The 72,089-nt window shown below is 44.1% G+C and overlaps 1 protein-coding gene across 2 annotated transcripts; it reads left to right on the forward strand.

Moving 5' to 3' along the window:
• The first annotated feature begins 1,883 nt into the window (after positions 1-1,883).
• Positions 1,884-42,650, forward strand: IKBIP (IKBKB interacting protein). Of its 2 annotated transcripts, none has more exons than XM_085653854.1 (3): positions 1,884-2,319; positions 21,659-21,776; positions 41,669-42,650. In XM_085653854.1, the coding sequence occupies exons 1-3, from the start codon at positions 2,111-2,113 to the stop codon at positions 42,425-42,427; spliced, it is 1,086 nt and encodes a 361-aa protein (XP_085509980.1). In that variant the 5' UTR covers positions 1,884-2,110; the 3' UTR covers positions 42,428-42,650. The 2 variants fall into 2 exon arrangements, with proteins under 2 accessions (XP_085509980.1, XP_085509979.1); XM_085653853.1 differs by lacking the exon at positions 41,669-42,650 and adding an exon at positions 31,747-36,580.
• The last annotated feature ends 29,439 nt before the right edge of the window (positions 42,651-72,089 follow it).

Here is a 72,089-nt window from a genome sequence, read left to right on the forward strand (position 1 = left end):
GTTACCACAGCATAGTGATTAAACAGTGTTAACCCCACTAATACCCTTATGTGTATGTAATTATCTAGCTTTTGCAACACAAAAAAGCATTAGTTCAAAAGCGTTTCGTGCTTTAAAATAAACAGCACTCAGCAACGTTTATTTAATAAAACATGCACATTTATTAAATAGCAATACGAAAGCATTCCCTCGTGTCGGTTTTCTTCTCATTAGCTCATATTGGTAAGTTTAAACATATACACAAAACAAATAATTAGTGATTAATAATTAGTAATTTTAATTATGACAAATAGACAAACCAGAGCTTAAAAACCCAATAGATTTTCATCAGAAAATCCTGCTCCAGCAGCTACAGCCACTCTCCTAGTGCTTAATTTGTAACAAAGGAAGTGCCGGTGTTTTGATGAGGCAGCAGCTTTACACTGTATATGTCTTTATTTAGTTTGCGTAACACAGAGCATATAAACTAAAATCCAATAGTGTCTTGGCTACAGCCACTTTCCTAGTGCTTAATTTGTAACCAAAGAGGTGCCGGGGATTTTATCATGTTGAAGCTTTACAGAGCATGTTTGAATGGTTAGCCTGCCTAACACAGAAACCCTACAAATGGGGAGACATGTTGTTTAAAGGCCAAAACTGCTACATGCCACACACTGATGCACGCCACACACTGCTGCACGCCACACACTGCTGCATGCCGCTGCACGCCGCACACTGCTGCATGCCACACACTGCTGCATGCGTAACACTGCTACACGCCACACACTGCTGCACGCCACACACTGCTGCACACCACACACTGCTGCATGCCACACACTGCTGCACGCCACACACTGCTGCACGCCACACACTGCTGCACGCCACACACGGCTGCACGCCGCACACTGCTGCACGCTGCACATTGCTGCACGCCGCACACTGCTGCAACCGTGACACTGCTACATTTCACACACTGCTGCACGCCACACACTGCTGCACCCCACACACTGCTGCACGCCACACACTGCTGCATGCCGCTGCAGGCCACACACTGCTGCACGCCACACACTGCTGCACGCCACACACTGCTGCATGCCACACACTGCTGCACGCCACACACTGCTGCATGCCGCACACTGCTACACGCCGCACAATGCTGCACGCCGCACAATGCTACACGAAACACTGCAGCAGGCCACACACTGCAGCACGCCACACACTGCAGCATGCCACACACTGCTGCACGCCACACACTGCTGCATGCCGCTGCACGCCTCACACTGCTGCACGCCTCACACTGCTGCACGCCTCACACTGCTGCACGCCACACACTGCTGCACGCAGCACACTGCTGCACGCCGCACACTACTGCACGCCTCACACTGCTGCACGCCACACACTGCAGCGCGCCACTTACTGCAGCACGCCACACACTGCAGCACGCCACACACTGCAGCACGCCACACACTGCTGCATGACGCTGCACGCCACACACTGCTGCCCGCCGCACACTGCTGCCCGCCGCACACTGCTGCACGCAGCACACTGCTGCATGCCGCACACTGCTGCACGCCGCCCACATCTGCTGCACGCCACACAATGCTGCACGCCGCACACTGCTGCACTCCACACACTGCGTTTATGTGAGTTTATGCTACTGACATTGTAAATGACAATGCCTTTTGTTTGTTTTAAGACCAAAACATAAATAAAAGGAATTGTAATTTTACAATGCCAATAGCTCAAACTCTTATAATTGCGAGACCTATTGCATTGCAAATGCTTGTTTGAAAGGAAACCTCAATGGAAACTAACATTTGTGTGAGTGCAAAATTGTGCCTCTTGGGCTCCCGTAGACTTCCCAGTCCAGACGCACCCACCCCCATAGTCCGCCCCCCTCTTCTGGAGTCCCGAACTTTAGTAAACTTCCTGCGGGATTTGCAGCGGTAGTGAGGAATGCGTGCCACATCAACACCCTGCAGCAGACACCCACCTTTACCCCTCGGACTGCAGCGCGTGGAAGCGAGGCGGACCTGGGCGCTCGACCACCTTGAGACTTGGGATAAGCGGCTTCTCCCAGACACGCCATCCCTTGCACACCACCGCTCCGTTCCGTCTGGAACTTTTCACAATGTCTAATGACCTTAAACAGAGGAAGAAAGCAACCCCGGCTAAGCCAAACGAGGGAGCGAAGGCAGAGCAGGGCCGAGGGGCCGCCAAGGCAGGGAAGGAGACGTGTTCTCCGGCGTCTGTGAATTCCAGGGAGTCGCGGAATGTGTGCCCCGAGCCCCGCACCGCGCTGTGCCTGCTCTCCCTGTGTGTCTGCCTGGCGTCCAGCTGGTAAGTACACCACGGGGAAGCGAAAGGCCCCGGTGACGTGCGTTCTGTGAAGAATTAAGTAAGACCGTGGTAAAACGCACTTTATAGAAAATGTGAGGACGTATTTATTTAATTATTTGTATGGGTCTCTTGACAGCTATGGAAGTAGGGGGGGGGGGGTCGAAAAAGTGACATTCAAGCTAAGTGAGGCGGGGAACCAACCATGTGTCCTAAGGACTAGAAAGTGCCGAAAGAGCCCTACTCAACACTGCATTAGCAGTCCAAGACTACTACTGCAGTGTATTATCCAACTGTTAAAACATCCTTCTATCTCAGAAGCCAACCGCAACATGCTCGAGTGGCACAATGGCCAGTACAGCCATGTGACGTTGACTGTTACTTATTCCCCAGTTGTACAAGTCACCTCTGAGTTCTCTGCCCTCCTAAGAGGATGTGCCTGCATCCCATTGTTCCTATATAAGTGCTTGGCTGGGTAAGTGTTCAAGGATGTGTCTCAGTAGGTCGGGTGTGTCTGCTTCCTGACTGCCTGAGGAAAGCGCGACTCCTCTCGGTAGCATCAGCACCTCACTGCACAGCAGATCTAATGTACGTGAACGTTGACAAGCGTCTTCCTAAAATGCCCCCTGCTAAGAGTAAATCGCTCACAATGGGTTAAAAAATCAGGTCTGATTGAAGATGAATATTAGTACCGAAGAGAACAGAATGGCGCCAAACTCCCGCCCGCATCAGAAAGGAGAAAAGAAGAATGAAAAAGTGTCGAGAAGAGGCATTTCGTAGAGTGTTCTAACTTCAGGGAGCAAAATTCAGGGACAAAAATGGATGAAAGGCACGACGAATGCGACACAAATAAGCATACAAATACGCTGTGATTCACCTTTGACAGTGCCTCATTCTATAGGGTACTAACAGAAACTGGCATGACTGGAATATATTCTGCCATTTCTTGGATTGGTAACCTCTGTTAATATCCACTAGGCAAACCACCACCTGGGAGAGGACAAATTCTGAGGTTTTTCTATGCTTCTTTTTTGGAAATCATGACGCTTACATGGCAAACGAACAAGTTCAAGATTGACATATCTCGACCAGTGTTGCTTTTCACAATCCAACCGCGACTCACGCCTGTACTCCAGGAAGCTTGAGGACCACCCCTTTGGGTGACCATGAGCATGGTGGCACAAGAGCAGTTCATGTGGTGCAAGCGCTCATTACTTAGCTGAGTCCACCATCTCAGAACATGCCACATGACAAAGTGAGCAGCATTTGTACCTTTTCTGCTCACGCAGGGCCTCCGGTAAGCTCTGGGTTCAGTTCTGTGCTCAGATGGAACACATGGTGACTTTCAGTAACTCTATAATGTAATATATAGGATCAACATAAAGACAACACTCTCCCAATCAACCCTTCATGGTGTTGCATGCTACCCGTGCCGACAAGCGCTGCAGCACCACACACAGGACTAGTAACCACTATATAAATTATACAATACGTTTTGGGATACTTCACCTCATATATTCCACAAGACTGTGTACACTTCTTATCAAACCCTATGTTCATATTACAAGCGAGTTTTAATTTCAGAACTCACTTGTAATTAGAAATAAAAGTTCCTTGTTTGTTTCAGTTTATTACAGGTGGTTATTGATGTCACACTGCACCTGTAGGCAGGGGGAAGTATGTGGCGCACACTGAAGATAAATTGACCACCAGATCCTCTCTTTACCCTTGCTCTAATATATCCTTCAGCTACCCTTCATAATATCTTCAATCAAATTGGCCAAAAGCATCATAGGAATAAGGTTGTAGCATCAATTTGTAGGTCTTGCATACAGACAGCTTTAGTTGTTAGTCATTGTTAGGCCTATTGTATCCAATAAATCTTCTATATATACTTATAGTGGGCTTTGGGTTGATCTATTTTATCCATCGGCTGTTTGTGTTCTCCCTGTTTCAGTCATTGGCTTCAGATATTGTTCTAAATTGAGCGTCCTCTGGGAGTACCAATAAAAACTATAACTACCACTTTGGGTCGACCTATTTTATCCATCGGCTGTTTGTGTTCTTCCTGTTTCAGTCATTGGCTTCAAATATTATTAATCATATTCTGGATCAGCCTATAGGTGATTACTTTTCTTGCCTCTTGCTTTCAGTGTTCTCTTACCAGTGCTTGCATTACAGTGTGCGAGGGACTATTTTCCTCTCACCTTGTCGCTCTTAGCAGTTTAGCGTTGCTATCCCACTTCTCCCCTTGCAGTCCTCCACTCTTTCATTCTGCTTTTCCAATCTGCCTGCACTCACTGCTTACGTTGTGAACACTGCCTCCCCTTACTACCCAACACTCAGATGTGCCTACTATTGCCCCATCTCCCCCATCACTGAGGCCCCTGTTTTTGTCCCCATCTTTGCTCAGCTTTGGTGTTTTCCACAGCTCCTCAATGCTAGAGAAACATTTTCAAAGGCAGAAGGTGGCCAGCTTGAATATTTTTTAGATACTTGCACTGTTTCATGATGGTCCTCACTCTGCTTGAACTGCGGCGTCTACATGTGAGGTGACACCCATCTTGGAATGGTGCAAGGATACCATTGACCTTTTCTAGTGATAAAGTTGCTCCAGCCTTGTTTTTGTGTTTTATTGAGCATGAATTATTGCAACTCTAAATGTTTCACATATAGCAACATGAACACATGCAGCAGAATGGCATGTTCAGTAGGTAAGTGATGAAGCTAGTTAGTGGGGATGTGGCTATACAGTGACAAAGCGTTACATATAACATAGCATTTCACATTTTTTATATACAAAATCATATACAGCTTTTGGAAGTCAGAAGCTAAATGTCTGGGATGGGAAGATATCCTCACAGGAGAGTCTAAGCTACATACGTACGAAGGAGCCTTGATGGCGAACTCCAATGCAAGAAAGAAGGATTTTGGCGCCAAATGCTACCCTGTAGCAAAACAGCCTTTCACCTATCTCCTGTCTGCATGGAAAGTTAAAGCTCTAAATAGAAATATACTCTCTGACTCCCTAAAAATGTGTTGTGTTCGGTTACGTAAACATGGCCATCACGCTCAACAGCATAACCCTGTCCTGAGCATCCAGGGCTCTTTAACTACAAAATAAAGTCCTTTGAAAAGCAGGGACAAGTTGCTACATGGTATAACATTTGTGGCATATTCCCTGAACATGCTAATACATTTAATTAATAAACAAAGCCTAGATCATCTAACCAGTGAGGCCAAGTGTTTATTCTCTCCTTTAACTTCAAATCTTGCAGGCCAGAGTGCTGCTGTTGTAGTGGTTTTAGGCGGAATGACATCACTGTGTCACATAACACCAATAAATATTTCCATACTTGGACTGCTCTAAAGCTAGGTCTGTTGCCATCCTTTTGTGTGCTCCACTTTGCCCTCAAGAGAGCGACCAATATAGGTGAGTCTGACCTCACTACAGAAGCAAGCGTTCCAGCCCAAATTAGTAGGTCAGGTCTTCTGAAAATGAAACAACAATGGCAGATGTATTTTTTCCTCTTTTGAGTTAATCAGTGATTTGCAGCTTACATTCTTGGGTACAGAGCAGTTGGATTGCCACACATGGATGGCCTATTCCACTTAGGGCTGAAATTCAAAGCATTCCTGGGAATAGTTAAAAGTTGGACTTGCGAGCTACCAGGGTATACCCTGAAAGGTGCATTCCTTCATATTGATGCCTTTGGTTATGCTCTTATGAGAGCAGACCAACACATCTTAATTTCTTGTGTGGTAACCTTTTTGCATATTAGATGTCAAATAAGAAGGTACTCCTGATAATGTCATAACTTTCATGAGCTTGTCCTTGATGACTGTCTTGGAATGGCCACAATTCAAGATGGGGGCTGTAGAACCACCAGGAGTAATGCCATTCACCTGTTGTGTTATTTATCCCTAGAGCTTCAAGCATTTTCTGATAACAATCTTTGAGCTTCTTTCACTTTTCAGGGGCGCTACTCAACAGGAATGCATTGATGTAGGCATCATGGAAAGAAAAAGCACATTTCTTTCATGAAACCACAGTCCTTTTAATCCCATCTAGCTGCAAACATGTAGTGTGCTAAGTTGTAAACACTGATATCTCTGCTACCAACAGGTCAAATGATCCGATTCTTACAAGGCTAATACAGCCTGTCATCTTTAGAGGTTGTTCTGAATTTGTACTGAGAAGTTGTGTGCATGCAGGACCTATTATTTACAGTGCTATGAAATTGGTAAATTTCTTTTTTTGGTGGAGCCTACCAGACAGCACAAGCTGTTTGGTTGCAAAAGACATACTGTGTGCTTATTAAGAACATGCAGGCACTTGCAGCTTTCCCTTTGCTTACTAGTGGTTGGCTTTACTTTCACTCTTCTTTGCTTGCTTTCTCTTGGATGGCTTTCCTTGTTTTAGCCTGCACATCTTCTGTTTGTCCCTCCCATGGAGCAGAGCCTTTTTACCATGTCTTTGATTTACTGGCTTCTGTGCTTCCTCTGCTCGCTTTTAGGAAGCTACTTTTTTCTTTTTGTTCAAGCACTCTTAGAGTGTGCATGTGTTTTCCAGTTATCTCCTGCTTACGGTTTTAGCCCCCCCTCCATGTTGCGCTCTCTCTCTCTCTCGCGTGCATGTGCTTTTCTCCCCCACCCTCAATCATGTTACTCTCTTGTCCGTGTGCTTCTTCCTGTGCTCCACGTTGCTCTTTCCCCATGTTGTCTGCCATGTTGCTTCCCCATCCTCATCCGCCGTATTGCTTCACTCTGTACCTCCTCTCAAGCTGCTGATCCATTTAATTATTATTATTTTTAAGCGTTTTTGCGCTCCTTTAAAAAAAAATAAAAAAAAATTGCCGATCCGTCTCAGATCAGTAAATAAAAAAAGGTTTTATTTTTTAGGCATGCACGTTTGCAGAACGCATGTTCTGCCTACATAATAATATATTGGCTGACTCATCCAGTCTTTTGTTTTTTAAGCCATGTTGCACAACAGCTGCAATACTGTACAGCATGGTTAAAACATAGGCAAAGCCAATAGTTATTAGGGGTGAGCAGTTTCGGCTTTCACATTGTTTGTTTAAACTTGGTAGGCTTAGTAAAAAGTAAGTATATGTTCTGTGCTTTAATCTGTCATAATTAGAGAAAGTGTATGCTTATATATTTTGAATGTTAGTTAATTGTGTTATAGCGCCATTGTTTTTGTTCAAGCCATGCTTTGTTTCAATAGTTACTCTGTATGCATCCTGTGTCTGCAGTAAGCCCCTCTATTTCACTTGGCCGTTACCCTTGGTCGCCCCATGTGTCACCTGCATAGCGTGATCCTCTTTACAACCAAACTGTTTTGTTGTTACACTTTTCAGGTCGAGCCTGGGCAGCGCATGCACTGCTCTGTGAGGCATGCTGTATTGAGGTAGGGATTTGAAGCTCCACCCACTCCGCCCATACTTTTCATTGGCTTGTGTCATTGTCCACTGTAAACTGTGGCTGTTTATTGGTCAATAGGCTTAGTAGTCCCTCGTTAGTACCGCCTTGTCTCATTTTGTAACCTCTCATGGCAACACCCTGTTACGTGTGTTGTTACTCAGTAGGCATTAATTCCAGCCTCCGAGTACTATTTTCTCAAATAGCTTTGTGCTGCCTGCTGTTGCTTTTTAAAAAAAGTTATAGCACGGGCGCCAAACGCAGTTGCAATGCAATAGGTCTCGCATTTGCGAGAGTTTAAGCTATTGGCATTGTAAATGACAATGCCTTTTATTATTTGTTCTAAAAACAACATAAATAAAAGGCATTTTCATTTGCAATGCCAACAGCTCAAACTCTAGTAAATGCGTGACCTATTGCATTTCAAATTCTCGTTTAAGTCTACAATGCATGTGCTCCAATGTACATGTCTGGTTACCAGGATGTGGTATATCTTGGTATCTTGTTTTGACACTTTATCACATGGTTACTCAAATATTTTCGCTGCCTCCCCTACCCGTTTTGTTGGGGTTCCGTCATCCTTTTGCTGCTATTGTCATCCAGTTCTTTTGTCAGACCATAAGGATTTTGAGAAGGAAAGATTGCAGCCAGTCAGTGCTGGCTGGACCGTGGCTGGGGTGTGTTTAATAAATAGAATCCTCGCCTCTTACCAGTCGCTTGCAGTTGAATGTTTTCACAGGTTTTTTGTTGTTGTTCTTCAAATGAACTAATGCATTGTGTGGTAGAGCACTGTCCTTTATAGACAGCACATTTTGCATTGAAATGGACACAAAATTTGCACATACAGTATACTGATAGAACTGTAGTGCACACAAATTCTAATGTGTCGAAATCGGGTTTCACTGAATAGTTATCATTTGTACATCACCAAGTAAAGGGGTCCCGAATTGTTCTGATACTGTTAAAATCTCTGTTTCCATCACTCTTCTGAATTACAAAAAAATATGCTTCATTTTTACTTTCAAACTGCTGAATGTGTACAGCTCACTTACAGGTATTACATTTCGCTGTGTGTTACAAAAAATGACAGCCTTTCATTTCACACCCTTTTTACGCTTTGTACGCCAGCAAGATAGACACATAATTCACTTTTCTTTTCTTCCTCTGAGTGCAAAGTGAGAGCAGCTTGTAAACGCCAGCCCTCATGTAAAAAATAAGCAATAGAAGACAAGTCCTCACGTTTGACTTCTGTTTTTGAAGCGCAGCAACTATGACAAGATAAAGAAGGCTTTAAATTCTGTATTTATTTATTGCGTGGACTGACCGACCCACAGTTTGTGTAGCACTGTACTAAAACATATCCAAGTACACAGATTACTTAATTACTGGGCATAACAAATTAAGAAAGCAGTGGTAGCAATATTAATTATGAAATATTTTAATAAGCAGTGTACTGTAGCTTACTATATTAAATTGATAGACATAAAAATGGGTTTATGGTCTGCAGAAGTGTTGTCCACGGTCCAACTCCCCAGTACTTATATGGCAGGACATTTTCAGCAGATTGATCACAATACAGCATTTCCCGTATTACCCAGGATTTATTTCTGACCAACTAGTTAATGATCTATAGACTCCAAAGTATTTTGAGGCTTCTGGTGTGAGGTACAAAAAGAAAGCAATAACGTAGCATGCCACACATGAATGCCAGGCAAGAGCTCGTATTTTATGCCAGTATATGTCCAAATGGCATGTTGGTGGCGAAAGAGGGGTTGACAGTGAAGAAGTTGCTTGACAATTTCAAGGTTCCATTATCATAGGTTCCAGGTAGTAGTGTCCTTGGTGTGCCTAGCAAGAAGTGAACCAGAAATGAGTAGCTGCTGGTGGCTGTGGAATATGAAGTGGATTTGCATGCCTCGCACCATCAAATAACACCACCACCTCAGATACTTCTCTTCTGCAGTGCTCGGCTTTTAGAAATACCAAATGTACTGGGGATGAAGCAGCATGGGTCCTCTTACAAGAATGGTGCGGGAGAGGAGTTTTACAAGCTAATTAAACACAAGGACCTAATTTAGACAAAACTTGGGGCCTTATTATGACTTTGGCAATCTCGGAGCGGGGACGCCACCCTGCTCCGAGACCACCAAAGCCATAAAAAAATGCCCGCTAAAGTATGACTTTTAAAGTCTCTGGCGGGCAGTTCCACAGCAGTGCCTTAAAGGCACCGCAATGAAACCATCAAAGGCAGTTCCTGCAAGGCATGGACTGACAATTCCATGCCCTGCAGGAACTGGGCGGGCATACAGGGGGGGAACAATGTGTCCCCCCCGCATGCACCCCTTGGCACAGAGGCACAAGAAGGCCCTGTAGGGCTCCCTGTGTTTCCTCGCCACCACACTTTTCATGGCGGTCGCACCGCCATGAAAAAGTGTGGCAGTGAGGAAACTCGTAAAATGCTTGGCGGGTCGCAGCGGCCCCGCCAAGCATATTGCGACCCCAATCTGTCGAAACACCTCCAGGGATCTCTGATCCTTGGCAGTTGCGGCGGTGCCAATGCGGCCTGACCACCCAAGTTGTAATGAAGCTGGCTACGGCGGTCCATTGTATTCATAATAAGGTCCTTACAGTAATTGCTATATATTTGTATACTGTATTCATCCGTTCATGCATATCTTTCAGCGCGCCTTCAAATCACGGTTGTCAAACTAAAGTAAAATCTAGAAAATATATTCCGAAAATTATTTCAAGTGGCCCTGTCAAATCCTAAATATTTCGATGATAATGTCCTGATAATGTGGTCTGTTTTCTTTTGCTTCAATATTAATCAAGCTTGAACTAGGAAACTCTTGCAGACATTAAATTCATATTATAAATAAGCAGAAAAGCATATGTTTTAAAGATAATTTGGAGTGTCCCAGAGGTCTGTCACTTTTGGAGCTGGCTTACACTAACATGAATTAAGAAACATAGATGCACACTAAATTGACTACCTCGTTCAGAAGAAAGACTTTGCAACTTGCTATCTTTGTAAAAGCTTACTAGGGATTTGCATATCATCCTTTGACATGATTGTCACAGGGCGGGACATAAGGAACAGGGTTAATGGGGAACAAATGCTGATTCAAAGTTTATTGAGAGATCGCAAATTCCTTTGTCATCATCAGAAATGTGTAAAACAGCAAATATATTGTAAAATAACAATTGTTTAATTAATGATAAGAGACTAAAATCAGTTACATAAATAATTAAAAGGTGATAATTGCACCACGGGATCTTCCCCTATACTATGTTTGCCTGACAGACCATGCCACATAAAGACATTTAGAAACTGCCACCACAACCACAGATGATGAATCACTCTCGCCAATTCTAAGGGTTTTTACACAATTTGTAAGAGATAAACACCTGCAGCGGGGAACAATCCACCTGTGCTTGCGGGTTGCATATTTGGGATAGAAGAACATCAGGTGTTTCTCGGCTTCATCAAAAGAGGTGCAAAAACTGCAATTTGACAGGCCCGACTTAAAGGAATCCCATAGTGCAGTATAAACAGCAATTGGCAAGGCCCCATATCAGAACTGCAAGAACAATATACAAGCTCGCACTGGATGAATATAAGCAAGGAATTCCTCTGCTTTAGGCTCATATTTTTACATTAAAATACACCTTGCAAGTCTACCCCTATAACTAGACTGTTCGTTCTGTGCAGCTATCTTGTCCCAATACCTAGATTTAACCATTTGGGCTGCATTAGCTGGGATAGATGAGGGGTCTTTCCAAAAATTAGGTAGATCCAGCTCACCCAAGCTCTTTATACATGGCTCAGCCACTTGATCTTGTTGGAAGATCGAAGTGTCATAATATCAGTAAGACCCACTCTATATTCTTGTAAATCTCTGGTGGCCCAAATACACACCCAATATAGCAGTGGTCTAAAAGCCGCCAATTTAGTAATAGAATCAATGCAGAGATCAAGTGACAAAGGCATCAAAGGAGTTCCTTTTTGTAGCCCTGTTAGAGCTCTAAAAAAGTTATTCTCTTTAGTGAACCAAAACACTCAGATTGCAGTAACCCTAAAGTCCCCCCCCATATAATGCCGCTTCTTGCACCTGCTTCTTATAAATTTCTGTTGGGTGGAGAAATTGGAAACTACTTAGCCTTTTGTCCATCCTAAGAATAGCTCCCACCCTATGGGTTACAGGATGGGAGCTCTCAGCGATCTGTGGTGCCCAAGATCTGGAGTCATCCATTCGGACCCTCTGGTAGTCAAATTCTGTAACCCTTTCCAGTACTTCATTCCTCAATTTTACTGTGCCGTTCACCCCGTTTCTACCTGGTGTAGATCATCAGTTTAGTTTTTGCAACATTTACTTCACGACCATAATCTGCACAAAATGTACAGAAGTTATCAACAAGGATTGGTTGATGGCCCACCCTCGTTTTTGCTAACAAGAGAGTATCGTCAGCAGAGAAGAGGCCTGGAATTCTCTGCCTTGCATGGGTAGGGGAATCATTGAGGCATCAACACAGTTTTTAATATAAAGAAAGCAAAGTGTGAGAGCCAGTACGCACCCCTGGTGGATGCCCTTGTTGATACAAATTGGATTGGTCAGTTCCCCCCTGTAGTGCTGCATCGAATCTCAGCGTAGTTCCCCTCATGGAGGCGTACTATCTTTTATTAGTCATACAAGATCCCCATCTCCCCCAGGGTCTCCCATTGCTTTTTCCCTGGGAGCAGGTCAAAGGTGGCATAAAGGTAGACAATTGCCTCAAAAAGGTTGCCTCCACTTATATATACTGTTTTCCTCTTAGCCCGAAGCAAGCAGAAAACCTGGTCAATGGAGCTGTTCATGGTTCTAAGTCTTGCTTGGAAGTTGGAAAGAACATGATTGTCATTTATCCGTTCCAAAAAACGCCCCAGAATTTCTTTGCAAAAAAACTTTCTGGAGATTATACAGGAGGCTGATTGGGTGGTAATTGGACGGAACACTTCGATTCTCCTTCTTGAAAACAGGGACAAACTCAGCTACCCTCCTTGTGGGCGGTATCGGTGACCCTGCTGCAATTGCATTAGAGATGGTGTTAACATAGGGAACCCAGATGTTACTATCCGATTGATAGACGTTTCCTGGGATTTTGTCTAAGCCCGGTGCTCTCCTTTGCTTCAGAAATGTTATCGCTGGAGCAGTCTCTTCTAAAGAGAACTCTACCACCGCAGAAGGCTCATTCAGATTAGAATCAACAGCAGGGGCAGCTAGGGGCAAATGGTTATCAGACATACATGAGTAATAGTTACATAAATGGGCAACCCACTCATAGGGCAGTATGGATCACTCTGCAGGAGTTTGAGAATTTCTGCCACCATCACTTACTAAACGTCAGATGTTTTTTCTTGTCGTTGGCCGACGAGGCCTCAAGGAGGTCAGCCCAAAACTTGCTGCCCCAGGCATCTTTTGCTTCCTTTATTTTGCGCCTGTACTGGGCTCTACACAGCCTGATCTCCTCATTGTTTCCACTTGTGGATGCGTTTAGTAGGCTGTTTTTAGCCTCTCTACAAGGTTTAGTAAACCACCCATTCGCGGTATTCTGTTTCCCAGCACTACTTTGCCAGGAAAGACAAGCATTGAAAATGCAATAGGCCTCGCCTTTTATTAAGTTAAAGCCATTTGCTTTGCTATATAATACCATTAAGTAAATGCCATTTGCTTTGCTATATAATACCATTAGCAAAGCTAATGGCTTTAACTTAATAAAAGGCGAGGCCTATTGCATTTTCAATGCTTGTCCTCCAAATGTGTTCAGGGAAGCTGGAGTTCTGCTTTCCAATGCAGCACTATGTGTTAATTCTATTTTTTGGGAATAATTCTCTTCATTGCGGTTGCGGCTTGAGTTTCATTTAAACAAAAAAAACATATCTCTTTTGTGGTATTTCAAAACTACTAATGTGTCTACAATGACTCTAACGGAAACGCCGTGTGTGTCAGCATTTGTGATATCTACGAGGAATAATGCATACATGAGACCCGATAAGAGGAGGGGAAAGGAGGCACGTGATACATGTATGCTTCCGTGTGTATTTTACTATGTTGACAGAGTGGTACAGGGGTGTGTGTGTGTATGTGTGTGGAGGATGGGGGGGTTGCATGCCGGCACGGCGACCAAGAGAGGCCGGTTTTTAACAGGACACTGCGACAAAAACCTGCCGTCCAGCCAACGAGATTTCCAAGCGCCCTTTTAATGCACGAGCATGCCTCTAGTGTTGAATTAAATATTTAGTTAAACAATATCAAATGGTTACATTTTAAAGCAAAGTGCATCTTCTTACGAACACTCGTCACAATGAAGTTGTTTTATTTATGTGTTGATACCGTGTCCCCCGACTCAAGCACGCGCAGGGGCCACACACCCCACTTTCTACCTCTCTTTCATCAACCCCATGTTACGGTGTTTTGCTTACGCTAGCAATTGTTGGGAGCACGCCTCGTTAAGCGCGAGTCTGGTTGGCCCTGTTTTGTCTGGGGGTAATGCATGTGGGCTGGTGGCTCAGTGAGCAGGGCATCCTCATATTGTGGGTAAGCAGCACCACACGGCCAGATCAGACGCTCTGCAGCAGCGTGGCCGCGGATTATTCCCTGAACGCCCTCCCCTTCCTCCTTTTATTAACTGGATTCTGCAGTTAGCCCGGATTTACTCGCGTGGCCACACACTGTGCGTTAGGCCACATCTGCGTGCCAGCGGCTTGTTTCTTCTGTAAAGCTATTAGGTTTATTGCGAGCCCTCATACTGAAAATAAACAGTACCATTCTTAAGGAAGGGTGGAATTTAATGACCGTGCTTGCATCAAAAACTAAGACTCAAACATGCTCGACAACAATTTAAGTTATAAAAGTGTCGAAAACCTGGGGGTATCCACATATCTGCACAACATCCACACGTCGAGTCATGCAGCACGAGCATGTATGGCATACACCGCGCACACCTCGGGCATCACATACCGAGCAGTGACTGCCCTGACTACACTGCAGCTCGCAATCTCCTGTCCAGGGGAGGGACAGCCACGTCATCTCTTCAGGAACGCCCACTCGGATCCAGCCCACGCAGCGCGCTGTGATCCGCCCCGAAAGCAAACATTAATTAAGCTCCGTATTTGAATTGTCTCCTTGTTTATCTTCATCCCGAGTGCCAGCTTCCTCCTGCCGCTATCTGATGAAGGCGGAGTAAACCCAGAGCTGAGTGCTGCGGGGTGACGGGCGCCACCGCCAGCGTAGTGTGAGCAGGGTGACGAACATGATAGGGGGGTTAGGCACGACGGGCAGATTTCAGTATCGGAGCCTCGCCTTTCAACGTAAGAATGATTGGGGCAGACCCTCCGGCTGTACACTCACGAAGGGCAGAGTGCCTAAAGCTGAATGCCAGAGAGAGACCTTCGAGATGTGTCCACGTTTGTTTCATACACAAGCAACGCCAACAACGCCTCCTGCTTTTTTTCCTCTTTTAGAGTCGTCCCAGTTGGACTGGCTCGCGAGCCGTCCCAGTTGTACTGACTCGCATGACTGGTTTCTTATCTTTATGGGGCCATGTGTTTGGCCCCATAAAGATAAAAAAAACTTTTACGCCAGCAGTAAGTCGGGGCAGCCAGTCCAACTGGGACGGCTCTAAAAGAGAAAAGTGTACGTCACTAGACTCTCTTTTCCAATGGCTGGCCACCGTTTAGCATAAACGGTGACGCCAGCCAATGGAAAAGAGGGGCGGGGCTTAAAGCCCACTAGAGAAATCTCCTCAAATCATTAAATTTCGCCAGCGAGACTGCGCATGTCTGCGCAGTCTTACGCCAGGCGAGACCTAAAAAACATATCTGAGCCTGTCAAGAAGTTTAATGTGTTCAGCAATGATCCTTTCACTATTCCCCAATTATTGAGCATGACCTCCATCGGCGCAGCAAGGATCAGGTACAAGCCCGACATGGCATTTGAAGAGGAATTCACTACCTCCCATTTCACATTCCTAGGATTGTTTGTGACCTTCAAGTGCTGATTCATTTCCAACCCATTTTTAGGTCTGCCAACCTAGCGCTGGAGCGCACATGCGCTCCTCGCACTGCAAGGGCTTCTTGGAATCAATACGGTTTCGGAAGGGGACTAGAAGCCCCCCCCCCTCTTCCCATTGACTTGCGTCATAGCTTGGGCTAAAGCTGGCATTCTATTTTTAAGGAGGCTTTTTAGTCTCTCCTTCTCACCGTCTTGTCCACTTTTGGCCCCGCCCACCCGGACTGGATCCTTTACTTGCGGCGTGATACTCTCTCCTTAATTAGTGGGAGAGAACTTTTTTTGTCATTCCGGCTGTGAAGCACGATGTTCTAAGTTGTATGTGGACAATGCGTTTCATTTATTTACTTTCATTCGGAGCGCGGCTCCCGAATTAGTGGGTAAGCACTTTTTTTTTGTTATTAATATTCTCGTAACTCCTCATGGGGTGCGTTTTATTTGCATTTAGTAACTGCGACACAGTGATTTTGGTCTCAACTTGTCTCTGTTTCTGTTGTTTTAGCCCTGATGTTTCCTTCTCATGCCGGGCCTTTTTCAAACTTTAATTCTTACTTTTCAACAGAGCAGACACCGCGCTTTCACTGCCGTGACGTTTGAAAACATTCATTCTTACTTTAACAGCGCAAACATCACGGCAGTGAAAGCGCAGTGTGTGCGCTGTTGAAAAGTAAGAAATAACATTTGCACACTCCGCGCTTCCACTTTATTAAAGGGCAAGGCCACTCAGTCATTTAAACTGGGGCTGCAAAAATCTATTGTCCCCCAGCTGTAAACGGTCGGAAAGGACAACCCCCAACTTAGGATCCCGCACAACTGCATGACATCATTCAAAGTGGGCTTGCCAGGCTTCCCATGTCACCCGGTGACCACCTTTTAATAAGTTTCTTTACTGTGGAAAGCGTTATATAATATGCAGTAATTTCTTATTGTGAAAATGCTATTCGATATACACCACCGCGATATCACGGACAATATGAGGTGCTTTCTCTGTCCATAGTCCTTAGTCACATTCTGAACTCGTACAGAGAGGCGAATCGTTTCGCTTCAAGATGGCTGTCAGGCGAGGTCATTGCCAGCATTGGAGGGACCGCCCTGAAGCTGCAGGGGAGGGATGCAGGGGGCAGGGCGGACTGGTTCTCGTCCCTGCTACGCGTTGTTTGGTAGCTGGCAGCCCTGTGCTGGGGGTGTGACCTGTGGGGGGGGGGGGGTGCATGCGTGTGTGTTCGTGTTCTCCCAGCAACCGCACTTCCCCGTCCTCTCTCTTCATGTTGGGCCCGGGAATGGGTTCCCGGGCCCCCAGGGGCCGTACTTCACGAGGAGCGCGATGGCGCTCACCAACTAATTCTTCCTTGCTTCGAGGCCCGGGTATGGGGTCCCGGGCCCCTGGAACACTTCCCGGTTTGACTTCTCCCGTCGGGGAGGGGGGGGGGTTTGCGCGACGGCTTTAACTGAGATCTCAGGACAGTAGCGATACCCACAAGCAAGAAGGTGCTAGTAGAATTTGCTTTGGTCTTTTTAATGGCTAACTAACTGTTGTGTGTTGTCATTTGAAGTTGGCACGAGTGCTCTCGCGTCTACTTCAAATGTCACCTCGCGTGTGATGTTTGTTTTTAGATGAACACGGGGAATATAGGCATGGCGGGTGGCGGTTAACAGGGTAATTGATAATTGTACCTGTTTGATGGATGCATTAAAGAAACTACGCTCCGCACTGGATTGTGTTCTTCTCCTCCTTTCCTTCTGGTTTCATCCGTAACCACGATCTTCATTACACTAGCATTGATGTTTTCCCTTGACAGTGTGCACAAAAGGTGATCGTTTTGAGGTCAAGGGGCGGTGGTAAAGGGCAGACTTGGAGGCGGTCACCAGATGCTCTGAAATGAGGGTTGGGCATGATGAATTATTTGCAAATAATCAAAAAGGGATTAATGACTATGCAGCCGACTTTCAGCTCTGCACTGTTGCCTTCATTGTCTCTGTTGAGGACAGACTAGAGGTATTTGAGAATGAAAAAAGAGCAATGAAATACAACTTCTGGCATAGCAGAGCCATGGCTTGCACCACGGTCTCGAGGAGTGAGGTCAGAGCTTCTGAAGACCCCAACCTGTCAGTTTGACGTGGGTAGTAATATTGTACACAAGGAGCAGATACAATGATAAAGGTGACCAGAGCACTGTGCTATTGGTTTCTTTGGAGGAGAGATGTGTTCCTGAGATGGGTGGTTCTTTGGGGTATGTTGAGGCATTTGAACCAAAAACTGCTCTTTTTCCTAGGTGCATGCCCCTTTACGGTTCCCATGAGAAAGAAACTGTATGATCTCTAGAAAAACTTTCTTGATTGTGGTGCTTATGTTAGTGTGATTTATCCTGTGTGCCTGGGAGTGGTCCTGAATAGTAATATCTCATTGTTTCAGGAGGTTAAAGCAGCCTCTTCCTACTTGAAGCCTTTTACGACGAACAGCGTTGATGGTAACCGGTATGGGTGTGAATCTTTGCTCTTTTGTCTCTGCTCGAACTCTTTAAGCGGCAAGCTCATGTTAGTATCTTCATAATGATGTCTAAAGGTCCATAGGTCTCCTAACTCTCTCTTTAGCTCTCCCTAATCTGAGTAGGGTTTGTGTTTTTGCCGTGTTCTTTTATATTTTGCAATTCCTTCCCTTTGAGGAGTAACAGCTGTGAATTTATGTTGGATCCTATAGCGTGATACTGCATATTTGGGTATCAGTAGACTCCATATTGTGATGTTTCCTGTTTGTTTCCAGGCACTTCTGCTTCTTTGGTGGTGTTATTCCCCAGATTTCTTGTTTATAAAAGAAACTTGTTTAAAAAATTGTAGATAATCAGCATGAATTGCAACATTTTGATCTTGAATCCCTCCAATAAATTGATGGTGGTCCCTAACACCAAATATCAACACATCAACAGTAAGCAAGGGCACCGCTCTATTTTATACTATACATTCATACGAAATGTTCTCTGTTTCTGAATGGTATATCTGTTAGACCTATTGGTATCAATACTGAGTGATTCATCAAATGTAAAGTTGGCCAATTACATTGCGGGCATATGTAATACGTGAAGCTGGAAAAGGGTATAGATTAATGCACGTTTGTTAGTAATTGGCACAACATAAATGATTTATTTCTGAAATCTGACTTAGATGTTTTATATCTAACTGATGCACGTCTGAGAGAAGTCACTATAACGATTTTATATGAGTTCGTCACAACAGAGTACCAGATAATGTTAGCCGTAGGAAGGAAAATGTGGAGGTGGCTTGGCATGAATTGTCAAACAACATATGAAATGCATAAAACTAAGAAAAGAGATGCACCCTGTCTTCAACTTTTGGAAGTGAAATTGATCGACTCATCTAAAAGCATATGGCAACTTCATGTCTACTACTGACCTCCCTCTAATTCTCAAGGGCCCACATTAGACCATTTGAATGCCACCCTAACTCCTGCACCTGTTCAGAACATTGTTTTAGGCTACTCAAATATATATTTTGATGAGTTGGCAAACAGTAATCAGTAGCATTTTAGAGATATTGCGTGTAATTTTAATCTGATGAATAACTTTCCCACACACAAAGAGGGTCACCGTCTCGATACAATTTGAAGTGATGGCGAGTATCGTAGTATCAACTCAACTGGTCTGGTGCCCAGGACAGGTCATTCTGCTATCTATTTTGGTTGGAACTTGGTTGGGCAGCCTCAAGTGCAGTCAAAAATAGGCGCCCCCAAAATTGGCGCAATTTAGATTATCTCTAATGACATCTGCCTTACACTGATTTAAATTGACTAAGTAATAGAAACCACTTTTCCAAGTAGAGTAAGCTGGGCGTCTAATTAATTACATTTTATAACCAGAATTTATGGTTTTAAAGAGGAAACTCAGCAAGTTAGAATTATGTTGGCAGTTGGTGAGCTTTTAATAATTGCAGCAAATAAACTTGCAGAAACTGCTAATGCAAAGCGTTGTTCTGAATGGATTTTAAAGACCCTTATAATTTCAAATGTTTTACTTCAGGTAGTAGCAGAGCTTAACACTCAACCTAGGGGTTTAACGAATGATGATCTAGTCATGAAAAGTAATATATTTTCCCAATTTGTCAAAGAGAAAATTGAAAACAAAATCAGACTATAAGTTGCTGCATTGTCCCTTCCCCAGACAAATTACAACTCGAAATATCAACACCTCAGGAATACGGGTCGGACGTATGAAGCATTTTTCTTGCGACCAGAGTGCTGTTATGCGATCAACCATTTGGCAAAATACCGATTTGTAGTGGGTTGAAATGTGGCCTAGCTCATGGATATTAATGAGGTGTGTCGCGAATAGCAACCCACTATGTATTGCAGCCATCACAGGGATGGTGGTCTGCTGAGGACCACGGTCCAACATGTCTCTGATTGCTTTTAAATAAAGCATTTTAAAAAAAAAAATGCAATCCGTTTTCCTTGGTGGAAAACAGGATGGGCTTAAAACAAATTGAAAGAGTAGGCTGTGGTAAAAAAAAAAGTGTCAACATTCACAAGGGGGGAGGGGTCTCTTGGGGACCCGTTCCCGTTTGTAAATGGGTTACTGCTGCATTTGTGTAGTCAGTAAAATATTCATTTTTTGTGATCTGATTCTTGTCTCAAAACATTAATACATCCCATTCAGAATTGGTATTTGTAAGGGACTTCCTTCCAAATAGCAATGAAGTAATTGGTCGAAAACCCATATTGTGATTCGGTAACGTTACTGCTCTATGACCGCTCATCTGCCTCTCCACCAGCGCCTATAATATGTTGTGGGCACAGAGGCAAAGTGTTTTCTCATTTCTATGCACACGAGGGAATTCCCCTTTAAGAGTGCTGTGTCATGCAAGTATTACAGAAGAGACCATGCAAGCATTTGCAGCCTCTTCTGTAATAAGAAAGTGGTCTGGGTCCTGGGAGTGCAAAAAGCGAAAGTACACACCAGTTGTGCCCCCATGGGCACTTTTTAGGTCTCGCCTGACCCAGCGCATGCGCTGGTCTGGCGAGACTTATTGAGAGGGCTCCAAAAAGTGCTACCAGGCCAGCCTAGAGCTACAGTGCATGTGCGCGGGCGCGCGCGCCGCGTTTTACCGCAATTACTTTCACTTTCGCGGCCGCAAGGCCGCTTTGATGTTGATCACGATCGCAATCGCAATCACTTTCACTTTTGCGGCCGCACTAGGTTTCGCTTTTGGGACCTTATAGTATTTAGTTATGCAACTGTTGCATGGCTAAACACTTATAAGGTCCCAAAGGCGAGACCTATTGGCTATGCCAATGCTTGTTTATAACATGGCCTCATGTGGTCTTCAGGAAGGAGCAGGGACTCACTTCAGAATGGACTCGGAATCAGGGAAGGAACCTGCTGGTGATGAGTTATTAGTCTAACATTTCTTGGAATTAAGGTGCTACTGCGAAATATATCACTGGGGTGCTCAAGGCAGCTGGTGAAATCAAACCGCAGCAGCCGTGGGGAAAAGTAGTCCTCCGTGCCAGTGCATTAGCTGATTTAGGAAGCAGAAAGTGAGTAGGTATATCAGTTTCCTGGATCCAATAATGTAGCTAATAGATTGAAAAAAAGAACACCAAAGTTCGAGTGTAGAAATTCCAGTTAACTAAATAGTTTCTGCTTGATCCATGTGGGGTTTGGGACGTCTGATTTAGTTCTGTTGGGAAAACCCCTTTGGGACCTGGGAGTTGGTGATGCGTATCTTTTGGTTCCAGGCGGAGTTTATAAACCAGTTTTTCTAATGATCCTGTTCACTCATGTGGAAATCTCACCAGTAACCATGGTTGACGAGCCAACTGAACTGCATTACTGACTTATCTTTTCAATGTTTTGCAGGTTTGTGTTTCAGCAGTCGGTCGTGCATGCTGATGTGGAGAAAAGATTTCGACTCTTGGAGATAAAAGCATCTGAGCTAGAAGCGCTTGGGGAAAAAATAGTTTTACTGTCTGCAAAGGTGAATGTTCTTTTTTTCAGTTTTTTTGATGAATATATCGGAATATTTCAATTGACCTTGCCTATCCATCAATTTTGCCTTGGTTGTTTTAATTACTGTGGTGGAAAAAGGTGATGAATCGTATATAAGATCGCTTTGAAGAAAATTTGAAATCGCTGGTGCAGAGTTCCTATGACACAGCAAAAGTTGGCTAACACTGATGGTGTCATGTTGAATCTAACCGTGACTTTAATGGTGAAAGCCATAGTGCTTTGTATTAAAACAGTTCAGACTGTCACGCTGAATTTGAGGAGCAAGTGGATAACAAAAGTAAATATATTCAGCATCCACATACCAAACTGGCCCTCCATAGAAGGAAAGAAGTATAAAGCAGGCTTTTTTGATCTGGTGTACTTTATGGGCCACCAAACTTCCTGAAATTAGAAACAGGACATTAGTCTGGTGATTAAGCAACATTACCTTCAGCATGGTATAACAAAGACTTAAACAATTCTGTATGTTAAACTGCAATTAGATGTTTACACACCTAGCAGGGGTGCACATATGTTTATCCCAGGAATGTCTTTAAAGAGCAGGAAAGTTTTCTTAAAGGGCTGGCTCTGGGGGCAGTGGGGAGAAGTGAAGTAGGTCATATCAGATACCCTCAAGCTATGCTACGAATTGGTGGCCTTCAGGTACCCAAGTTGAAACGCTACACCTGGTGACACTGTTCTAGTTTGTGCTGTCCTGGTTCTCAGACAGAGTTGGCCTCCATAGGATGTTCTTGCTCAGTGTGTGCTGGGTTGTTTGGTTAGAAGAGCTCCTCTTTTCCCCAGCCTCACCAAACGCCTATTTACACTTTTTAGTAAGGCTTGCATCACACAAGTGCAAAAGGGTGCTGAAGAGATTACAAGCAGGACTCTCTAACTTCTGTGTGGCATTTAAAGGCATAATCTGCACCCAACTCGGAGAGGGAAACTATGTAACAATAGGGGACCTCACCCCCTCCCAGGATATGATTGGGATTCCAACCAGACAATTTTGCATAACTGCAAATAACAAAATGGCATTAAATCAAGGTCTGATGGCAATGGAGCATTTATTATAATACTACTTTAGTTTCTAGGACATAGGACACCTACTGCCCACCTTTTGTTTTGTTTTATATGAAATAAAATAAATAGCAGGAACACATGTGAAAAATACCTGGGAGGGAAGTATGTTCGGGAGAAGTAGTAGCACACAAAAGACAAAGGAGAATGGCAGGTGGGGAGAACGAGTAGCACACAGGAGAAGGAGGAAGGGGCAAAGTGGAATAGACTAGAGGATGAACAGAAAAGGAACATAGCACAAGACACAGGTGGTAGCCTGCATAAGGGGACAGAGAGGGCTGTCATTGTAAAGTAGTGGCCCATTCACTTGAAGCATTCGAGTGGAGGCATAAGAATACACCCGAACAATCAATAGATAAGGTCTGAGATGAATACTCCACTGAACTCAGACAAGAGGTGATTGACAAAGTCTCAAGACAGTGTCTGAAAGAGGACAGTTGAAAAAAGCCAATTGTTGAAAGGGGTGGTCCCAAAGCTAACTATACTTCTATTATATTGTGTGCAAGAAGTCTGTTAACAGCTAACCTGTCAAAGCCGAAGCCCCACATGGTAAAAAGAGCATGCTATCACAATCTGTGTATGCTTGCTGCTCAACGGTGCAGCTGTACCACACACGTGGCAACTGGCGCTAATTTATCACCAACTTTTTAATTTCAGAGAAAAGTCTGTAGACATGATTCTCTTCCACCTTCATCCTCAAATGCAGGATTACCTTACCTAACCTTTTTTGTCAAAAAAACATTGACAAAAAGACCCCACACAGTGAGCCCCTTTACATCTCATGGGTGCACATGTGCACACAGCCATGACTTACAACTCGCTGCAAGTTGAAGCCGGCACATGGTGTATATACATCCAAGTATTGTACGTAGCTTGTATCCCATGCACCAAAAGAATAGACTACATGCTCGGCAGAAGGGCTGCGTAGCTTCCGCGTGCGATGAATGAAATTGAATGGATTATTAATGTTATTGTTAATTATCACTTTTATAGTGCTCAGCCTCATGGCATTGCAGAGCCTTTCAAAACCAGGCACCAATGGCCGATTGCTAATTGGCGGTTGGTAAACACAAAATACTCCTGTGATATTGCTGCCATTTGAAAGTTATGTTTTTGGGCGACATGGTTTTCTGTAGCCTTTTAAAGCTTTCCCTCTCTTCCCGTAATCATAACATTAGTTGTTAAAAGTAATTTTATTAAATACCATTTTCTTAGTTTACTGGAAGGCAGCAACACACGTCTGTATATTGGGGCACGTCTGCACCTCCCTTTTGTAACTAGACAAGGCAGAAAGCATTTATGAGTCGGTCTTAGCATAAGTGTTATTCTGATATTCATGCAAATATGCAGGAGTACAAATGACATAGCAATGTATGTTTATTTGATCAATTTCTGAAGCAAGCTTCTCATTTGTGCTTCACATTACACATTCACATATTCACAGTAACTCAGAAGATTTACTGGCAATTGTAAAAGAACGTTTAGTGCACTTAAATAATGATGGAACCAGTGGAGCATGCAAAAAATGGAGGCCTCTTTCTACTTACTCTTGGCTTTTTGTGGATCACCCAACAAAGGGCCATGATTAAACACCTTTAAATAGTCGATCCACTTGGGATCTACAATCCTAATGGTATTGAATTTTAAGTTTACTCACTCCAGTGTAAACAAAATAGTTATTCTGAATTGCTTCCAAAGGTAAGCAAACCCTCTGGGTGAAGAAGGTGAAGATTACGTTGAATTAGAGTTCATTATTGTCTATCCGCAGAAGGCTGAACTAGTTGTTAGAATATATCTTCCTTTTTACAGGCCCTCCCCTGCACTTTGAACCTAAAAGTTAGAAAGAGAGCTGTTACAAAATGTTATAGCCCAGTTCAGGGGAATATCCTGGTATTACGAATATGATTAAAAGATAATTGTATTATATTGTAATTGCATTTATATACTGCTGACTACACATGGTGAGGTGTCGAAGTGCTTTTCAGCGAGTAGCAGGCTACTCAATAACCCAAAAAGGATTAGTGGTGAATAAGTTTAGGGAAATATGAATTAATTTGAGGGGGGTTCATGTGAGTTTGGTTAGTTGGATTGAAAAGGATAATGGAGGAATAGAAGAGGGAAGGGTCTAGAAAGTGTTTATTTGGGTATCATAGCAGTAGGAGGAGGTTTAATATTGGTAAAGGAGAGATGAAGGGGGAAGAGTCTCTAGAAGTGGATTAGGGAGAAAGATCATGAGGTACCGGATGAGTCTACGAGGGATACATGAGGGAAGGAGTTAGAAAGGCTTGTTTGGGAGATCTGAATAGTAAAAAGAGGTTTGAGATAATGCAAGGTGGGATAGAGGAGGGAAGAGTCTAGAACTGGTTATTTTGGAGATCATAATAGTAGAATGAGGTTTGAGGTGGGTCAGAGTAGAGTTAGAGAATATATTGAGAGAGGTATAGGGTGATATAGGGTAGGTCATTTGAAAGGCTGAATTTGGTTTTTTAACAGTAGAAATAAAGTAATAAAGATCTAGATACATAAGTACATGGACATATATTTATAACGAAGGTAATATATCAATATTTAAGTTGTATTTTATAAACTTAGACTTTCATGTGTTGCTGTACTTTAAGCTAATTTGTGTTTATTTTCTGTTAATAATTCAGTAGTGAAGCAATTGTAGATAAATACTTATAACATTTACATATTGTGATAGACAAATATATGGGGAACCATAAGCATCTAATCAAATAACTTATATGAAAACTATGCAGTGACCTATATACATGTTAAGCATAGAATAATATAACCATAAGTAATATGTACATTTGTTAGGCAAACCTAATGAATATCTATATATTTATAAACATAATTATTTTACACAGTTATACAAAGGAATACACACATCTAGATACACACATCTGATCAAATTAAATGCTTATATACACAGGTATATGATGTAAATTTATGTTTGAGTATGGTGGACATGTAGGGAATCCACCAAGCATCCAGTGAACACACTTTTCAGGCAAGAAAACACCGGAGACGTGGCCTCAGTCTCCGAACGTGTTTATTAAGCAACTTCTAGGTCCCGACGCGTTTCGGAGTTACGTCACTCCTTGTTCACGGGCAAAGGTTAGTGCATTTTCTTTTTCTTTTAAAGGAACCAGTGCTCAATGTGCTAATACAGTCAACATAGAAAACATACTGCTGCCGGTACAGATTTGTAAATAAAGCTTTGTTGATACACAGATAACATTCCCCGCATTAAAATTAATTGTACAATGCTCATAGTTGCAAAGGGTGGGGAAATTGTAAATGCACTTTGCGCCTCACATGATGGCATGCAATTCAAATATGGAAAAATATTATTAGCAGAGAAAAGCTGGTAAAGTACATCCTTGCACATAAATGGGTTAACCAATTACTGAGCATAATCACAGTTCAACTTCCAGTTTCTAAAAAAACACAATTCAGCCGCAGTGGGCGCAAATAAATGAGAAATACAACAGCAAATCTCTAATGTAATCGCCGAACCGGCTGAAGTAGGATGCTGCTACTCTGTTCCCCAGTGAAGCATGCTAAGTCTTGCTCAAGTGACCACCAGATTCCCCACACCAGGCTTGTCAAAAAGTGCTTGATTTCCCTTGTCGAACTTATTATAGCTGTTCAGCCATTTCCCTTGGTATCTGTAATAGACCAGACAGAGATAGTGATGTTAAAAATTGAATACTAAGGTTATGTAGGGAATATCCAACTCTTGAATAGTCTTATGAAGGTGAGATAGGTATCCATGGATCTAATGGATCTAATGTTTGGGGGTTATGAGTTCCATAGTTTGGCTGCTTGAAGAGAGAAGATGTGCCACCTGTTTTTTTTTTCTTGTATGATGGGATTTTGAGGCGAGGTGCTAATCTAGAGTAGAGGTTTCTATGTTGAATGTATTTGGTGATTTTTATTAATGATAAGGAGCGGCCCTGTTCCTTGCATTGCTGTATGGGTGATACAAAGCATACTTTGTGGGTGAATCAAAGCAGCTTGAATGTGGATCTTCTGGCAATCTGTAACCAATGTAGGGCTCTCAAGGCAGGGGAGATGTGGGCTCGTGGCTTTGCATGTAGTAGTCTGGCAGCAGAGTTCTGAAACCATTGTAGACTTTTCATAGTTGATGAAGATGATCTGTGGTAGAGGCCATTGGCATAATCGAGGTTAGACAGTAAAAGAAAGATAGTAGTCTGTACCTTGTGTGGAAATTCCAGGTGGGGATGATGCGTCAGAGTTTTTATAGTAATAGTAATAAAGCTTGATCTTGCTAATTTGTCCTCTTGGGCATTCAATGATAGCTTGGAGCCCATAAAATTCCAAGGCTTCTTACATCCTTAAATACTTTAGGTGGTGTTCCCAGATTGTCAGGCCAGGAGGTGAGTGGGCCACATGTGAGTATTTCCGTTTTGGAAGCATTCAGTTTGAGATGGCTCTAGGCAACTAAAAAGTTTGAGTTTCCAATGTCTTTGGGGCTCTCCAGTTTAAGGAGTATTTGTGTCGTCTGCATAGTTATAGCATGTGAGGTGAAATTCATTGATCAGTGCCTGTAATGACTTCATGTAGATGTTGAAAAGCATGGGTGAGATGATAGACCCCTGAGGGACATTTTTGTGCAGTATGGTTTGAATGAGAAATGGGGGGTATGGATGACATTTGTTCTGTTTTGAAGGTAGGATGTGATCCAGTCGAGAGCAGTCCCCTGTATGTCTGTTTCTTAGAGTCTTTTTATTAGTGACATGGTCAACTGTGTCAGAGGCAGCTGAGAGGTCCAAGAGAAGTTGTGCAGAAACCCCTTTCTGGCCTACCATGTTCTTAATGTCATCCCAGATGGCAATGAGGACAGGTTTTGTGTCTCTTACTGGATGGAATCCTGTTTGGAAGTCTGAAAGTATGGACTTTTCTTCAATGAATTGTGACATCTGAGCAAATGCTGCTCTTTCTTTCAGTTTGCCCAGGAACGGTCCATTTGTAATTGGTCTGTAGTTGTCGCGGTTAAGCGGGCGCAGGTTTATTTTCTTTAGTAATGGGTGTATGTATGACTTTTTTAGGTCTCATTGAAATATCCCCAACTTGAGACGCCTCTACGGAGTATTACACAAGACAGGGTCCACACATCCCACGCAGGCAGCACCCGTGCCTTTGGATGCCAGGATGGCGTCGATAGCATCGAGTGAAACTACATCTTTGCAACATTAGGAAGGCTTGGATTTGGCTCTAAATTATGTGGGTGGGTAAGGCGTCTATACCAAAAAACTCTGGCGAGGATGAAGGTCAATGGAACAGTGTCCCGAGCGTTTGTCCTGAGAGGGTCACGAGACAGGGCTGCCCACTCTCCCCCATGATATTTGCGCTAGCTCTCGAGCCGCTTGCGGCTTGGATCTGGCAGGACCCCCTTATACAAGGCATACATAGCACAGGGGATGGGAGTAACGCATATCTCTATATGTGGATGATGTTCTGCTATTCGTCACGCAGCCCACTCTCTCGACAGACAGAATACCTAAAATCTTAAATCTCTTTGGGAACCACTCGGGCTATCGAATAAATTGGACGAAATCTTTGGTCTACCCCTATGTCGGGGCACCCCGACACTTCCCTCCTGTTGTACGGTGCTCCTGGTGCTGGACGGCTTCTTATACCTCAGGGTTGTAATCACTCATGACCCGAGCGATTTCTTGAGCAAAAATCTGTTTCCGCAGTTGGACAAACAGTGGAAGGATGTGGAACATTAGAGGCATCTGCCACTAACCCTAATGGGTAGAACAGCTTTATTTAAAATTGTGACTCTCTCACGCCTTTTACATACTGCAAAACATACCATTCAAAATCCCCCTCTGAGTTCTTCAGAAGAGTGGATCATAAACTAAGAGTACTGTTATGGGACGGTACTAGCTCCCACATTGCGCTACGCAAACTGCAGAGGAGTATATAATGAGGGACTCGCAGTCCATGATATACTCAAATACTACTGGGCATCACAGCTTGTGGTGGTAAATGACTGGAGGTTCACGGATCACACAGAGACAGCTTACAGGGTGGCCAAAGAAGCTATGAGTCGCAGAGGCTCGGTCTGGGCCCTTTATTGGCGAGCCAGTAAGCAAATATTACCAATACACACCCAAGTGGTGGTTAATTTGTGGGAAAATACCACTAGGTTCCTAGGCTGGGAAGGCAAGCTAACTAACTGTATCCCCTTATGGGACTATTTCATGGTTGGTTCTGTGAAATACAGATACCTCCAGTTGGGACACACACTTAGAAGAAACATAGTGGAGGGAAACAGCTTCTAAAGGCTGCGTCACTTGAGGACCGGCTACTGCTGGGCCACATAATGGAAAAAGCAATTTCCACTGTTTATAAAAAGAAACTCAAACTCATGAACAACTCTCCTGATCATCCTACAGTGGCACTAAAAGCAGCTTGGTAGGAAAACCTGGGACCACTAGATGATGACAATTGGGCTGAAGCACTACAAAATCCCCGGGAGATAGCAGTCGGTACCTGTTTCAGATTAGTTCAATTTAAAATACTTCACAGATTTTACTACTCCAGGGTGCTCCTTCAGAAAATGAGGAGAATGGTCTCCACCTGTGTCTCCTGGATTGCAAGCAGGACAACACTTTCGTCCATTTACTCTGGGGTTGCCCAGTGATGCAATACTACTGGGGACAGGTGGTAGAGAAAATGACTTGGGTAATGGTGGTAGTGGTTCCCTTAGACGTGAAATGGCTTCTATTAATGGTAACTGGGGAGACTTCCTGAACATGATATCAGAAGCTCTGGTTAATGATTGCAGCAGAAGTAGCTACGCGAAATATTGCAGGAGCCTGGGGCAAGGCACACCCACCGCTGGTGGATGACTGGAAATCCGATCTGGACTGGTGTCTCTTGGCGGAACAAGTTGTCTACCGAAGTTGGGGCAGCAACCACAAGTGGGAGAAGGTGTGGGGCCCCTGGCACTCTTTCCGAGGACGTTGTGTCGGTGAGCAACTCTGAGCAGGGTGGGGACCGTTATCCTTCTCACAATCGTTGCGGGTGACTGAGTATAGTTGCTATTTTCGGGCTGAGCTCATTTCAAGTACACACATTTGTCATAAATGTATGGTATAACGTAAAACAGCTGTATACCAATATAATGTTATAATGCCATTTCTATATGCACTGTATATTGAGCATTGTTAAAAAAATATATATTTAAAAAAATGTGGGATTTGTAGCTTGCTCTTGTTGTTTTTTAATGTATGCAGATTCATCAAGGGGGTGGCACTGTTGGGGGGGGGGGGGTCAAAAAGTGTTTATCCTGCTAATAACTGTGGCATCATTTGACAAATCTACCTGAAGTCTGGCAGGCGTTTAGCATGTTTATTCTTCTGCAGGTAGGCAAGTTTGTAAACGTTCCCAAGTGGGCAAGCTTGAGGGGGGCAAAGTTGAAGGAGCCAAAAAATGTTCATGTGGTAATACTTTTGCTGCTGCTTGATGAATCTGCATTCAATTTGGTAGTCTGTTACCAAGTTAAGTCCAGTGAAAAACTTCCAGGTGTTATGCATATTTAGAAAGAGTGGTATCTTTGCTCTGTACTATTAAAAAAGACACTGAACGGACATACACCAGTCCTTAGCATGATCTAGAAATGTCACCAGGAATGTGCCTTTGCTGGGTTTGATGTAAATCTGTTAAGTGCTTTTCAAAAAATTAGCATTACAAAAATGTTTCAGGTGAGCTTCAAAGGGTTAAAAGTTAGAAAGAGCTGGACTGTTAGTTGCCGCCAGACCACGAGCTCGGGTTTGTGGACTATCCACAGAATTAAATTGAAAACAAATTAAAATAAGACTCAATTGGATAAGGGAGCGTTTTACTCCTGTTATAAAGTTTGAGTCTGCAGACACGAAGGCTAATTGGCTGACTGCAACTTTATTTTACAACTTCCATTACAGAACTAGGAGTTGAGCCCTGCATTCTTTAAAAAAATAAAATAAAAAAAAACATGAAAAGAGTCAAAAGGGGGCAAGAGGAAAATCCAGTGGCACACTACCCCTCAAAGAACCCATATATGTTTTTTGAAAATAACATGTAAAACAATTAAATTTACCTCAGTATTTGTGTACCTTGGGCCAATGTTCAAGAACTTCTGAGCGAGGCTCGGTTCACAAACCATTCGCCTGGGTCACCATGTCCCTTAAATAAAGGGAAATGGTGAAGCTTAGCATTTTGCTTTGGGGTGGTCATGGGCCAAATGCATTTTCATTCTTAGAGACTTGCTAGCTGGAGGGAAGGATATCAGAGTGAGACCAGACTTCCAATTTGGTGAAACTCATAATTCAATGTAATGATATACTATAAAATAACGAATGGGCATGATCTCATCCCTGCGAAATATAAGTTCTGCAGCCTGAGTAGTTTTTACTTTTTGTGCAATGAAAGCATCATAACGTACAGTATATATCTATATTTTGTGTTGGGTGCACTTTGTTGCTATGCATAATACAATTCGCAATTATCTAAAGATAGTAACACACAGCCATAATTCATTTAATTGTATAATGTTCCCATGCACATCCCATCCCTATGGAATGGCACAGTAAAAAGTAATGCAAATACTTTCAAGCTTCATTTTGACACATAGACTGATGAAGCAATCTTTGATCATAAAAGTTTGCAAATACATGATTGTGCTAGCTGAATGATTAAAATATTGATTCATTGCTATCTAAGATAATTGATATATATGGAATAGAGATTTATATATACATATATATGCATTCTAAAATATTATCTATAAGTATCACTGTAATTTGTACGTTTTGAAAATATCTAAAAACAATGAGCATTGTTTTGTGTTGAAACTACAGCTACAATCTTCTGATGGTGTCCTGCAAGAAACAATCCCAACCATCTCAGTAGTTGCCCGTTTAGAAGAAGACGTATCCAGCATTCGCAGATTAGTACATGACCTTCAAGACAGTGAACAGATTCTAACTAGAAAGATGCAAGACATAAACGAGAAATTTAAAATTGTCACAGATTTGTGGAAAATTAATTTCGATGAAATGACCAAGCTTGTTGACACTTTAAAATCCGAAGCAAGAGTCATCCACAATCAAGTCAAATCACACATCAATACAGCTGAAAAGGGAATTAAATTGCTGTCTGAAAGGCTAAATGAGTTGGAAGACAGCACAATAAGAAATACTAGAGCCTTGAAAAGACAAGAAGATAATGAGCTTTTTCGCATTGAACAACAATTGGATTCAAATGGAAAAGCAATTGAAAAATTAGAAGTTGAACAGAGTGTATTGGTTGCCAAAAATACAGAACTGAGTGAAAATATCCAGGATTATGAACCCAAACTTGAGGAATGCAGAAGTAATCTTCCGATAATTGAAACTGCTGTACGCTCAGTTCTCAAAGTATCTAAAGAGCTGATAGGCATTGAAAAGAAAATGGAGGACTTGACCATGCAGACATTCAATATGGAAGACAACATGCTGAAAGCGGTCTCAGAAATATTTGGGATACAACAGGTTCTCGAAAGAATGCAGTATGACAATGGCATATTAAAAATGCAGAATGAACTGGGTGTTTTAAAGACGAGAGTGCAGGAATATGTACTATCAAGTACAAAAGGAACTGGTGTAGCTGAAAATAACTCAAAAGTAGAAGAGACTATAGATGAAAACTGAAATTTACTTTGAAGAGAAACTCTCATTGATCTTTCTCTGGAACTATATCTTGGCATTTCTTCAGTTGCCTCATTTTCAGTAAAGATGTCTTTGCACGTCATTTTAAATAGGAGTGAAGAAATAATTTTAAAATATGTATTTTCTTCTTTTGTGGTGTTTGCTGATTAACAGAAATGTTACCATCTGACACAAACTCAAATGATTGTTGACACTGTTATCAGGTAAATTTCTTGAAATTCATTGGTATTTATTCTGCTGTTCATCAGTGAACACAATTACCTGGAGTAAGACGGGTGCACCTCTTCTCGCTGTATCCATGCGTTAGAGAGAAGAGGGTGAAGAACACAGGCATGGATTACAGGACCTTTATGTGGTGTCACTAATTGCACTGTGACGTCGTTTTAGAAATCCTTTATATTTCTGTGTGTGTAATCAATGTTGAGTCCTATACTGCACAGTTGAATTTGGCTTACTGATTACAAAATGTTTGATAAAAGATTGTCTATACATTTAATATTGTTCATATACAAATACGTTATACATATAGATTAGCAGTGGACTCCCTGAGTAGGCATTGCAGACCCTCAGGGGTCCCTGGACCGCAGGGTGGGAACCACTAGTCTAAGTGTTATATACCTGGACAGTTCATTCAGTTTGGGATTAACCTGTTAAAAGCGGTGACAATTTGTTGGGCGACTTGAAAACTGCAGTCTCAGTTGTATTTTCTGGAAATGCTTCTCACCTATATACTTGCACCCCACTGTTGCGGAACCAGCCTTAATGAGGTCCGTGAGGCACGTATTGATTTTTCTATCTGTCATTGTATAAAACTAAGCAAAATAAAAGCGTCAAACACATATGTTTGACTTTTGGCAGTATATATTTAATTTGATTTTAGATGTGGACCAAAAGATGTCTAATGATTATCTAAGCATTATAGTATTATTTTTTATAATTGAGTATCAGATTTGATATGTAACACATCCGAATATTTATAGCAGCAATACATTTTTTTCTCACCTGCATTTTCTCATTAATGGGTTTCAAGGTTAAGAAAGCTTACCTTTGCAAGTCTATGTGACCATATTTTATATCAATTTAGAAAGGCTTTGTTTATGTAAGGATAGCCCAGGAGTACTGCACTTGTTAGCAAAGAGGCAGTAAAACACAAAGTTTTGAAAAATTTAATCTACTTCGTAGGTCCTAGATAACTTTCTTTACATTTTAAACAATGACGTAAAACACGTTAACATTATGCTTGCTCAAGTCTTCAATCAGTGGTTAATGTGTTTATTAAGTACCCATTAAACATATAATCAATATATTTATTATGGAATAGCATGTGCACAGTGCTCATGAATACAATATGGAGAAACATTAATTATATACACATTTGAAAACGAAGCAAACCAAGTAGAGTAGAAAATATCATACGTTAGGGCTACCCCCATTTTTGTGTCTATGCTCCAATATTCCCATTCCTTTAAAAAACAAAAAGCTTCTTTGTCGACTATACTCACTATTATTTAGACTGATTTGGGTAGGTAACCAGCCTAAAATATGCTGGGACGTCCTGACATTGCCATATGACAAAGGAGGCTTTGTAATGCTGGATCTTGCGTGCTTCTAGTATGTGGCACAATCCCACTTTGCAATTTGCTGGTTTCCTAAGAAATAGAGATTACCTCACATCCCAATTAAAAGGGACAAACTTGAACAGCGTTCACTCCAGACAACTCTCATGCATAAGCAATCCAAGCCCATCTGTGTCAGACAAACTGTCTGTTGTAAGTACTGGGTATTCTGGGAAATGATGAAGGGTGCTGGGCTCTTACAGTTACATTCACCAGCTATGCCAATTGTAGGTCATCCATTTCTACCCTTGTGTGGAATACATCTTGGTAACAATAGGTTTATTACAATAGAGCAATAAAGAGAGAATAATGTAACAAATGGTCCTGATCACATCTCTTTCTATAGACTCCGTCAGGCAACAAAGACTAGATTTGATACATTTCCTCTCCCGCTATCCCCATTACTCCATAACACAAAGATGCGCCACAACCTTAAGAGGATGGTTGTAATAATAATACAACGTGTTAATGAAGGATTGTTCAATAATATTTCTTCTCAGTGCCTGTTTGATACGGTCTCTCACCAGATATTGCTGCAAAGGTTGGAGGAGGCTGGCAGTGTGGCCCCTGCACTGCACTGGTTCTACTCTTTTCTTTCTGAGAGGACCTTACAGGTAATGCCCCGCCTGTATTTTCAGCCATTAGCAGCTGTGGCCAGGAGCAGAGGACTGACTAGTATCGTATGCAGATGATACGCAGTTGGTAGTTGCACTCTCCGATGACTGTGTGCAGGATGCTCATAAGGTTCGGAGCGATCTTGCTGCTGTCGCTGAGTGGATGACTGCCAACTGCCTCTAGCTCAATGCCAGCAGATCTGAGGTTTTGCTGGTAGGGAAAGATCCTGAGCTGTGGAATGAACGCTGGTGGCCCGCTACCCTTCGTTGTGCACCCGGCCCCAAACAGGTGATGAAAAATCTAGGTGTCTAGGTCGACTCAGCTCTTAGCTTCCAGGCCCAAACCAAGAAAGTGGCAGGGGCATGTTTTAGTATAGTATGAGGGCTCAAACCGATGCTGGGTTTTTTCGATCCATCCATCAGGCAGGTTATTGTCCAGGCTTCCGTTCTGTCGAGAGTGGATTACGCCAGCTTGCACTACCTGGGGGCCAACAAGTCTGAGATTTCGAGACTGCAGAGGGTCCAGAATGCAGCTGCCAGAACTCTCTTTGGCCTTCCTAGAACCTGCTCCACCACCAGCGCTATTCGTCGGCTACACTGGTTGCCGGTGAACAGATCAGTGGAGTTTTAGACTCTCTGCATTCCTTTTAAGATCTTGAATTTTTCCTCTCCTGGCATCTTGGCCAACCTGCTCTCACCATACACCCCTACCTGCCAACTCCGCTCGATAGGTCATCATCTGGCAGTTGTCCCCCGGGTAAGGAGGGCACGTGCTGGGGGGAGCTCTTTCCACATACTGGCAGATAAACTCTGAACTCACTTCCTATACACATCCGCAGCATCGATAATTACTTGGGTATCCACAAGCCCATTAAGACCCACCATCACTATAGGCCTCCTTCTGTCGTTTACCTCCCTTTCTGTCTGCTATGGAGCTGGGACGCCCCTTTGCTGGTGCATCTGTGCGCTCTATAAAACTACATAACATAACAGAATGTGGGAACAGGACCTAGAACTGAAATACGTGATGTTCAGTGGCAGAACTGGTGGATAGAGGTGATCTCCATTAACCCCTTCCCCGCTCATGACGGAACCGTTCCGTCATGAGCCACGGTTGCCGTGTGCTCATGACGGAACGGTTCCGTCATGACACGACCGTTGGCGGCCGCTCCGCCTACGCGGCGCTGTTTCCCCGCCTGTGCGGGGGGACAACGCAAATGGGCGGAGTCATGACGGAACCGTTCCGTCATGAGCACAGCTCAACCGTGGCTCATGACGGAGCGGCTCCGTCATGAGCACAGGCCCACCGCGCTGCCCCCCTGCCCCCCCCAGCGCTGCAGCGGAATGTCCGCAGCAGCGAAGGGGTTAATTATAGGCATAAACAAACAAATTATGTATGTTTACATAGTGTTTAAAACACCCAGAAATCCCTAGGAGGATAGTGTTTCAGGTGAACAGCATCAGTCTTGTGATGCAGTTTGATACAACCTGATTGATGAATGTAGGATTTAAATGTACAACACAACATGTATTATATAACCTATTTCTATATTCTATCACCTTGCAAGTATCTGATAACGTACAGAATGGTCTTCATATGTTGTATAATAGTTCCTGGATGTCCTAATTGAGTTGTCCCAACTACTTGCAATATATGTGACTGAACAACTGTGTACCAACCTAAGGCTGCTTAGTACAATGTTCATGCTGTTATAATCTCAAAAATATGAAATAAAAAAAGAAAATCAAAATACTTCTGTTCCCTACTTCTGTTTGTGTTATGTTGAAACATAGAGGATGTGCTGTTAAGGAATCAGTGTATAAGCTAATTAACGTCAGAGAGGAATAACACCATAAATGTTCCCTGAAACACAGACTACAACTGTCCATTTCAACAGAGTATTGACTACTTAGCCAGTACTTATTCCAAAAATGTAATGTCCTACAAGAAGTGAAAGAATAACTGTAGTAGCAAGGAACTCCTGAACTGACTTAAAGGAGCGAGCCACTGCACATTTTGTAACTCTTTCTCTTTTTTCTTATCTTCTCTCTAGGCTTCGCGCGCCATTCTCTTCACTATTAATATACAACTTCTTTCTTCCTCTGTACGCCCTAACTTCCTACTACTTTTCTAAATGTTCCTTTGATTCCTCACTTTGTCTTGTTAATCGTGAGCACTTCAGAGTATTCCAATCTTTTGTCTTGCACATATCCTTCATTTTCTAGTATGTTGAGAATAGTTGTCAATTAAAACAGTGGACAACGATGTACAATGGCTCAATAGCAGTGGCTTAATTGCTTGTATTGTTGGTCATGTATATTTTATCGTTGAAGGATCCATTTAGATCAGTATGTTCTCTCCCCTTTCTGGATGTGTGTAGGGGACCTGAAAGCCAGATCTCAAAATCAATCTGCGACCACTTTATTTGCATTTTATAAAGGTCATCCAATGTTTACTGTATAATGCTTACCATTTAAAGTATCTGCAAAAAAATCCTATCTGGCTGAAACAATGGTCATATCTCTAGGTGTCTTGCTATTCTTCATATAGAAATTCAGAATTTCATAAGCCAGGAAAACGAGTTCTCAGTGTTTCAATGGTATGGTGTTGGTTGGTTTGAAGTTTCTTCTTATGGTTCTCAGAACTTTTTTCAATTATCTGCATACTTACAAAGAAAATGAGGGTCGAATTCCTTTATATTTAGGGTCCATTTCTTTTCCTGGGGTCTGTTGTTTATACACTGGAATAGTCATCCACATTCTGATTAGTAGCGTGGATTACAGGATTTTCATTAACTGTGAGTGACTACTAAAGATTTAGGTAGGTTGAATAATTGATTTCGGAATCATTCTCAAGAATTTTCAAGTAGCCAAGTCCAGAATACACCACCACGGTAAGAGCTGACCAAGTAAAGATGGCCTCATTTTTGTATCTCAAAAATGTTTACATTGTAATGGTACATATTTATGAAGTTGGGAATTGTAAATCTATACTTACCTATTTATGGTTACTTTTACGATATCATGACCGTCTGGCTACAGCATTTTTGTAAGACAATATGTATAGCACAATATTCTAATAATAGCGAAGTGGAAGCTCAAAACAAATATTTGTTAGACCGATATTGGAGTACCTTAAACATTTAGAACTACTCAATAATCACCTTGGTGCCTGGGTCAGACAGTTTGAATATGGAATGTTCCTAAAGGAAACCAATCAGCTTCTTTTAACAGTTGCTTCAAATATATTTATGTGGGTGAATCTACCATCAAACTCTGATACAAATCTATAGTAATATTTGGGTTACATACAATCTAGCCCTAGAACATCAATTTCCAAACAGATTTTAGTTCATATTATTTACCCCATTTACACATTAAAATGAATTAACTATCTTTTATATTTACATCGACGTGCATACAGAATCTATCTTATCTACATATAAACTAGAAGCAAAACTAACTCTCCCAGAAACATTTTGTAACCTAGTCCACCACAAACCTAAATTATATGTCGTGCTTCAATCAAAATTCATTAAAATTGAGAAGGCACATTGCTTTGTGAACAACTGCAGAATATTTGTAGATTTGGTCTCCGCCTCACATGTACGGGAGACACTCCTCAAGTCATTCTAGCATTCTCTTGGGTGTCGCCCCACCTACAAATGTTTCACTATTTCAATTTTATCGCCCCAACAGCAGAAAAAGGGCCTTACAGCTCGCTCTATTAAGCCATTCGTTTACATTTAGTGTCTCCATTGAAAGGTATTATTCTGGCTTAAGCAGATCCTAACCATAGTATATTAAGCAGTGATTGACAAAGATATTTTAACGGCGGACTGCTGTTCCTGCACCTCACGCTAGTTTCAATTTTGGCTGGGATCCTTGCGCAACAAGCACTGGCACCAGCTGTCAGGTGATGCCTCTGTAGATCAGATCCTAAGCAGGGGAGGGGTTGGACGTGCGCCAAGTAGTGAAGTCCAAAAAGTCAATATTAGGTTTTTAAGTAAGCCTTTATTTTCAATCAGTTGATTCTCACGAAATTGGAGATTTTACACTTCAGCCAACGCGTTTCGTTCTCACGATGAGAACTTCGTCAGGGCTCAATGGGTGAGTATCTTTCCATTGAAATTGAGGTTGCTGCACAGGTGGGCACTCCAAAAGGTCTAATGGGTGCAGTGTAGAGTAAAGGAGTAGCCAGGTGTGGCCTGGCTCCAAAGAGACCTTTTGTTTAAAAACTGAATGAGTGATCCATGAATAAAGTCGGTGTTCCAGGCAATAACTCTGGAAGCACTAAGGAATTCCCAGGGCCTTGGTTGGCCTTATAAATAAATCTTAGAGTAGAAGGTCTCCTGCCAGAATAATTCTCATATTGAGAACAAAACGAGTTGGCTGACTGTAAAATCTCCAATTTCGTGAGAATCAACTGATTGAAAAAAAAGGCTTACTTAAAAACCTAATATTTACTTTTTGAACTTCACTACTTGGCGCACGCCCAGCCCCTCCCCTGCTTAGGATCTGATATATTAAGCAGTGATATTAAACTTCAGTTTATTTACCACTCGAGTCGACAAGAATCTCAGTTGCTCAGCACAGCAACATCAGGAGATTAAAAAGGTATCCTAAATATTATTGATCAGTATCTGAGTGAAATGGTGGCTTCACACATATAAATATTTTAAAGCAATTTTTAATGAAGCTGAATGGTTCCTCTGGTAGCATTTCATATTCACATATTCCAGTGTTCGCAGGAATTTCTTAAAAATTTGCATTGGTTAGCACAGCATAGAACTGTGTGAAGAGCAGTGTCATCTCACTTCTGGTATTACTTTTACATTTACAAGGTAGTTACCAAGTAGTGAGAGGTAGGTGCACTCCTCCCTTTCATCAGTTGTTTTCTAATACTTATCTATAGGCTCACCTCTTGTGGCAGGCCGCTACAACCCTTACAATCAGATCACAGCTAAGAACTTCCACTGGGGTTGCAGCTTGTGTTGTCCACTCTACCTCACCTGCCTTGTAGCACTAACATTGCTGCCTCTTCACTGCTAACTTCAGCAGAGTAACTCAGCACCAACCAGATCACAGTATTTAGAATTACCTTTCAAGTAAGCTTCCTTCTCAAATGCACTTTATTTCATAGCTCTGCCTTCCTCTTGTGTTCTCTGAATGAAATCTGATGTTGATTAGTGTTGCTTTTTGTTTGAGGATACAGAATTTGAGCCACCTTGGGTTGGAGCCCTTAAACATCGGTTTGTCAGTTTATGGATACATGCCACTTTGTTACAGTGGAATACTGAGAAACGATTTTATTGCACGGTGAAGAAGTGTATTTCACATTAAAGGACTCTACAACTGGAAACGTAATTCTGTGCCATTAACAACATGAGTGAGGGAACAACTAAAAGCCCTACTAGTGGAATATGAGCATGCATGTTTTTGGTCATGCATGGAGGAGCTAGTATGCTAATTTTTACAAGTGATGCAAGATAATCAAATAGCACGTACAGATAAAGTGGTGCTGCATTGGCCAGTTAATGGGTTCCCTCAGGAAATATTTATTTTCAGCTCTGTCTGCCGCTCACTATGGCATTACATACAAGGCAATTACAGTAACTACCTACCCATGCAGACTCAGATGTCTTCCTCTCCCTCCACTTGTTTCACCTCCAGTGTCACTCCAACTTCCCCTCTTAGTAACAGCCACTCCAACCCAGCCTGCAGATTTGTACCATCTGTTGGGTCCAGGACCAGTTAATTCGGTTGTATGATGTTACAACGCATGCTTTTACCCCGCATCTCTTTGCAACACAATTTTTTACCCCGACTTGCTGGAGTTTGGAATAGTATAATTTACTATTCCAACTCCAGTCTGTGAAACAGTAGGGAAGGTGTTGGAGTTAAATCCAACACCTTATACCCCCTGCAGCAAGCCTTTTTTGTTGTAATGGCATGCGGGGTAAAAGCATGCGTTATAGCAGTTGTTTCCCGTTAATTCACAACATTAACTGCCTCAGACCACTTGTTGCCCCAGCATGGAGGGTAGTTACTGGTGACATGGCTACCTCTCCACCATCCACACATACGCACTTCTAGAGGTGAGTTTTTTCCCAGTATTCTCATTCACTCACCGTCAGCTATCATAGCGGTCGGTTTTCATGTGGGAAACAAATAGGATTCTTCCCGTATCAATCGAACCATTCATCATGTATGGCAGCCCTTGATGTAACCACTAAAGTTATATTTTCAGAAATGGTCATAGATGTGTAAACAGTAAAAAAAAAAAATCATTACACAACTGAAAAGGAAGAATCATTTTCCATCCTATTCCCCTCAATTTCCTCCAATGTTAAAATGTTTGTAATATTTTTCTTTTTTATGATCAATCATATCTTGTACTGTAACAAACATTTATATTCTGGTTTTATCACTAAAGTGCTATTTTCACTAAAGAAAAATATTTATTGACTCTAGCACAGTCTTGTGCAACTATCTTGTAATTGTGCATCCCATGAATTAGGTTTTCGTGTTTTCTGTGTGGCAAAGAGAAATTTCTATATTTGATCTGACCATATATAATTTGTGTATTAAAAAACTAATCTTTAATACTATTTATTCTCAAGGTTTGATTAATGTATTTCAATTTTCACTTCTGTTGTGTGACTGTAATTCAGATAGCCAGTTTATAGATGTACTATGGTTTATTTTTCTTTGCAACAATTTTCTGTTCGTTATCTCCAAATCCGTGATTTCATATTTCGAAAGGGTGACTATTTTGCTGTTTTATTCTGCCTGCAGAGTAATAATATCCTCTATTGATGTAAATATTCTTTTTTGCTTTAGTATGAAGAATCTCAAAATATAATGGACCACCAGAAGAAGTTGCTCATTCCTGAAAATATAGAATACATACAGCAGGATATTATCACCATTAAAGGATTGGCCAAAACCCTGACAGATAAACGAGAACAGCTGCAAAAGAACATGACAACTCTTTCTCAAACAGTCATAAAAATGGAACAAAGCTCTGTGTCTGTAACAACTGAGGTGTCTGGGAAGATCACTGTTGTGAAAACTGACATCAGGCGCATTTCTGGTTTAGGTTCAGATGTGAACACATTGACTGATTCTGTGCAAGAACTTGAAAGCAAACTAGAAAAAGTAGTGAAAAAAACAGAACAACACATAGGTAATTTACTTGCAAGCAACATTGAACGTATCACAGAACTAAGAAGTTCAGTGACAAGAAATTCCGAAAGAATTGACATAATGAAAAAGAAATTTTCTGAACTCTTGGATGATTTTAAGAAGCATTCTGGCACACTGTTAAATATACAAGGTGACAGAGTCAGAGTTCTGAAGACACTAACTTTTGTGAACGACTTAAAACCCAAAGTACATAACATGAAAAATGACTTTGCTCTTTTGAACCCAGTAGTGCATGATCTGACATTGCGGATTGGTAGACTTGCTTCTGACTTATTACAAAGAGAAGAGGAAATTGCCACATTGAATGAGAAACTATCACATTTGAGTCAGGTTACTGCAGATGTTAATGACATGAAAGATAAATTAACACATTTATCAGAAAATAATTCATAATCAGCAAACAGAATTTACCGTTTTGCTTCCTAAGAATTGCTAAAAAGTGTGTGTCAAACACTGCTGAGAGTTGTGGTTAAGAGCCCCTAGTCTTGTTTTCCTTTGGGGGGGGGGTGTATTTATATGAGCAGGTAGTGAGGCGTCATATCTATCAAATTGATTTAAAAAAAAAAAGTTTCTACAATAGAAACTGAAGTAGAAATATTAAATTGGATTTTTTTTATCCCGTATTGTTTTATTCTATATTGAAAAATGGAAATGTTTAAATCAATACCCACACAAATCGAATTTATTTTATACAGTGAACTTTTGTATCAATTCGTCCCGCCTCAAACATCTGGATGACATTTATAGATTTGTAGTTAACTATAGAAGCACTGTGAACCTATTTTCTTCATTCTGATTATATTTACAGTGTAATTAATCCATTTATTTTTATTTGTGCAACATCTCCCTCTGAGGCTGACAGACGAGGGTTCTCATCTCTATCTTTGCATTTACATGTAATTAAACTTAATCAGGATTCAGGGAGGGTGGCTATTTGCTTATTCTGGGAGTGTAGGTCAAAATCTACCAGTTTCTTCCGGCTAAACGTTATCCAATATATAACCAAAATTTAGCGTGTGGTAGGAAAAGTTATGTTCTAAATATCCAGAGTTGTAGAAGAAGAGTCTTAAGATCAAGCAAAGTCATACATAGATGCTTAGATTTTGGTCTGTTAGTTAGAAAGCACTATTACTTCTCAAAGTCAGCTATTTCAGGGAATATAATAGAGCCATTACTTAGAATTGATAGAGGAAACCACAGTGTTAAAAGTTACAAATCGTAGCAAAGAAAATAACTAAGTACGTCACAAAGAGATGAGTCACAACCTCACAATGGGAGCTCTTCCTGCTACTTTGGTCAGTTGTGCCCATCATGGGTACGACTGAAACAGGCCTCCCCAGTCCCTAACACCAATCCATCATCATGTGCTTTTGTTTTTACTCTGATATCCTCCACTGAGATAAAGTTAAAACAGCCCTGCTACAATTGCAATAAAAATCATTAAACCATAAATCATGGAGACAATTGAAGCATTCAGTCCACTGGTAGAATAGTTGGTGATTGGAGCGGCAGGCACAGAGGACGCTGCAGATGAAAATTTTACATTTTTCTCACAGCAGAGTATAACATTTCACCCAGAGAGAGATTTTGGAACTGTTAGCATAGCAGTTAACTACAGAAAATACAAACAGAGCATTTTAACCAAAGCATCCTGAAAGTGGCATGGATTGAGTCTTGTATGCTCATACAAATTACTTTGGTGTAAGTATTGATAAAGGAGTTTACTGTACCAGGAGAAGTATTGCCTGCCAGATTCCTGAGTTGTGTGGAAATGTCTCATGAAGCACCTGCCAATCCTAATGTACCAGAAATAAATAGCAATCTAAGTGTAGTGTGTGAGAAAACAGTTGCAGTCAAGTTTGTGTTATATGTGCAGTGTGGGATGCCCATCAGAAAGCTATGTCCCTTGCGACACTGTTTCAGGGACGATGCACCTGTGCAAGCACATTATGTTCTGTTTGGGACCTTCCGAGTGCCAAAGAGCATAAGCATCCTCATGATGGTCTCTGCCTTCTCTGTACTCTAGGATCATGGTATCATGGCTAATATAATGATTTCCTCGTCTCAGGATATCTGTGTGTAGATCATGAAAATCGCCTATGCGAGTTAGAGCCTCTGGACTTTTTATATTTAGAATCCGTGAGATCAGTGGCCTTTGCCTGCAGGACAAATGTGTCTCTGATAAAGAAATATACCTCTAGCTGACCTGTCAGGGATCATGTCCTGGCCACAATACCAATAACATTTAAGGTTGCATGTTGTTATCAGATGGAGAATCTTCCCTTTCCAACAATGTATTTTTCTTTTGATTTATTTGCAAGGGAGATAGATATAGCCTATTATTTTAGTCCTACACTACCCAAAAAATGGAATCCCTGTGGAGTTGTTTTAATTCAGATTTAGAGGAACACTATCAAGTTTATAGGGTATGCACCTTCTTCATATCGCCTTCGGAGAAAATGTGTAGGGGAAGAGAATCTCATAGAGATGTTCCTTCAACATATAGGATTTCTTGTCCTCAGTATAGATTGCTATCCCATCAAAGCAGATTTTTCAGAAGCCAGTGGCCTTTCCCGTTTCTCCTAGGAGGGAATTTGGTTGTGCAATATCGATATTACTTAATGCTTCTTCTGTATTTTTTAAACGGATATACTCTTTGTCACAGAAGAAGAAACAATTAAAGGAATACCTGCAAGACAACCTAGAGAATGGTTTGATAGTCCATTCCACATCTCCTGCACGGACTCCCATGTTTTTCACTCCTATAAAGACATTTGATCTTCAACCCTGTGTTCAGTAATCCTGGCTGAACAAGATAATCTTCAAGGATGTTCTTGAGTCAATTTCTGGGGCCACCATTATCACAAAATGTAATCTTTATGGTGCATGCCATCTTCTTCGGATTAAGCAAGGTGATGAATGAAAGATTGCCTTTCTCCCTTACTCTGGAAAATTTGAGTATAGCTTAATACCTTTTGGGCTATGCGATGCTCCGGCAGTGTTGCAGAGGCTTATTGACCATGTCTCGGCCGGAATCCATTGCACCTATGTTGTGATACATCAGCATGATATTTTTACTTATTTTAAACGCCCTTAATTACATTTAAGTCCTATAACTTATTTTGTTGACATTCAGACAGCATGATTTAACTTGTTATCCTGAAATATTCAAGTTTGGGAAGAACATAATAGAGTACATAGGATATCAGCTGCCAGATCAAAGGAAGGTCGCAATTATCCTGGAATTGTCTAGAACCACAAGGGTCAAGGAAACATAGTGCTTTCTTGGACTAGCGCTTTTATTGCAGGCAGGTAATTTATCAAAAGTGATGCACAAAAGACATTACATATATCAAATATATACAAAAAAGAAACTGTAACCAAAGTATTCCAATGTACTAAATAGACTTCGAAAGGATAACAAGATCTCCGCGAAGCCTTTACCAGAGCACTCATATTAAGAGACTCTGACTCTGCCATACAGTTTATTGTCGAGACTGATGCATGTGAAACAGCTATAAGAGCTGTGCTATTACAGATTACATTTTTCACCTTGATTGTATTCTCATGGCATGGTATTTGATGGGTATGCAATACTTATCTCAATTATGGAAAGACCTTTGTTCCTCGTTGAACCTAAGGCAGGCAATATGGTGGGGGTATCATACTCCTTCTAATTGCCAAACTAACAGAGTGAATCATAGGTTGGAGCAATATTTACAATGCCATGTTAAAACTACCAAAAACTCTGGACCATCTTCTTTGCTACTGCAGAATTCACATATAGTAGTGCAACCCATTCTGCTGTCAAAGTTGCTCCATTATTTGTCTCTACAGGAAATTTAGGAACAAGATGTGGTTAGTGCCTTGTTCTTTTAGCAACTTGACAATTGTCTTAATCTTCATCCATTATATCGTGGCCTGTTTTCCATCATAAAACAAGTCAATCCTGTTGCTGTTTGTGTTCCATTGGGCTGCCGCTACTCCCTGCAGGAGGAACAGTCAACCTGAATATGAGGTACGAGAATTATGCGACCCTTTGTGGTGGACTGGAAAGGTTACTTGCCTAAGGACCATTTTTGAGTAGATGCCTCCTCTGTTTATACACGTATTGTGCGCTGATACTTTTTTCTTTTTTTGTTGTTGCTCTTTTCCTGGCACGCTGGGTTACTCCATAAGGGGGTTTCACTGGCAGCTATTATGGATTGTATGTCCTACCACGGTAGGGGATCTCATAAATTGCACTTCCATCCAAGGTCGGTGGCAGATGTTTTTTTTTTTCCTGAGTCCCGTAATCAGCAAATCATTGCAGCCTGCTACTACTTGGGGCTGGGCAACTGCAATCCTCTCCTCTACCTCTAACTAATGTGGTCTGTTACCTGCCATGGGCAAGCAGTGTACTTTTGGTGGAAGCAAAAAGATCCAGGTACTGCTTCAGACGGTGCTAAGTCCTTTGGTAGGGAAGGCATGAGCAATGGCTCTGGCATTCATGAAAGCATGATACAAGGAACCTACCTGGTACAACCATATTTGGCACCATTTCCTCTCCAGTTTACCAAAACAGAAGTATTTTCTAGCTGTCAGCCCATGTCAATAGGGTTGCCTTCTCCAAAGCAACAAAGACCATGTCTTAAGGCAATATGGTGTCTACACTTAACTGTATGGCTTTTCGTTTTCCTATATTATTTCCTGTAGAACCATATATATGTAGATCAATCCTCTTACATACTGTGTCGTAGTGGCCTATGTGCTTTCAGCAGATTTGTCGTCCCCTTGCTTCCATTTTTCTGCCATTTTTTTAGGTTTAGGTAGTTGTTAACCGTATACTGATCTAATATTACTTACACACACTTTGGTAACCAGGCCAAAAAAGGCAACGGGCGCTCTGCACTATGTATGGGGAAAGTAAAGCCACAAAGTCACTGAGTGGTGCTCAAAGGACAAAGGGTCGGCTAACTGTGTGTGCATGATGTAAACCTGTTTTGGATTTATATTTTGCTTACTTAGCATGGAATGTGAATGACACTATCGCTGACTTGCCTTGGATGGTGCCTTTGTCAATCTTTTTGTGATGAGTACAACTTTCAGACAACTTTTAACATATGCCTAATGTTTATTTTTACTATTATTTGTGTTGAAATTGCAGCTATATGATTATTTGTTAATAATGACTAATACGGACAGAGGTAACTTATGTGTTGCTCTTTGGTGTTTTGTCATATGAGCCTTGATGTTTACCTACTGTCACATCCGGTGTTCACCATTTCTTTTCTTCTTTTTTGTTCGACACCTATGGTGGGTGATTGTATTTGGCAGTTATTGTTTTTGCTTTGTCTGTGTTTGATTTTTCTTATTTAAATGTTTACAGCCCTGAAGAAGTCGAGGTATCACATGCCTATCGACGAAACATGTTTTGGCTGAACTGTCACATTGGTTGTGTAAATTCTACTTTGGTTGAAATTTTCCTTTATTGGCCGTGTGAACTTTCAAAAGATTTTATGTGACTATTTATGGATAACACCTCCTTTTGCTTGAACTGACTACGTGGATTAAAGTGGACTTCACAGTTTCAACTTTTGGATTGAATATTTGACTTTTCACAACACTTGAGTGCTTGGATTATTTGTATAATTGATCTAATATTACTTTGCCAGTCTGTAGGCCCTATATTCAAGAGTTAGCCAATTGTTTTTGTCATAACCAAAATTGTATTATTTTTGCTTAAGAAATCAAATGAAAAAATTTAATATAAGGAAGATAGTACATGATAACAAATCGATTACTCCAGTCCATAATATGGCCACAATTTATCCCAGATTGTATGCTTTTGGGAGCATCCTTTGGCAACAGATATTGGTTCCTCAAGTGCAGCTCATCCATCCATTTCCTTGTGTCAGGATCCCAGTATCTCACAATCACCGGGCAAGACCAGATCACATGAAAGAAGTCCTCTCCTTCCTCGTTGCACATAGTGCACGCGGAGGATGGGTGCAAGTGGACCCTCTACAGCTACAATGGTATCAGGTAAGTGATATGTAGATATTTCAGTTGAACCAAGCGGAGACTAGACGATATTGTCTGCTCCCATGGAGTCATTAGAGCCTCCCTCCATTAACGGTCCTCCAGCGTTCCCACCCGTCCTTCCCATTTGGCCTTCAAGGGGGGAAAGAATGTCAGTTGAAAATTACCAGAGATTTATTGATGCGCAATAGTCCCACTTCCCTCAGGGCTCCATCATTTTTTGTGCTTCCAAAGGGTTAAAGTCGGGGGCCCTCGCAAGAGATTGCCCATATGACCCAAAGCCATGCCGAAGTTGAAGGAAAGTGAAGCTTAAATTCTGCCTGTAACTCTTAAAAGCACTTCATGTGAGTCCCTTTCCAGGCATCCCCTAGCTTAGAAATTTCAATTAAGGCCCATTAACCAAAACCTCCCAAGCCAGATGCCGTCCCAGCCAGAGGCCCCTCCAGACTGGGGTCTCCAAAGTTATCTTTCCATCTTATCCCATTCTGCAAAGTGCTGATCTCCACACCAGAAAGACCACCTGTGATGAATATGGGAGAGAGCGCGGTATCAGGCCCCATATCCACTGTAGAGTCCCACCCCATGGCCATTAGTTCGGTCTGCTCCTCATCCATGAATCCAGTTATTGATACCACCAGTTGGGTTACCCCTTAGTACAGTTGTAGAGGAGCTGTGGCCATTCCCCCATCACAGGTAGAGTGAGAACATTTGCCAGGTTCTGTCAGGTTCTCATAGCATTACCCCCCCCCCCCCCCCCAGGATGGTGGGGTAGGATGCCGCAAGTGTCGCTGTTTTGTGGCCCTCTCCCAGGCCATTGCAGAGGTATCGAAGAAATTTGTAGGTGCACACCAACCTGAGTTTAGCCGGAAACAGGAGCATATATGGCACCTTCATCACCTGCAGGTTTAGTTTCACATGCTCAAATGATTTGTGTTGTACTTGGTGGCTATAGTCCTGGAATGTCAGAATCCTGTAATACTGGTGTTTCAGTTTGCCTTTCTTTCTAGCCACCTTGAGGATCAGGCCCTTTTCTCTGTAGTTGAGTACAATCATAGGACATGGAGGAGCCCCCGGCAGGGGTCTCGCTACAATAAACCTGTGCACCCCTTCAACCACAAACAGGTCGAGAGCCCCTCCACCTTTCCACTGAGGAGAGCCACAGCTCCAAGAAGGCCTCCAGGTCAGCCCCGTCAGATCCCTTGGGAAATACAATAAAGCACAAATTGCTCTTCCATGCTCTGTTTTCACTGTCCTCTGAGCAGTGTTCCAAAGTCCTAGTCGCTGAGGTCAATTGTGCCACCTCTGCTTTAAGCGTGGTGACTGAGTCTGCAAGCTTGTAGATGTGGTCCTCTGTGACTGCAACCCTGTCCACTGCATTGCGCAGAACTTTTCTCAGTAGGGTCACATCAACCTCCACTTCTCAAATTCTGGTCTCAAGTGTCAAGTGTGCTAGTTCGCCACCAGCAACATTGTGTCATTTGGCTGGTCAGTGCACCGCTGGAGTTTCCCTTCCTTGCTGGTGGCTCTGGGTACATCTGAGTGGGGTTGTGCTATAGTGGTCAATCATCGTCTGAACTTGATGCAAGAGGGTCCTATGTCGACCCATGGCTTGTCCTTGGGCCCAGACACCCCACATGGCCTTCACTGCAAAGAGTGCCTGCTCTGCTTCGGCCGCGACAACAGGGACTTGGACCTACTCCATCTCCTGGGGCTGATCCTCATTTCTGCCTCCTGCAGTCCATCCATTGCCCCAATAGTTGCCAGGATCTCTGCAGGGCTCCGCGGCCCCAGGGACCATACTTACCAGACCCTCGTGGCTCCAAGCTGATGGCCACATTTCAGGAAATCAGGTGGTGCTGGCTGTGGCTGGATTGTCTGCGGCACAGAGCAGCTGAGGCTCTGATTCTTCCCGGTGGAGTTCAGGGGCTCTCTCCACCACCAGCACTGCGATGGGACCCCCGGGATTCGCCAGCAACAAGGATGCTGGTAGATAAAGGACCAGGTCGGCTAGGAGCTCCTCAAAGAGCACCCACCGGCTTGGCCACACCACAAGAGTTAGCCTTTTAAACATAATTTCCTGAAACATAGCTTATCAAGCAATACAAGCATATATCTCCGGTTAACAATGTCAAAGGCTTTTTCTGGGTCAATTGCTACCGCTGCTGTTAGTGGCGCTGAGTTGAGTGTCTACACCATCATGTGGAAAAGATGCCTAATATTGGGAGAGGGCTTACATCCTGGGATAAAGCCACTGTGGTCAATGTAGGCAATTTTTCATAGTATGAGGACCAGTTGATTGGCAGTAGCTTTGCTGAGAACCTTGTAATCAGCATTGAGAGAGGTCTGTAGGATTGTACTGCCTGTCATCTCTATATGGTTCAGGGAGCAATACTATCAAGGTTTCTCTGATGATGTCAATATTGTTCCTATAGCGTTTGCTACAGTGTACATTGCTAACAGTTTTTGTGCCCGTTCATCCAAGTACTTGGCTTAGAAGTCCGGTAGACCACCTCCACCTAAGGACTCTGGCTGATTATGTTACTCGACTTCCTTTTTGGTATCGTTAATGGGATGTCTAATAAGTCAGTTTGTTCAGACATGAGGGGGTCGCAGCTGCTCTGTCAAGGAAGCCATTAATTTCACGTTCTTCAAAATCCCTCTCTTGCTTGCATAGCAAGTAGTTTTGTAAAATGTTTGGTTTATACTAGATTGTGTACAGATCTCTACCCCATTTGCATCATAGATACTGGTTCTTAAAAAGCCTGCTATGTGCTCAGGTTACCTTTTAAATATAATGCCTATCTGATTAAGAAGATAGTATCCCTCCTAAACCAGTTCACTCACCTGAGTTACCAGCTATCTTTAATGATCAAGAGAATTCAGGCATGTCTAATAGTAAGAATAGCAAATTTGATACCTCCAATGGAGCTAAAATGTCCCAACAGTTTAGGCAGTCAAAAGTGGGCGCAAACAGTCAAGCTAGAGTACCCAAGGTCATTAACCTCTTCCATGCACAGGACGGCCGGGAGCCGTCACGGTGGGCGTGTGCGCACGACCATCCGTATCCCCGCCCACTAATAAAAACGCCCGCACGGCGCGGGAATTCCCCGCGCATGGAAGGGGTTAATAATGTGTCTTACATGTATCTAATACTTATGATCATATCATTATTGAACTCACTGATATTAATCTGAGAAATAGACTGTTGGCACTACCATACGTTAGAACTATTGCTTCTAATGCGTGAAGCAGCCAGTTGAAATCCACTGTGCCCTGTGCAGTAACATCTTCGATGCTCATGAAACATACTCCATTTATTAAACAGCCTGTAAAGAAATCACATATTGACACCGTTGTCAACCTTTCATTGCAGGTAAATGCTGCTGATTCTTTGGAGGATATTGATTGACAACTAGGCATCCGCCTTTATTTCTGTCTACAATGTACATTGCCTAATATGCCCGCAGGAGAAAACACACATTTATGAAAAAAATGCCATATAATCTGTCATCCCTGTATAATCTGCTGTTTGCACGCAGTGGAAGGCCTTGCACAAAGGTTGACTGGTCATCATTCAGGTGCTTATTTATGTATTTGGTTGCTATACTGGTTCTATTGAGGTGAAATATTTGTTACGGCAATATTATGTTTTCAAATCACAAAAAAATGAAGTAAAACTGTCAAAAAAGTGATGCATGATTTAGCTTTTTTGTTACATAATTTGGTCAACTCTGTCGCATAATTCGTTTTTCTTCCGATGCATAATTCTAGTGACAGTGGTGATAGTACTGTGTGTTTTCACAAGGCACATGTATGGGCACAAAGTTGCAAGGACTACTGGATGAATGTGCTCATCTTGAAAACAAAGGTAGATTTATAGTTTCACAAAATTACTTTTATGCTGGCAATGGCACAGCAGCTCCCCCAACAATGCATTTTTGTATAAACCATGACATACTTATGCTGTGGTATTGGGTGAAGGTGAAGTAATATTAGGTCTTTTTTTGCTCTTTTTTCAGTGTCTTTGGAAAACCTGCAAATTCATCTGGAAAGATGTCTGTTTTTGTTTATTTACTGTTGCACACAGACGCACACACTCAACCACTGATTTAGAACAATTCTTCTGCTTTCTACATATATGCAGTGTTTTAGAAGGAAGGTTTGAGCCAGTCAGCAGAGATGGCATCTCAGTGGATGACTGCTGCCCTGGCCCTAACTCGGATTATGGAGGACAGCTCTGAGGCAGAATCGGAAACTGAGACGCAGATACTGATACCGCATCTGAAGGAGGAGAACATTGAGCAGAATCTGGAAGTGAAGTTTTTTAGTCGGCGGAGTTCCATCCTACGACTCATCTTCCAGCAATTCTGAGGGACAAGATGATGGCCGTTGTGCTGTCTCTTCGCAAGTGCAGTCTATGCAGCAGAGCAACCGTATAAGGGTGAACCAACCCAGAGAGCAAGCATGTGTGGAGGCAAGCACAAGCTGAATGCTTGCTCTCTGTGCAGCCCCCCAATTTAGTTCAGCCCCAAATTCTTGTGTTGACGGACGATGCTGGATATATGGTCAATATAGCCAATTTTTTGCCAGTTGACTGCATCCATCTCTTTTTAGATGTTGACCTCCTTGAGCAAATTGTGCAGGAAACAAATTTGTGTGGCAAACAATTTGTGTGGGAGCATAGAGGAACTCGAGGGCCTCATTCTAGGGCACACCAGCAAAGTCCCACTTCACTTAAAGAGTTAATATTTGTGGGTCTTACTTTCAAAATTGGGGTCAGTGCACAAACCAACCTTGAAGTCTTCTTGGTCTACTCTCACAGTTTAGGAAATACCCATCTTCGCACCATACAAGAGCAGAGATCAGTTTTTGCTATTGCAGCATATGCTGCATTTCAGTGACAATTCTGCTGCATTGCCCGTGGACCATCCAGACCATGACAGGTTATTCAAAATTCAGCCTGCCGTGGAGCATTTGTCTGCCAGGTTTCCAGAGATTTTTACTCCTGGTAAGCATATAGCCATCAATGAGACCTTGTTCCTGTACAAAGGGCGGCTGCAGTGTATGCAGTACATTGCAAGCGAAAGAGCTTGCCATGGCATCGAGTTGTACATGCTGTGTGTGGGAGCTCTACTGGCTATATATACAGCTTGAGAGTGTATAAATTAAAGGACTCCGCTCTAAACCCTGTAGTTTTCCCTTCCACGCAAGGAGTCACAGAAAAGACTGTATGGGAGCTCATCCAGCCACTCCTTCACAAAGGTTATAACTTTTATGTGGACAACTTCTGTACGGGAGTAGAGTTGTTCAGCAACCTGTACACAGATGGCACTGTGGAATGTGGTACAGTTCGTTGTCAGCGCAAAGGATCCGTTCAGGAGTTTGTTTGTAAGAGGCTCCAAAAATCTCGGAGCACTGCTTTGCAAAGGATTCCCACAGGAGCTTGTTTGTTAGAAGCTCTAAAAATCCCAGAGCACTGCTTTACATTCCAACTAACTGTTCACAGTCAAATTCTCTGATAGGTGTTGTAGGAAGCTGGCTTTTTTAAGTAGTGTACCAAAATGTGGTACACTATGTAAAAAGTCCAGAGACCCTTATTAGCTTACAGGGCTTAAAGTAATAATCCCAAATGCCTCCTTTTGTGGTAGTGTGGGCAAGCAAATAAGGCTTATCAGAGGATAGTGTTAAGCATGTGTTGAACACACAGAGTCAATAAATGAGACATACACTCCAGAAGAAACTCAAGTCCAATTTAGAAAGATAACAAGTATTTTATATATATATATTTTAGCACCAGGTACGTCATAATTGGGTAAGTACTTTTCGAGATATCAATTTTTGCAAGTAAAATTGTAGCACAAATGCTTTTTTACGTGGTAATGCTTTCCTATTGAGAAAGAAAAATATACTGCATACATGTTTTGCAATCGTATTCTGGGGGTCCCATTTAGGATTTAAGGTGCTAGGGGGCCAAGGTCCAAAGTAACACCAGCAGTTCGAGTTTATCTGTCCTGGAGTGTCCGTGTGAAGATGGGCTGGACGGGTTGGTAGCCTTGCATACTACACCGTAGGCAAAGAGGTGGGCCACGTCGAAACCAGCTGCAGAGGGGGACTTGGGGACAAGTTCAGCAGCTCCCAGCAGGTCCTGGGAGCAGGGGGGCACAGCCGGTTGTCATGGATCCAGGCCAGAGAGCTTGAGTGCAGAGGGTTTTGATTGGCTGGGCCCGTGTGTCAAAAGCACTTGTGGTTCTTGGTTAGACCTGCAGAGGGGGGCAACACAGGATAGCTGGGCCACTCTGTGCTCACTACTGCGATGCTGAAGTCCTTTGGCTGGTCCATCGTTTCAGCATTGGAGTTCGGTTTGGACTTCAAACAAGCTTTGGGTGCTGCAAGGGGTATGGTACCCGGGGTACAGGTGCAGGGCGGCGTCGGTTGGTCCTCTTCACACTTGGTGTGAGGCGGATCTGATCTCTTGGAGAAAGGTGACCTCTTGGGCAGCTGCTGTGTCAGGGGGCCACCTAAATACTGAATTCAGGGGAGTGAAAGGTAGTAGCTAATTAGCAACTTACCCTTGCGGTCATTACAACCCCTATGTGACCACTTCTTGTGGGGAGTGGGCATAACCCTGCCCCAGAGTTCCTAATTCTACCAAAATCAAGAGGGTGGAACCTTTCTTTCGTGGGGCACATCAGGCATCCCACCTTAGGGGTGTCACTGGCCTGGTAGTGTACACTCCTCCTTGCATAGTGAATTTCTCATCTGTCCTGGTGCCATTTGCGCATTTTAAAGGTGCCAGGGGCTTTGAAGCCTCTGAACTTGGAATGCAGATTCACTAGCAGTCCTGCTGGAGGATCTGTAAACACCTTCCTCCGGAGCAGGCATTGTTCCTGACCTCAGAGAGCACAGGCTTTCACCTGCAGAGGATCAAAAACATGTCTGTGGTGGCAGGCTGGAAAATATCAGTCAACCAGCACACTAAGAGGTTGGTAGGTTTTCAGGGGGCACCTCGAAGGTGTCCTCTGGGTGCATGTTTTAATGAATCCACTACTGGCATCAGTAGCGATGTCTTAAGACAAGGTGTTTGATACAAAACTCCATAGGTTTCCATGAAGCTATCATTTAGGCTTCCCTGTTCACTTGTACTGCCTATCAATTGAACTAGACAGCACTGGGGCATATCTGCTCATGCAGAGATGTGCTCCCATGTAATATAATGCACCCTGCCTTAGGACTGTTAAGCCTGCTGTAGGGGTGACTTACATACATTTCATGCAGTGTCTGGGGGCATGGCACACATGGTGTGTGCCATGACACGTTTTTACATTTGTCTTCACTATTTCACGCAGCCTGCAATGGCAGTCTGCAGGAGTTTGGAGGTGGGTCTCTTAGGGTGGCACAATACATGCAGCAGCCCTTGTGGACCCTCTTTAGTACCCAGGCCCTAGGCACCAGATTACCATTTGTTAAGGACTTTAAGAGTTGATAAAGGTTTTGCAATTGTGGAACAATTAAACAGTTACTTGGTTTTAGGGAGAGAACATTGGCACTGGGGCCCTGGATGGCAGGAACCCAGTGCACTTCAGTCACAATTGCATCAGATACCAGGCAAAAAGTGAGGGTGACCATGTCAAAAAGGTGCACTTTCCTACATAACCCCCTGCCCAACGAAAGAGAATGAGACTAACCTTTCCCACGAGAGTCTTTGTCTTCTAAGTGGAAAAACCTGCAAAGACCATCATGGTCAAGCCCAGGTCTGTGCTCCACTGTAGGGAAATGGACACCCTCAACAGTTAAGGTTTTTACCTTTCATTTCCATCCACCATCTGAGAGGCCTGCAGTCAGTTTGTACAAGGAAGTGATTACCGAACAGGTATGGTCTCCGCTTCTTCAAGGACCAAACCACAGCAAATGTTTTTTGGGAAGCAACCTCCTGCTGAGTGCAAGTTTTATTTATTGTGTCAGCCTGAAAAAGACAGGCCATACAATCTACATAACAAATGGACCTACTTTTAAGATTAATAGCATTTGTCAATATTTTTTTCAAAAATACCATAAACGTGAGCCATACTGATGCTTAACAAATTAACAGTTTCAGAATATAAATCCATAAAAAAGTACATTTGGTAAAATTGATCGGAGGCTAAAAATTAGGGCGCGAAACAAGAAACTAAAAGGGTCACCATGTTAAGATGAGACAATCATTAAATTGCTTACTGTATGGCCCTACTACTAATAAAGTGAGCGTGCCTAGACAGTTAAGCAGTCCTTAACCCCTTCGCTGCAACGCGAATTCCGCCGCAGCGCTGGGGGGTTTGAGGTGAGCGCGGCGCCGCCATGCTCATGACGGAACCACGCCGTCATGAGTCACGGGCGAGCTGTGCTCATGACGGCGTGGTTCCGTCATGACTCCACCCACTTGCGCTGATCGCCCGCACAGGCGGGGAAACAGCGCCGCGTGGGCGGAGCGGCCGCCAACGCCGCAGCATGACGGAACCACTCTGTCATGAGCACACGGCGCCCGTTGCTCATGACGGAGTGGTTCCGTCATGAGCATGCAAGGGGTTAAAGTGTTAGCTTGTGTGCATCCAAATTATTGCGGCAGACCCGAAAAACATCTGCTGGTGGGTCGCAATAGTAATTTTGTGTCTACCAGAGTTCCCTCGTAAGGAGCACTTCACGGCCACCATGATACTGTATTGCAACTAGGCCAAACACTATTTAGCTAAAATGTCACAAAATTAAATATAGAAATTCATACAACGTTAATGTGTTTCACACAGTGACCCTACCACTTAATCAAAAAGTGTTAGTGCATGAACTTTAGTCCATCCTTAAGTCAGTAAATCTTGTAAAAATATGTTATTGCACCCTGTCTCCCAATAAGTAAGTGCTAGTGTTAAGCATTAATCATATGAGAACTTATTATTATGACCGGCAGGAAGCTCATTGTTTTAGAGGTCCACAATCCCTTTAACTACCCGATTCGCTAAATAAAAACATTTCAAGGTGATCCTAATGCTACAGGTTTGCGTCCGATGGTCGGATCAGAATTTACTCAAGTCAATCAAATGTCCCCACTTTTTGCTGCGTACAAGTAATGGTGGCTGTGGGACAGTTATTAATGTATACATTTAAATTGAGGTAGATGAAAGTTATAATAAAAACTCCCCAGTACCCTAGCTAGTGCAGCTGCCTAGTTACACTCCAGGATATATATATATATTGATACAAAATGTATTCAAGATTAGTACGCATACACAGAGTCGGCATCCTAGCAATTTCTTATGGCATGGGCTATAAAAAGTGGGCAGAGATATTCTCTTCTGGCTTCCATCATAAAAGTACAAAGCAGCATAAAGTGCATTATGGACTCTGCCCCACCCAAAATCACTTCCACAATTAGGTGAAATACTCCCAGCTTTGTGCCATGACTTAGAGTACTGCTTCACTGGCATAGTGCCAGCAGGAGGCAACACTCCCCACCCCCACAATAGCATACATGTTCTAGGCATAAATAAAACACCACACACATTTTTGTTTGGGTAAGAAACTGCTGCAGGTTTATTACATACACCGTTATGTAATAAGGTGGGTTATCTTACGGGCGATCCAAGGGCAGGCAACCAACTGGACCGCCTGCCCGCCTGATGAGCCAAGCAGCACTGGGGCGAACCCCGTCTGTGCTGCCCCTTCGGTGATCCTCTTCCCAGATCACGGTCCCTTATTACTCACGCTCCTTTCAGGGTGGAGTGTAGCAAGGCAAGCCCCCAGTTGTTCAGGCCCACAACTGCCCGAAGGACTAACGGGGCGCCGTCACGGTTTTCCAGGAATCTCCCATGAGGCTCCTGGGCTCTGGCACCCCCTATGGTGCCGCGCAGAGGTACCCTTTGGCATCCATTTGCTTCCAGATCGCCCTGTAACTCCGCCACAGCTCTGAAGGCGGCCACCGTCGCCGCCAGAGCCCCCCACCAAAATAGCTATAGTCTTGCCAGCTAGATCTACTGTCTAGAGCCTCCTTCAAATCTAGATGAAAGGACATCCCTACTGGTTATCGATGCCCCATCTATAACCCAATAGCCCTAGACGTTAGATGTGGCTTTACAGGACGCCGGCCCGCTGCCCGGTGCTGGATGGCCTACGAGGCCTCGCGGGTGCCAAGCGGAGAGGGGGGGCAAGCGGCTGTTTCCCTAGCGCCGCCGCGTGGGAGTGCTGGCGGGATGTACCCGACCCAGCAAACTCCGTCGGCATCAAGGCGGGAGGAGGCACGGGCCAGGCAGCCCGCAGCCCAACGCCTGCCTCCCGCCCTGTGCTGGGTGGCCACCGAGGCCCAGCGGGTGCCATGAGGAGCCACGCTTGGATGGGGCACGAGGAGCGCCAACTCCTGGTCTGGGACCAGGCAGCATGAAAACCGCCCCCCCACCCCGCATCTCTCCCCGACCCCCGCAACGGGCACACCGCCACACCCTGGGTCGGCCCATCCACTGGTCGCATGCGGGCCGCCGCCGGTTTGCTCGGACCCAGGGGGAAGGCAGTGAACGACGATACCGACCTCGCATGCCACCCCAGGGGGAGCCCAATGGCACCAGGGCAGCAGGAACCTGCCGCCCGCAACAGGCAACGTGCCGGGCGGAGACGCCTGTGCCCGCGATGGAGCCGCCCCAACCATCCCCCCCACCCCCAGTCAGGCGGCACACAACCTCTGCCGGGCCGCCCAGCCACGAACCCGAACACGCATGGGAAGGTCGGGCTAGGGGGGGGGGTCATGGAGTGCACTCTCCGTGCAATCGATGCCAGGTGGCTCCCGCGGGCACGACCAGACGTTGGCAATCAGCAGCTCCTGGGACGGCGCGTCCAGCGGGGCTGCGAAGACGGTGTGTCCAGGGCGCGAAAGAGGAAGGTCAGAGGGTGGGGGAGGCCTATATTCCCCCCCCCCGATCCTCGCGCCCCGTAAGTGACGCGCCATGCGCGCCGCAGCCACAGGCTGACAGAGTGGGGGGACTCCTCTCCGAGGGGCCCCCTAGAAGAAGGGGGGTGGGCTGGTGCCTTGCTGGCACTAGAGGCCTGCCCTTCTAGGGCACCCTGCGGGCGCCAGGGCAGCCGCAAAGTACCTAGTCTAAAATTGACATACAATGATCTTTTAGAGGCGGAGTTTATTTTTGCCAAATATGGTTCAAAGTTAGGAAGGGGCTTGAGTGTCTGAAGCTGCTCTAACGTCTGTCCTAACAGATTTATGGTTATATATTGCCCGAACCTTTCCTTTACATCTTCTTCAGTGTCTTTAGTCATTCTTTCCACTCTAGACCTGCTGTCAGCACATCCTATAGTTTGCAGGATGTGAGCCACGTGACTCTACAAGGGTAATTTGACTTGTTTGGCATGGGTCCAGACCTCTCGCACAGTATCTAAGTAGGGTTCCAACTCGGGTTTTGTCCATATTTTTATCCAATGTAGGATAGGACGAAGTGCTGCCTGCAGTTCGATAGATTTAATACCCAGCTCATGCCTGTATGCATCCATTGGAGTCCTAGGACCAAGCAAAAGAAGGCGACGTAGGATGCAGTTCTCGGCCTTGGCTAACCCTTTTATAGCCCCATAGCTCTGTCCTGTGCAGGCCTGCAACAAGGGCTAGCACTCTATAGGCTTCAATGGGGGGGGGGGGGGGGGGGGCAATTAGCCCACTCCCCTAGCTTCTGGCAAAAGGAGGTACCCTGCCAGAATATTGACTCAATGACATCTCTCCCTAAAGTAGTTGACCAGACCAGACCTCACTTCTAGGTAATAATAGTGATTGACACGATTCAAAGATATTCCATAGAATTTGAAGCAGTTCCTCAGTTTAGTATTTCCATTAACAATCATGTATTTTGTTTTCGCAGTATTGATCTGCAGGTCATTATTGTTGCAATTGTTTTTGAATGTGTGCAAGAGCTTGCACATGGCTCGTTCTGTGTGAGACAGGAAAACAGCATCGTCCGCGAAAAGTACGATTGCAATTTTTTGGCCCTCACAGACTGGAACATCAAAATTTAAGGCCCCAGGAAATCAGCGACATCATTTATGAAGATATTAAGCAAGGCTGGAGCCAGTACCCACTCTTGTCTGACTCCGATGTTTATACTGAATTTTTTTTTTGTAAACATGTTTTTATTGCAGAAGTAAGAGTAAGGCATCCGTGATGTCAACCTTCCACCACATGGTATCTCAGAGCACACCCATCAGTTTAGCATAGCACACAGCCAATCAGCCCACATCCCGGAGGCCGGGCGGCATACCAGTATAGAAATTCTGTCTATCATGGCAATCAATTCTCAAAGTGGCAGGTCAACCGCCCAATTCAATATCTGCTTTTTTACCCACCTGCCTCAGTCCCCAACATTCCGTCCTAACTGCTCTCGTCCGGACTCTACTTCAACACCCCAATAACTCCCCCCCACCCTCCCCTCCCCCCCTAACTACTGCTGATGGGGGCCCTGGTTGTGGGGTCTAACGCAATTATTCTCCAGCTCTCAGTTGTGACATGCAATCTCACCGGCCTCTTGGAACCCCACCCTCCGAACCTTCTTGCTCCGTACTCTCCAGCCGGTAGTCCTTCAGCGCCTGTACTATCATCTCCCACGCCCTGACCCATTCCTGTCCTTTCTCGTCCCCTGCCCTGGTCGCCTGTCGCCTCCGAAGCATGCTCTCACAGCTCGCCCACTTCAGCAGCTCAGCCATCCATCTCCCAAACGACGGACCCTCCCGGGATTTCCAGTGCCATGTAATTTCTCTCTCGGCCAACATGAGGCCTAGGTCAATGAATGTGCTCGTCACTTTCGTCTTTGCCGTGTGAGGGAACCAGAGCAATAAGCAGGCCGCCATGTCGAACTCCACCTCGCGGTCGGTGACTGCGTTCAAGAGCTCCCCCACCTCAGCCCAATACGTCCCTAGCTTAGGGCAACCCCACAAAAGGTGGTCCAGCTCTGCCCCAATCGCTAGACATCTCGGACACGCCGCATCCTGCACCTTAAAATATCGTTTAACCTTTCCCGGGGTCAGATAGGCCCTATGTAGTACGAAGAAATGCACCTGCTGGAAACGGGCATTCCTACTTCCCTTCCACGTCCTCCGCATAATATGACTCCACACCGTGTCCGGAATGGGTTTGCCTATACTGTCCTCCCATCTCTCCTTCAATGCTGTGAGCGGCTCCAGTCCTTCCCGTATCATTCGAGAGTGGAGGCAGGTTACCGCCTTAACCATTCCCGCCGCCATCACCACGTACTGGCAGGTCTGAGTCACTGTGGGTTCCGCCAGTCCTTCCCTCCAATGCTTTTGTACCGCCGCGCCCACCGCCGCATGCAGTAGGTAACTCCCATCCGGAAGGCCAAACTGCTCCTGCAACACCCCGAAGGGGGCCAGCACCCCGTCAACATAAAGGTCTCCCACCATCTGCAACCCCAGCTCTTCCCACTCCGCTAGCGGGGACCAATCGCCGCCGTGCGGCAACGCTGTCAGCATCCCCAGCGGGATCTCCGGCGCATACGGACGTGCCGCTTTCGCTCTCTTCATACTCCTGTGCCAGCACTGCCGAAGAGTTCTCTCCTCTATGGAGAGGTCTCTCATGTCTAGTTTCGGTTGCATGACTATGTAGGACAGAACAATTTCTTTGGATGCCCCGATGTTTATACTGAAGCTTTCGGTGACTTCCCCATTTAGTCCATACCTGAACGATGAAGGGTTATTGCTGTATAACTCCTTGATAGCGGACTCTAGTTTTGATCAACAGCCCTGAGCTAATAAAGTTTCCCAGAGTAGCTCACCACTTACACTGTCAAAGGCCGTTTTTAGGTCTATAAAAGTCAGGTGCAGCTTTGACTTTTTAACGCTGGTATATTTGAGGCAGATATTAAATAATCGCGCTGCCTGATTGATTGATCCTTGCCCTTTCTGAAAGCCTGCTTGTGAGGCATTGAATGATTCAATTTTCGCTTAGCCAGTCATCTAGGGGGTATTCAGAAGCTTGGCGTATATTTTCCCTGCTGCGTCAAGCAACGAAATTGATCGATAATTAAAGGGGTCATTTTGGGGACCTATCTTGTGTAAGAAAACAATTATTGCAGATTTCCAGGAGGCTGCAACCTTCTCCTGGAGCAGAGTCGCATTGTACATTGCAGTCAGTATATGTACCCAGGAGATGATCTCCAATCTATACATATCTGCTGGAATCCGATCAGGACCTGGGGCCTTGTTTTGTTTCAGGCCGAGGATTGCTGATCGTACTTCACTCTTTGAAAATTCCTTATTTATTATTTCGCCTTCTGGCATCATTATTGTTGGAATGCTCCAAGTCTCCACCATAGCACAGACGTTATTCTGGCGTCTTTCCTTCCCCAATGCTGAACCCACAGTACTAGGCTTACTCCGACTTGAGAGACTATGGGGCATATCAACAAGGGCTGGCGATATAATTATTGCCGCATTAGCGCCCGTTCTTGGGCGAAAAGCGGCGATAATTATATCTCATTATTTACAAGGACACGCTAGCGCGTGTTTCCTTGCAAAGTAGGCGTTCCCTGCAAAAACTAATGGGAAATGGTCGCTAACTGTCCTCTGTATTTACAATACGGCCCAGGACACCCATAGCGATATTAAAAACAGCGCTAACCGCTGTTATCGCCGGTTTTGTACGTCTGCTTTTTGTATGACTACCCTATCTTTGACATGGGAGGTGGATTCAGTGACTGAATCCATATCTCTCTATCATCCAGATTCTCCCTAACGCCGTGAGAATATCGCCGGATTTCCAGCCATATTCCCGCATAACTCCGCTTTTGATGGATTATTTATTGCTCTGGAGAAAAACGTTGTTGATGACGCATTATCCAGGCGATGAAGTCCAGCGATAGGCGGCGATAAATATTAAAGTGCTAAACGCACTTTGCGATATTTATCGCCGTCTGTTGCTGATATGCCCCTATATAGTGTGGAAAAATGGTTGAACCAGGTAACAGTGATACTCAAAGTACAGCCCGGGGGGGCGCTTGAGGCCCTCCTGAACTTCACATGCGGCCCTCCTGACCTTCGCATTCCTGCAGAACAACAGCACTGGCCAGCTGTAATTTCTCGAGAGCAGTAACATTCAGAAAGATGTTAAATAAACGGTTAAGTGTTTATTTACACCTAAATGAAGTAAAAGAAAAGATGCAAATAAGTTGTCCCGCACCACTAATTTTAGCAACACATTTAGTTTTAAGATATCTGGCATTTCACCTTAGCACATCAGATTAAATCAGTGCATTAGTAAGTATTTTAAAAAATTGATAGTTTTTAAAAATGAACGCAGAAATGTTCATGCCTCCTCCCACCCTGACAATGCCAACAGTGAACTAAGAGGCAAGTCAGTAAATCATCAGGGTCATGTGGATCCCCCCTGGGTGACCTTGGTTGTTGCTATACATGGATACCATTATAGGTTGTAGATCATACATCCAGAAATCAAGTATTTTAAAGTGCTCGTATATGTGATAATGAAGAAAAAGCAGGCAAAGTGAAATAAAACAATTGCCTAGGATCACCCAATTTGGTCAAGTAGAGAATTGACCCCAGGCTTTCTGGTTTCCCCTATGCCCACCTTACCCTGTTCCCTGCAAATATTCTCCCACCCTGCTGGCATCAATTCGGCCCTCAGGCACAGCATAGATCATACTTTGTGACCCCCTGGAACAATGTTTGCGAGTACTCATGGCTTAGAGGGTGGGAGTACCCTCCTGAGACTATGGGGCATATCAACAAGCAGGCGATAAAAAATTATCGCCGCTTTTGCGGTCGTTTTCGCCCGAAAAGCGGCGATAATTTTATCGCCTAATCAGCAAGGTCACGCTAACGCGTGAAATCTTGCTTTAGCGTCAGGATTCGTAACGCCCAGCTTTGCATCTCTAATGAGATGCAAAGTGGCGTTCCTGACCTGGCATGACAGGAGAAAGGTCGCTAAGCGACATTTCTCCTATCAGTAAGCCTAACGCTATGAAGCATAGCGTCAGGAAAAGTAGCGATAACCCCTGTTATCGCTACTTTCCTTACGCCTGCTTCAGGACTGACTTAGCCATGATATCCTATGGAAGGTGGATATCATGGCTAAGTTTGTGAGTCCCTATCAACTAGCTAACGTGAGATTATCGCTGGGTTTCCAGCGATAATCTCACGTTAGCCAGTTAGCGCTAGGATATTTATCGCTGATGAGATAAGCGTTGCTAATAGCACACTATCTCAGCGATAAAAATCGGCGCTAGCCGGCGATATTTATCCTAGCGCTAAGTGCGCTCAGCCATAATTATCGCTGGTTGTTGTTGATATGCCCCTATATACTTTGCTGCTTCGAGGAGCAGGAGGGAGGAGAGGGGAGGGGGATGCTATTTCGGAATTTGATGAGCAAATCTGACCATATATGTCTCAACATTACTTGGAATACTGGTAGAATTCTATGCTATGACACCATAGTGTTACCCAGATACAATGTACAGGAACATATTGCTTATCGATATAGTATAGTGTAATATGGCTATCACCGATATCGAACTGTCTGTATGTTGTTTGAAAATGGTACAAAAGGGGGTGGTGATGGACGGAGCATCAGAACCAATCAAACACTCACACCCAGTCAACAGATCTGGGTTTGATCCATCACCGTTCTTTAGCCCACTCTGCCGCCCCAGTTCAGACATGGCCATATGCAAATCAGTCTGACCCTGTGCCTCATAGGAATAGTCCAGCCCGAACTGCCAAGCCATGCCTTCCCTGGACCGGAAACAAGCTTCTTAGGACTGGTTTCTGGCATTTCAGCCGTCTTCAGCCAGGCTTGCTTGAATCCAGTGGTAAAGGGAGCAAGGGACTCAACGTCTGAGCATACCCTGGCAACTTATGGCGAACAAAGCGGTACAAAAGGGGGTGGTGATGGACGGAGCATCAGAACCAATCAAACACTCACACCCAGTCAACAGATCTGGGTTTGACCATCACCGTTCTTTAGCCCACTCTGCCACCCCAGTTCAGACATGGCCATATGCAAATCAGTCTGACCCTTTGCCTCATGGGAACAGTCCAGCCCGACCTGCCAAGCCATGCCTTCCCTGGACCGGAAACAAGCTTCCTAGGACTGGTTTCTGGCATTTCAGCCATCTTCAGCCAGGCTTGCTTGAATCCAGTGGCAAAGTGAGCAAGGGACTCAACGTCTGAGCATATCCTGCCAACTTATGGCGAACAAAGCGGTACAAAAGGGGGTGGTGATGGACAGAGCATCAGAACCAATCAAACACTCACACCCAGTCAACAGATCTTGGTTTGATCCATCACCGTTCTTTAGCCCACTCTGCCACCCCAGTTCAGACATGGCCTTATGCAAATCAGTCTGACCCTGTGCCTCATAGGAACAGTCCAGCCCGAACTGCCAAGCCATGCCTTCCCTGGACCGGAAACAAGCTTCCTAGGGCTGGTTTCTGGCATTTCAGCTGTCTTCAGGCAGGCTTGCTTGAATCCAGTGGCAAAGTGAGCAAGGGACTCAACGTCTGAGCATACCCTGCCAACTTATGGCGAACAAAGCGGTACAAAAGGGGGTGGTGATGGACGGAGCATCAGAACCAATCAAACACTCACACCCAGTCAACTGATCTGGGTTTGATCCATCACCGTTCTTTAGCCCACTCTGCCACCACAGTTCAGACATGGCCTTATGCAAATCAGTCTGACCCTGTGCCTCATAGGAACAGTCCAGCCCGAACTGCCAAGCCATGCCTTCCCTGGACCGGAAACAAGCTTCCTTGGACTGGTTTCTGGCATTTCAGCCGTCTTCAGGCAGGCTTGCTTGAATCCAGTGGCAAAGTGAGCAAGGGACTCAACGTCTGACCATACCCTACCAACTTATGGCGAACAAAGCGGTACAAAAGGGGGTGGTGATGGACGGAGCATCAGAACCAATCAAACACTCACACCCAGTCAACAGATCTGGGTTTGATCCATCACCGTTCTTTAGCCCACTCTGCCACCCCAGTTCAGACATGGCCATATGCAAATCAGTCTTACCCTGTGCCTCATGGGAAAAGTCCATCCCGAACTGCCAAGCCATGCCTTCCCTGGACCAGAAACAAGCTTCCTAGGACTGGTTTCTGGCATTTCAGCCGTCTTCTGCCAGGCTTGCTTGAATCCAGTGGCAAAGTGAGCAAGGGACTCAACGTCTGAGCATACCCTGCCAACTTATGGCGAACAAAGCGGTACAAAAGGGGGTGGTGATGGATGGAGCATCAGAACCAATCAAACACTCACACCCAGTCAACAGATCTGGGTTTGATCCATCACCGTTCTTTAGCCCACTCTGCCACCCCAGTTCAGACATGGCCAAATGCAAATCAGTCTGACCCTGTGCCTCATGGGAACAGTCCAGCCCGAACTGCCAAGCCATGCCTTCCCTGGACCGGAAACAGGCTTCCTAGGACTGGTTTCTGGCATTTCAGCCGTCTTCTGCCAGGCTTGCTTGAATCCAGTGGCAAAGTGAGCAAGGGACTCAACGTCTGAGCATACCCTGCCAACTTATGGCGAACAAAGCGGTACAAAAGGGGGTGGTGATGGACGGAGCATCAGAACCAATCAAACACTCACACCCAGTCAACAGATCTGGGTTTGATCCATCACTGTTCTTTAGCCCACTCTGCCACCCCAGTTCAGACATGGCCATATGCAAATCAGTCTGAGCCTGTGCCTCATGGGAACAGTCCAGCCCGAACTGCCAAGCCATGCCTTCCCTGGACCGGAAACAAGCTTCCTAGGACTGGTTTCTGGCATTTCAGCCGTCTTCAGCCAGGCTTGCTTGAATCCAGTGGCAAAGTGAGCAAGGGACTCAACGTCTGAGCATACCCTGCCAACTTATGGCGAACAAAGCGGTACAAAAGGGGGTGGTGATGGACGGAGCATCAGAACCAATCAAACACTCACACCCAGTCAACACATCTTAAATTGACTGCCTTTTATGAAAAAAACTATAGAAATTAAACTGGACCACAGACGGCCAAGACCTTATTTAAAAACATTTAGGCTGGACACCTTATATCTGGCCACATTTATTTATTAATGAACATTGGATATGCCCTAAAGCAAAGAATTTTTGTGCTACAATCGTATGGAAGAACCTGAGATTCATTTGTAGCTTGCCTACTAGACAGTGCATGCACTGTGTGTTGCAAGAAACATTGTTAGTTTACATTGGGCTTAGAGGCAGCCCTTTCCTTTCCCTTTGTTGGCCTTATTGTCACTCTCATTTGATTGCTCCTTATTCCTTAGCTTGGGTGGGCTTTCCTTCCTCCTGTGTTTGTCCCTCCTTCTGGAGCATGAATGCATTGTTATGTTTTTCTATGTTAATTGGTTTATGATATAGCGCAACGTCTGACCCCGAAGGGATTTCTCGGCGCTCTAACAGACTCGGGATGTGTAAGGCAAATGAGCCACGTTTTAAGATGTGGGGCGAGACAGGGAAATGCCCAGCCACCGCATAGGATGCGCCAAGGCTGTGGAAGAAATTGATTTTTAGATCTTAGGTTCCTATCAGTTAGGTATAGAATGAGTTTATCCTGTAGTTATTTTTGACCTCAGCCTGGCGTAGATTTATAGGTCAGATACAGACATATGAACAATGCTCTCTTGCTAATGGTGAGCCAGTGGAGGGCTCCAAGCGTAGGAACTGACGGTGTCAATAGAGGCAAGTTGTTAACCATGTGGTCGGCAGTGTTTTAACCTCCGGCATTTTAGATACAAGAGATTCATTTGAAGTGAGGAACAGGGCATTGCCATAATCCAAGCAGCTGATGATTAATGCCTGGGTGAGAGTCTCACGAGAACTCAAAGGAAGCCACTGAAAGATTTTCCTAAGAATGCGCAGTATGCCAAAGCAGGTGCTGCAGGTGGAGGTAATCTGGTCTTTCATAGATAGAGCATCGTCTAAATGTATACCCAGATTCCTGGCTGATCTGCTGGTCACATGGGCAGAGCCAAGTTCAGCTGGCCACCAGTCATTCGACCAATAGAGCTGGGCTTTGTCAGGCAGAAGAATCTCTGTTTTGCCCCCATTCAATTGAAGATAATTGAGGGACATCCAGATGGCAGATTTCCTCATGCAGGTGACAAATCACTGTTTGGCATTGTAGTGCTAGAGGCACTCTTGTGGTCTGACACCCTGTGATGACCTTTGAGTACCATCATTTTAAATGACTTTGGTGTGTTATTTTATCCTAGCACAAATGTATGACGTCCTGCATATGCCTTGTTTCTATTGAAGGTTTTGTTCTTGTAATCTTGCAGTCTTACAGTCGGAGCTGTCACAGAGTAGAACAGCCTTGCCAAGAACAGAAAGTGAGGGATGTGCATTTGAAAGCATGAGAGAGAGAGAGCTGTGGAATATACTTTCTGGTCTTCTAGTGCAGTGTTGTGAGTAGTGGGGCACAAATGTGCACTGTGTTGTACATTGAGAAATGAAGTATATGATGCTATAGGCAGTGGTGCACAAATGTGCATTATGTTGTACATTGGGAAGAATTATGAAGTTCCTACTATTGGCTTTGACATGGCCTCATGTCATCCTGAATTCTGACTCTGCCTTGCTTGAGGGTTTCTGCGCACACAGACAGGTTTGCAAGTTGTTTGGGTTAATCACGTTCAAGGATTGTTTTGTGAGAGATTGTTTAATGTACCCTGGAAGGCTTTCATAAGCTTTATTAAGATAAAGGCTGGAACATGCGAGAATGTAGAGGGAACGTGGGAACTCCTTCCTGCCGTGGAATGCTTGCCTGGAAGCTGGCCAGTTCCAGTAAGTTTCATTGGTGCTGAGAGGAAGACTCTCAAACCTTCTAGTGTGTGTTCTGAGATTATGAAGCTGAGGGTTGTTGACTTAGTAACCGGGTTTTTGGAATCCGAATGGGGACGGATGAGTCTACTTCGGTACAGCGGAACCCTGGTTGCTGAGGGTCTTATCCCCGGCTGTTTAATCCCCGATCAGGAGTGGGCTAAGATGCAGTGTTTGCACCAGGTGAAGTGTTGAGTTTTGATTATTGCCATTGTAATGTGTGGCCAGTGGCTTTGATCATTTGAGGTGTTTTCTTTGTGATGTGTAAATGAGTCAGAGTGCACATACAAAGTAATCATTTGATGTATTTAGTGTATATATGTTTCTTATCTCTTGCAGGACTTCCAGTATATTTTCTTGAGTTTTATCTCATAATATTTGCTGCTTGTTTATTCATAATATTATTCATGCATTTAACTGTTGCATTTACCAAGTGTGTTATTATTGCTTGCATATAAATATATATATATATCTCTATGTGTATTTGAATGTAGTTCATTTGGCATCTGGGAAAGCCTTTCTGTTAGAGAGCATTGCATAAATAAAACCCCAAGCCTTATTCTAAAAAAGAGAGTCTTTGCATTTTGTAAAGAGAAACCATTTTCTAGGTATTGTTGTGTTTTATGGGGGATATTCTCAAAAACGTGTGATAACCATCGCAAAAGTTACTTAATGCAACCTTCAACATCGCAGTCTATTGCGGGAAATTTATGCCGTGTTAACCAAGTATTCACAACACGGTGGTACCATGCGATAGTTTCCAGATAACGCGTCAACTGACCGCGTTAAAATAAACGCCACACCACGCCTCAAAAATGCGAAAGATGAACGCAAAAAAAAATGCGAAGAGGCCAAGCGCGATACAAAAATCTGCGAAAACCAGCTACAGGCCTGCAATTCACACGCGTCAGGCAGGGACAATCACCATAAAAGTAGAAAAAAAACAGACAAACAAATGCCAAACAACAGCGAAGCACAATGGACATTGCAGGAGCAAGTACGGAGGAGAACCAGAACCCCACAAGCCCCCCGGAGGACCAGCCTGGGACCTCGGGGTGAGGGAAGGGCAACGAGAAGAAAAGGTTCAGTCCGCAGGAAAAGAGGATCCTGATAAAGGTGGTGGTAGAACACCATCAACAACTGTTCGTCACCTCCACTGTGTCATTGGCAACAAAAAATGGACCATGGCAGTCCATCGTGGACAAGGTGAATACAGTCGGAGTGCTGAAGAGGACAATAGACGAGGTCAAGAGGCGCTGGAATTATGTCAAGCGCAAAACCAAGCTGAAACTCGCCAACAACCGGCAGGCAGCAATGCAGACTGGAGGTGGGAGCCCAGCGCCACAGGAGGAGCTCGACGACATGGAGGAAAAGGTGTCCACAGTCATCAGTGGGGAGACAGTGGCAGGAGTTGGGGGACCGGACACTGCTTAACAGGACCGGACACAACAGCAACAGGGTGAGTAAGGACCAGGGACTGGGGGGTCGGGGGGAGATGAGCACAATGGCACACATGCACAAGTAAGTAGAGCACATCTGCGGACAAACCATGCCCCAAACCACCAACTCCCACCAAGAGACCAATGTACCCAAGTATGCAACATGTCATCACTGTACAAGCACAGAAGTCAAAGGCACACCGCATGAAAGGGATAAGGGGCAGCAAAATCTGAGCTGCAGGGGCGACTCCCCCAAAATGCAGCACACACACATCATATGCAGAGCACTTCAACACTGACAACGATGTGGCTCAATCCGCAAAACACCTACAACAGAACACAGGACACAACTGGTGCCGCTTGGGTGCAGACACTGGCCAATCACATTTGGCATTGCAGGGAAATGTGAGTTGATAATGTAGAAGTAAAAACACACACACACGTCTGTCGTCAAAATGTCCACTGTCCCCCATCAAATAGGCAGCTCCTCCCAAACAGCCACAATGTACCCAGTCATGCTGTCTTTTTGAAAACATGTACAATGCGACAACATACATGTGGACACATTGTTAAACTGCATCTCCCCTTCACATTGCAGAGGGAAAATCAACACCTGCAGAGCAGCCCGACCCTCTCTTCTCTGATGACGAAGAGGACCACCACAGCTTCGATTCCGATGCCCTCCAACTGCTCGTGGAGAGCCTATGCAGCCCACTTCCAGGAGCTGGGAAGCCCAGCTGCTACGAGGAGACCCCACCCCCTACACAGACCACACAGCAGGCAGCACCCCCCACCAAGGCTGCCACCCAGGACCCCCACTATGAACACATGGCCTTCCAAAGCCATGTGTTGGGGTGCCAGGAGAATCTGGCATAACAGGTGCGGGTGGGCTTCGACCGCATGGCAGACAAACCCAAATGCCATACTTGGGTGTCTACGTCCCATCAGGGACCACTTACGGTCCCTAACGGACACCCACAGTCTGCTCCATGCTCTCCAACGGACCATGGCTGACAACGCTGGAGCCCTGACTCAGCAAATAGAACAACTGTCCAGTCAGAGTGGGTCTAGCGATGTCACACAGGAGTTGGGAAACATGCGGAGGTTAATGGAGACCATGGAGCGGGCAAATGCGGAAAGTTCGGCTGCCACGGCTGCACACCAGCGAGAGGTAGCTGGGTTCCTCAATGGCCTCAGGCTGATGCATGCTGCTGCTACCACTCCATCCACATCTCCGCCCCCTGATGTGTCACTGCCACACAGTGCTAGAGACAGAACACCACCACCCACACGTGAGGCACATGAAACAGCAGAGGACGAAGATGCAGATGATTCTACCCTCGTGGTAAGAAGGGCGCAGCAGCATGCATCTCAACCATAGGTCTGGCTTCAGCTTGGTACTGCTCTCTGCATCATCACCTTCCACTGTCCCCGATGCACTCTGCGACACTCACCTTGGACCTCGACATGGACTGCCATATGCTGTTTGATCGCCAATGACACAGCAATCAGACTGCGGACTGAAATCTTCCTCTTCCTTTGGACTTGACATTACTTGAAGGACCCTGGCTGGCCCTCCACGGGCCAACATCGTCATGTGGGGTTTGCATGGCCCTGTACTGCTCCAGATGCAACACTCCACTGAATGTGCATTAAACATTCATATTCACACAGATGTGTCATGTCTATGGTCTTTCAAGTTTGGAAGTATGGATGAATGTAGGCTCACTGGACT

Source organism: Triturus cristatus, chromosome 4_1, assembly GCF_964204655.1.
Source record: "Triturus cristatus chromosome 4_1, aTriCri1.1, whole genome shotgun sequence".
Lineage (NCBI taxonomy): Eukaryota > Metazoa > Chordata > Amphibia > Caudata > Salamandridae > Triturus > Triturus cristatus.

Coding starts and splice junctions, on each gene's coding strand:
- IKBIP (XM_085653853.1), top strand. CDS start 2,111: ATGTCTAATGACCTTAAACAGAGGAAGAAAGCAACCCCGGCTAAGCCA. Junction 2,320..21,658: donor GTCTGCCTGGCGTCCAGCTG/GTAAGTACACCA, acceptor AATGTTTTGCAG/GTTTGTGTTTCAGCAGTCGG. Junction 21,777..31,746: donor TAGTTTTACTGTCTGCAAAG/GTGAATGTTCTT, acceptor TTGAAACTACAG/CTACAATCTTCTGATGGTGT.